Below are 72089 nucleotides of genomic sequence, written 5' to 3'. Positions count from 1 at the left end.
TTGAAATTTTAAATAGTAAAAATAAAAACATAATCGTAGGTAATGTGTACAGACCCCCAAATTGTGACATTGATTTGTTTTTAGATAAGCTCGATCAATGTCTTAGTTTTATTTCTCGGGAAAATAAAGACATTTACATAATGGGAGATTATAACATTAATCTTATTAATACTGACAATAATTACACTCTAAAATTTATTAGCTCATTGCTTTCATACTCTTTCCACCCGCATATTAGTAATCCGACACGAATATCAAGTACGTCTAAAACCCTCATTGACAATATCATTTCAAATGTAACTAACAAAAACTTCATAAATGGCATAATTTATTCTGACATTTCGGACCATTTACCTATATTTGTTATTTCTAATCAAGCTAAAATTCAACAACATACAAATAAAAACAAAAAAGAAATGCACAGAAAAGAAACCCAACGCAACATCGATGCACTAAAAACTGATTTAGCTGAAGAAGATTGGAATGAAGTATTGAACGAAACTAACGCCGATGTTGCTTATGAAATATTTATTCAAAAATTCTTACATTATTATAACAAAAACATACCTCTTGTAAAAGATAAGGTCCTTAAAAAGAATAAACAACCATGGATCACAAAGGGCATTAAACGATCAATATCAACACGGAATAAACTTTATAAGCAAGCTCTAAAAACTCAATGTAAGGTAAAATTTGACAAATACAAAAAATATAGAAATAAATTGACATCCATTATTCGTCTATTTCGAAAACTGTACTATTAAAAAAATATAGAGGAAAACGCAAATAATGTTACTTTTTTATGGAAAACTGTCAACGATCTCTTAGGTAAGAAAAAACATGATATTGCAAATAGTTTTAATGTTGATGGTCAAGAAATTACTAACCCAGAAACAATTTCAAATGCATTCAATGATTATTTCACTAATGTAGGTCCCAATCTGGCCTCAAACATTCATGTAAATGATTCACATTTCACTAAATTCCTATCTCCAGCATGTGAAAACTCACTCTTTTTAAGACCAACTAATGAACTTGAAATAATTAGTATTGTTCAACAACTGAAATCTAGCAAGTCTTGTGGGCATGACGGAATTAGTGTTTATTTGCTTAAACAAATTATTCATTACATTGCTCATCCACTATCCAATATATTTAATCTCTCTCTTTCAACAGGCAAATGCCCGGATTCCCTGAAACTCGCAAAAGTAATACCAATTTATAAAAAAGAAGATTTCTCCTTAATCAGCAATTACAGGCCCATATCTTTACTACCATCAATATCTAAAATTATTGAAAAATTATTTATAAACGACTCTTTACTTTTCTGAAAAACAATGATATTTTTATTCCTAATCAGTTCGGTTTTAGAGAAGGACACTCAACAGATTATGCCTTATTATATATGTACGACAAAATTATTGAAGCTTTCACCAGAAAGGAACATTCGATTGGAATTTACATGGATCTTTCGAAAGCTTTCGATACAATCGACCACAAAATATTAATTCATAAATTAAAGTCATATGGAATAAGGGGACAAGCACTATCCTGGTTTGAAGACTATTTACATAATCGACAACAATACGTACATTTCCAACCTCAAAACTCACAAAAACAAAATATCAAGTGCGGCGTACCACAGGGATCAATTCTGGGACCCCTACTTTTTATTATCTATATTAATGATATCATAAATTCATCCCCAATTCTAAATTTCATAATTTTTGCCGACGATACCAGTATTTTCTATTCCCATGCTAATTTAGATACTCTAACTCATATTCTTAATTCAGAACTCTCTAAAATATCCCAATGGTTTAAAACAAACAAACTTTCACTTAACATAAGCAAAACCAATTTTATACACTTTCGAGAAGCTAATCCACACTTACCAGCTCCCAATTTATCAATTGACGGTTTACCTCTTACTGAAAAGCACCAAATTCTTGGGAGTAACAATTGACTCAAATCTAACGTGGAATGAACACATACACAATGTACATACATCTATATCAAGAAACGTAGGAATAATTTACAAATTAAAAGACTTTCTTTCTGAAAAATCATTATTGGTTCTATACAACTCCCTAGTACTTTCACATATGATGTATTGCAATATTGTATGGGGTAACTGTAGTATAACGAAAATAAACTCTCTTCTACTTCTCCAAAAACGAGCAATTCGTAACGTTACTCATTCGCATTATATTTCCCACACAGAACCTCTATTTCAGCGTTTAAATGCACTTAAAATACAGGATATTCACACTCTACAAACAGGTATATTTATGTTTAGATACACTTACAATAATCTTCCATCATTATTCCAAAATCTATTCAATTTAAATTCAAATATACATGCATAACCAACTCGCCACTCTTCTGATTATCATCTACACAACCTCAAACTTATTCTTGCTCAAAAATCAGTTCGCCATCATGGACCAGATACCTGGAATTCCTTACCACAATACTTAAAACAATGTCCCTCTCTTAACTCATTCAAATCATCCTTTAAAACATTTATGACACGCAAATACAATTCTGAATAATTTATGCATATATATAAAAGGAGTTCTACGGGTCTTGGTCAATTTTCAATTTTCTTGGTAAATTTTTAATTTCTATCTGATCTCATAAACTGTTACATCAGAAAATGAAAAAAGTTAAGTCATAGTATCAAACTTTTCTATCATTTCAAGCTGTATCCTGGAACCATTCAATAATTCCTAATTAATACTACCCCACACCCTCATATACCGACACACATACACACACGCCCACTCTCAACACACACACACACACTTATACATACACATACAATTTTAAATATACATTTGCACACGCGCACACGTTTGCACATGCACAAACACATGCAAATACGTCAAATGTGCACATAATATCAGGCATACAAGGTTCTTGCATGTAAATATCGTATTAATAATATCTGTTTATAATTAATTTAAGTCAATGCTTGATTTGTACTTCGTTCTTTTTTTGTCTATTTCGCTAATACGTTTTGAGGCCGCTACCCTAGTCAAGCACTGCTTATGGTAGCGGTCTTCAGCATTTTTTTTTGTCTACTCAACAAAGTACAACTTATAATATTGCAAACTAATACTATCTATATACATTTTTGCAAATGAATGATTATTTGTATTTTTTTTTTTGTAAAAAGAAATGTATCACTATTTTTTTCTTTATGTTGTACATTATGTTTGTTAATTATTTCTGTTGGAAAAATGCTGAAATAAAATAAAATCAAATCAAATTTTCAGGTCACATTACAGAGGTCAATGGACTTATACAATGTTGGGGGAATCAACACTGAAATCTTTACCTCATGTTAAGTTCTTGAAATATCGTCATACAATAGAAAGTATATGGACCTAGTTTATAAAACTTGGACATAAGGCTAATGAAGTATTAATAAAAACACTGCTTGAGTTTTGATGTATTTTCAATTACGCTGAGCATCCATTTAACAGACATGATAATCATGATAAAATGTGATTTTGTTATCAATGCTATTAAACATCATGCTTAATAATTTAATGTCGTTGAAGAGTATTCATGTATCGAGGGTAAGTGAAATGTCAACACGTTTTAAATGGACATAATGGATAAAAGTAATGATACCGTATGAATGGCATATAGCGCTATAACCTCTAAAATTGACCTTATACAGCTTGATCTCTAGAATGTATGCAACGTTATGTACTACCTGCTATTTTGCTTGTTTTCAGACCCAGATCAAAACCTGCATCTCCAGAACTATCAGATGTAGACGATGATGGCTTAGAAATCAATGAACTTTACATACCTTATGTACCGCCAACCAGTTTGGACGAAAGTTCTGATCCGGACGAAACAACATATGACGCCATCTTCTACGACACTATTGATTCTCGTCGAGTTGAAGATGAAGTCTTCCTCGATCAAGGAAATGAGTATGCATATATTGATGATGTTGTTGCCATCACCCAAGGATGTCAGTTGTCAGAAAATCCTGACCCTACTTATTTCATTCTTGAGAATCAATCCATCAGTGACATGCATGAAGGTTTATCAATGGATAATGAGTACGAGGATGTAGATGGGATCGATGTCCACGTCTAGTGCATTGATAACAACATTGCCAATTCTGCTCAGCGGCAATCGCTCTTATTCCATTGGTTTTATACAAGCAGTTGGTCAACATCTTGCATAGACTCACGCCATGTGAGGTTAATAATATCTACGATCAGCTACGGTCTAATTGCCTTTCGTCTCCACTAAACTTGGACTAAAAAATAACATGACATTCATATAAGATTTATAGATAGAGACTCCATTGCAAATATTATATCGTTGAAGATGATTTTAGTTTTATTTACGAGTTTGCCTTTTAAAGTTATTCCATATACAAGAACAAGAATATTTCAATATAAAATAAATACAAGATGCCTACTTGTAAATGCAAAATTAAAGAAAATTAAAGTTGTAGATAATGCGATGTGTTCTTTTTGTAAACAAGAACAGGGAACAATTGAACACCTGTTGGTAGAATGTTCGCATACTCGAGATTTTTGGAATGGATTTCTAAGATGGTGGCATACTAAATTTAAAAAAGAAATTATCCACGTAAAGGATGAAGAGATTTTATTCGGAATTAAAAACAAGCAAGATGTGTTATTGAATTATTGCCTTATTGTAGCAAAGAAAACTTCATATCTGTGTAGATATATTAATATCCTTCCTTGTTTTGACTTGTTTACCAGTAAATTAAAACAACTGTACCAAACAGAAAAGTGTATTGCTTATGGGGATTCTACTATGTATAGTTTTTTTTTAAATGGAGTCTATTAGATTTTGGGTAATGTAGACGAACAGACCTGTATTGCTTCTCTATGTTTCTTTTCTTTTCCCTTTGTTTTTATATGCATTTTTTAATCAAAATGTAACCTATCCATACTGTACATTGTTATTTTATATGGTTGTTAAACTTGTTTTGTAATATGTGTATGAGATGGTTATACTAAATAAAAACCGTTCAAAAAAATAATATATAATATCGTTGGATTCAATGTTAATACATTATCTTAATTCGTTTATTTATATTGATATTTATGATATATTCTGATTTGTTTGTTCGAATCAAAATCGTTTTATTTTCTTTGTGAATGTATAAGCTTTAAAGGGAATCAAAATATCACACGCTTGTACTTACAGAAGAACAACTCCACATATTGGTACGCATTTTAATGAGTATTCGACACCCCCCCTCCCACTTCACGGAATGCATTGTTGGGCACTATGTAATGAAATATTAATGGATAAAGAATATGAAAGAAAATACTAAATACATGCAGGCGCGGATCCACGGGGGGGCCGAGGGGGCCTTGCCCCCCCCCCCCCCCCCCTTGGCAAAAAAAAGAAGAGGGAAAGAAAGACAAAAAAGAGGGGAAGAGGGGAAAGAAAAGAAGAAAGGAAGAAGGGGAAGAAGGGAAGAAAAAAGAGAGAGGAAAAGGAGGGAAAGAAAAGAGGAAAGGGGAGAGGGGGAAAGGAAAAGGAGAAAAAAGAGAGAGGAAGGAGGAAAGAAGAGAAGAGAGAGAAAGGGGAAAAGAGAGAGGAAGAGGGGGAAGGAAGGAGAGGAAGAAGAGGAGAAAACAAAGAAAAAAGAGGAAGAGCAGGAAAGAAAATGATGTTCGAACCAAAAGGGCGCCGAAATGATGTTTGAAGGAATGTCAAAATGATGTTCGAATTGGGGGCCGAATTGATGTTCGAACGGGGGGGGGCGAATTGATGTTCGATGTTGGGGCGCCAACTTGATGTACGAACTAGGGGGGCGCCAAATTGATACTCGAACTAGGGGGGCTCAGAATTGATGTTGGAACTAGGGGGCGCCAAATTGATAATCGAACTATGGGGCGCCAAATTGATGTTGGACCTACATGTAGGGGCGCCGAATTGATATTCGAGCGCCGAAATGATGTTCGAAGGGATGTTAAAATGATGTTCGAACTGGGGGCGCCAAATTGATACTCGAACTGGGGGGGGGGGCGAATCGATGTTCGAGCTAGGGGGGCGCCAAACTGATACTCAAACTAGGGGGGCACCGAATTGATGTTCGAACTAGGGGGGCGCCAAATTGATACTCGAGCTGGGGGGGCGAAATGATATTCGAACGGGGGGGGGGTATTGATGATCGACCTACATGTAGGGGCGCCGAATTGTTACTCGAACTAGGGGGGCGCCGAATTGATGTTCGAACTAGGGGCACCACATTGATGTTTGAACTAGGGGGCGCTGAATTGATATTCGAACTAGGGGCGCCAATTTGATGTTCCAATTGGGGGCGCCAAATTGATGTTCGACCTAGGGAGGCCAAATAGATGTTCGACGTAGGGGGGGTTGCACCGAATTGATGTTCGACGTAGGGGCGCAAAATTTATGTTCGACATCGGGGAGCGCCGATTGAATGTTCGAACTAGGGGCGCCAAATTGCTATTCGTTATACAAGTTGCATTCTTTTTAAGCCATATACCTATAATTGCATAGGTTACAAAGCACATGTTAACATCGTCACGTTCAACACCAATAACAAGCAAGCAATGACCCGCCGCTACACGGCGCGCCGTGTAGCTAGTTGTAGCTAGTTGTAGGTCGGGATAACTTGCGGCTCCATAGTTATTTGGAAAGTGGAAATTGATAATAACCGTATCAGACCGCCTCGATCACATTACAAGAATTCGTGTCATTATTTCCGCATTCATACATTCCGTCCCGAAGAGATTTCCGAGAAATTCTCGAAGTTACGAGCATGCGCATTATGGTCTGGAAAGCGGGCAAGGAGCGAATTCAAACTCGCCAGTCTGCAACTCATGGCGCCCAGGCGACCACGCCCAACTACAAAGTTCTCAAGTATCATGGCCAGCAAAAAATCTTCAGGTTGCGAAAATCGAAAAAGAAAAGCGGAGAGGCTAAAGCAAGCTGGCTCCCTAGACAAGTACCTCCGCCCAAATTTGAGAGGTAGGAACACATGGTGAAACATGAACATATATCGATTGATAATTTGATGTCTCATTGAGAAGTTAGAATATAGTGAATCCCCAGAAAAAACGAAACCGTAATTCGGTGAAAGTTTTTGCTGCCATAATCATAATTTTTCCTCATGTGATGTATAAATCGAAATATATGATTTCTTTCTGTCATTTAAAGACCATATCAATGGTCATAAAACATGCATGACTGAGTTAGAACAATGGAAATGGTGTTACCAAATTTTCGTTTGGACGAGCAATTTTACGAATTTTCTAGCTTTTACTGCTATCTATTCGGAAATCAAAGTTCATAACTGAAACATCCATTTCTTCTTTTTTTCATAATTATGAGACCCTCTTCGTAAAATATGAATGACGCACGGTCGAGAAAAAGTTGCATGAAACATAGTTGATTCCCTACCTATTCGATGAATTGTTGGAAAAGAAACATTTCACGGCAAAAAATGTTCAGTTATGCCAAATTGAATATTTGTTTCCTTTGAATCATGGCTCAAATCTCATGACCAGTTGACCACCATAGTCACGAATGTATTTCGACCTTAGTGATGTCAGTATGTTATACATTGAACCCTAGGCTATGAGGATAATTGACTGACGGCTATTTTTTTATTTAGAGGCTAGATTTATTTATTTCATATGGGGAGCTAAAAAATTGGCCTTAGAGCTGAGTTCCAGTGTATTTCCTACCCTGCTTTGGGGCCTTCTCATACAATAGTTGTCATAGACTCTATGATATTTGACATTTACCAAAAAGAAAGACTGGACTGGCACATTTTGTGCGCACGTCAACATTTCGTGTGTCACTCTGTGGATTTTGCTTGCCAACCGAATATCAACCCCCCCCCAAAAAAAAAAAAGAGCCGTTATTTGCCCACAAGGTCAAAACATTTCTATTGATGTATAATTACCATTACACTTACATACATAATACAAACATGCATACAAACATTTTGGACTTGATTTCACAGATTCAAGTAATCTATTTCTATAACGGCTTTTGTGGTCATTTTCCAAACGATATTGGATTCGACGTTTTCTTTGTACACTGCAAAATCATGCAGTTTGCAGTCAGCTAGTCGGGTAATTCCATGGATAGAACAGGGGCCGAGGAAGCAGGGGTTTGGGGGCCTCAGGCCCTCCCCACTTTTGTCAAAACCGTGTGCAAAAACGTAAAAATTACCATAATATTATGAATGTGATTTTTTGCATGGTCAGCAGCCCCCCCCCCCTCCACTTTGAAAACCGTTCCGCGGCCCCTGTACAAACTGATGAACCGGCAGAAAGTTAACTTCATTAATTTTGTACTTTGGAAAGCATGTGAACCAGTTAATGAGGGAACTCTCAATTGGTCTAGGTAAAATACTGTTAAATGAGAAATCCCCAAAGAAAACGGCCTGTCACCGACTGGTGCATATTTCTTTCACAAGCAAACTAAAAATTACTATCCCTACGGGGAGGGGGCGTCAAGTAGATCTCAAACACTAAAGAAAAATTCTTAGCACGCCGTATCAACGGCAGGTAATGTTATTTTTAAGTTAGGCCCCCACAATCCCAAATCAACTAAATTAGATATACTTTGATTTGATTTGATTTGATTTTCGATTTATTGTTTCATATTCCACAAAAACATACATCTTGAACATAATTATGAAAACATGACAAAAAATACATAGTTGTAGTATTTAACAAGGCAATACAATTACGTGAAATATGAGGAACCTATTAAAAAGCAAAGCTTGTAGACATATAGGTTCCCAGAAGAAAATACTCAAGGATTAAAAACTCCTAACGCAATGAAGCGAGATAAATCAAATAAAAAATTATCAATACATTATAAAGAGTTATATATGATAGTCACTCGAGCAAGGCGCTTATACACTAGCGTAAGATTGTAAAAGAAATATTTTCAGCCTACATTTAAAAGAATATAAAGAGGGCGCCTGAATTATATGGGAGTCTAAATTATTCCAAAAGGAAGGCCCTGTAAAAGCAAATGATTTAAGGGCAAGAACAGTGCGCACTGGGCAAATGTGGAAATTGTGTACTTGTCGAGTTGGGTAGGAATGGATTTCATGATTTTGAACAAGCAAATCAGAGAATACACTCGGTAATTCCTGTTTATTTAGTTGATACATAAATATACCAACAAAATAATAATATAAATCGGTTACTTTCAATAACTTGTTTGAATAAAATAACGGATTAGTATGAGCCAGAAAGTCAGAAGAAAAAAATATTCTCACGGCTCTTTTTTGAATTTTAAGTATGGATTCAAGTTTTGTCTTAGAGGCATTTCCCCAGGCTAAAATTCCATTATTCAGATATGGTAACAATAAAGTAGAATACAATAATTTCAAAATGTGATGCGGAAAATGAGGTTTAAGTTTATTAATGACTCCAAGATTTCTTGAGAGCAATTTACAAAGGTGATCAATGTGAACTTTCCATGATAATTTACAATCAATAAAGATACCAAGAAATTTTGTTGATTCAATTTGTTCTAAAACATTACCATTCATATAAACAAGACCTGGCAATGAGTGTAGTGAGTTACTAAAAACCATATAATGTGTCTTTTTAAAATTTAGGGATAATTCATTAACTTGTATCCAATCACACACAGAGCATAATTCGACATTTAGTCTTTCAAGAAGGATTTGAGGATTGCTGTGTGTAAAAAATAAGCTCGTGTCATCTGCGAAAAGAAGAAATGATAATAAAGAGGATGAGTTTTGGAAATCATTGATGTATAAAATAAATAACAATGGACCCAAAAGGGAACCCTGAGGCACGCCACATGAAATGTGCTGTATTTCAGAATCGGAGTTATTAATGACTACAAATTGAGTTCTGTTTTTAAGGTAACTTCTGAACCACTCCAAGGCCTTTCCACGAATCCCATAATGAGAAAGTTTGTATAAAAGTATTTCATGGTTGATCGTGTCAAAGGCCTTGGAGAAGTCCAGAAAAATACCAGCAACATGAGATTTGTTATCAATTGCCTTGGTAACTTTATCGATTAATAACATTATTGCATGAACTGTTGAATGCTTTTTACGAAAGCCAAATTGTGAGTTGATAAAAATATTACAATTCGTAAGAAATTTTATTGTACGAGAATAAACTGTTTTTTCTAAAATCTTGGAGAAAGTGGTCAGGAGTGAAATAGGGCGATAGTTACCCAATTCATCCTCTGAACCTTTTTTATGGATAGGTATAACTTTAACAACCTTCATTTTATTAGGGACAATGCCACACTGTAGAGAAAGATTGTATACGTGCGTCAAGGGCATCACAATTTCATGAATAATTTTAATGAGAAAATCATAAGAAATACCATCATAACCAGAACTTTTTTTCGCCGGTAGATTTTTAACTATTTCTATAATTTCGTGTTCGGAAACGGGTGAAAAGAATATGGTACGAGGATTACGGTTTGGCAAAAAGAATGAAAGGTTTTGTTAGTATTAGGTATAGCATTAGCCAAATTTGGGCCAATGTTTACAAAAAAAGAATTGAATGCTTCGGCAATATCTGCATCATCTGTAATTTCCTTGTTTTGTTCGACGATCCTATTAATATTCTTTTTTGATCCTTCCTTCTTAAAAACTTGATTTATCACTTTCCAGGTTGACCTTGTATCTTTTTTATGAGTTTCAAATAAAGAGAAAAAATAGTTTCTTTTTGCTTGTCTCAGCACTGATGTTAGGGTATTTCTATAAATTGAATATTTAGATTTGGCTTCAACTGTGCCTGTAGATTTATATTTGTAGTATAGTTTATTTTTCTTGTTTATTGATTTAAGTAGAGACCGTGTGATCCAGGGAGAGCGTGGTACTTTTTTATAATTTGATTTGGATAATGTTCTTACTGGAAAATAATGGTCAAATAAAGGTAGAATAATATTTAGAAATTCATCATAAGCTTGGTTAGCGTCAGTTGTATTTAGTACCGTGGACCAGTCAACATGAGACAAGCATTCTATGAAACGTCTAGTATTTTGTTCTGACATTCTTCTTGAACCTCGAAATGTTGAATAGTTTTGTTTAGTATTAAATATGTGGGGAGAAGAAACAAATACAGGGAAGTGGTCTGTTAAATCAGATACTATGATACCCATGTCTAAATAGCCCTGGATGTTTGTGAAAACATTATCAATGAGCGTCGTAGTAACACCAAAAATGCGAGTTGGCTTAGTGATGCAAGGAGTAAAAGAATTTGAGATCATAGTATCTAAAAAATCCTGGCAAGCTGGCTTTTCGTGGTAATGAAGCAGATCGATATTAAAATCACCCATTATAAAGCAATGTTTGTTCTGAAAATAGGGTGAATCAGAAAAAGAATATAATACGTCTGTAAAATCAGTTATGTTACCGTTAGGTGGTCTATAAATTTCACCAACAAGTACATTTTTTCCTGATGCAATTTCAATTTCAATGAAAATGCTTTCGATTGTTTCCGTCATGCATGTCAAATCATTTATTACTTTAAATTGGAGATTATTTCTAACATATAAAGCTACGCCGCCACCGTGTTTATTTACTCTATTATTAACAACGATTGCATAATCATCCAAATGAACAAGAGAAGTAAGTGGATCGGATAACCAGGTTTCGCATAAACCTACGACAGATATTTCTTCATTCAGTGAGTTGAGAAACAATTGAAAAGGGTCAAAATTTTTACATAAGCTTCTTATATTATAATGTAGAGCTGAAAAATTTGAAGATTCTAATTTTTTACAATTTAAATCCTGAGGCAATATATAATAAGAAGACGTGTTTTTATCGATAAGTCATTTGTATCATAAGTAAGATTTAGATCAGGCATCCTTTCATTATAAATATCCGTAACAGTTGCATTTGTACTTTGTATGTGTTCAGGATTTACATGAAGATGGGGACGAACATTAGGTACGTCATGGATACTACTCATTAGAGAGAGCAAATGTCACATGAAGAGAAACGTCGCCTCTGAAAGGCAAACAGTAATTGACATATCTTGGTGATAGTAGAAAATTCAAATCGAATTTAAATATCAAATAGAACAACATCAGTTGGAAACGCATTGCCCGAGTGACCATTATGAAAATCATGTCGATAGAATCAGACCAAACAACCAATGTGATAATGGCAACAGGAGTTACGTAACTTGTAAAAGAGTTTGTCTGCATAACGAATGAAAAGCGTATTCTTTTTTCTGTAAATGTCATAACTTTTTTGTAGAACGTAACAGGTTGGAATGTAAGTATGTGGATCATTACAAATGTAAAAACAAATAGCAAGATACGTGCCATTGATTTGGCCAATACCACTTTACAAAAAGAGACAGAATATCATCCGGTTACATACTTGCACCGCAAGATAGAAAACTATAATTTACATAAAGCTTCCACAAAAAAGAACAGCCTATAGCAACTTGCTTAATTCGTCTTAATGGCATGCAATGCACAGTGGTAAAGAAAAACGAGAATACAATGAGTCGCTTTACCAACCATGCAAGTGTTCGGATAAACTATCGATACATTCCAAAGAAAGGAAATGTACATTCTATCTAAGAAGAAACGGCAGTGTTTATTTCAAGATATCACAAGCTTAATCTTAAGCTTAATCTAGAAATACCACAAAGCATGCAGAAAAATAAATAAATAAAATTTTAGAAGCTAGGATATAACTGTACATACATATGAAATGCTGCTTAGGTTTTTTCCCCGCAATGGTTGTACACTTTGCAAGTCGCAAATTGCAATAAAAATATAACAAGTGAATCCTTTTGTTCTTGCTTAAAAGTTTTGCATGAACTGCCAATACCCTAAACAGAAACTGTAAATTTGGCTTCCAATATATTTACATGTTGACTCTGTCAATTAATCTATTCTTATTTACTACAAAATGACTAACCACGACAATAGAATTTGTAGTTAGTCTGCGGCTAAGAATATTAATACAAGCAAATATTCTGATTAAAACACTCATGCTTTACACTACATAATTACATTTTGCCCTTATTTCAATAGAAATATGCAGCAAATATACTTGAGAAAAATTAAATGAAGAAAAACTGAGGTACTCAGTGAAATATGAAGAAAAAATAATCTGTTTCTATGTCAGTATCATTGACCACACTTGGTAATACTTTGGTTCTCAATTTTATATGTTTCAATTCAACTAGCTTTCCAGGGAAAGGAAAAAATGAATTTCCATATGAATTGAATTTAAAAACATGATTTTTGAAAAAAATGAATGATTTTGGCTTATAGTCAAAATCCTGAACGGTCAAAACCCTGAACAGAAACTGAAATTTTGACTTCCATTATATAATTTTCATGTTGACTCTGTCAATTAATTTATTCTTATTTACTACAAAGTGACTAGCCATGGCAAAAGAATTCTGTACTCTGTCTGCTGAGAACATTAAAACAAGCAAATATAAACACATGCACATGATTTGTCGCACTACATGACTATATTTTACCCTTATTCAATACAAATATGGTGTAAATATACATGAAAAAACTTAAATAAGAAAAACTGAGGTACTCAGTGAGATATAAAGAAAAAATCTGTGTCAGTATCATTGGCCACACATGATAATACTTTGGTTCTCAATTTTATATGTTTCAATTCAACTAGCTTTTCAGGGCAAGCAAAAATGGATTTCCAAATGAATTGAATGTAAAAACATGATTTCAGAAAAAAAATATATAATTTTGGCTTATTTTCAGAACCCTGAACTGTCGAAACCCTGAACAGAAAATGTGATTTGGCTTCCAATATACAATTTTCATGATGCATGACTCTGTCAAGTAATAATCTTATTTATTACAAAGTGACTATTCTGTAATCTGTCTGCTAAGGATATTAGTACAAACAAATATTCTTAATAAAAACACACATGATTGGTTGCACTACTTGTTTATATTTTTGCCCTTATTCGATATAAGAATGTGCTGTAAATATACTTGAAAAAAAAATCAGTGAAGAAAAACTGAGGTACTCAGTGAAATAAGAATAATTATGTTTCTATGTCATTACATGTATAATCATTGACCACACATAATATTCTTTGGTTCTAAAATTCATGTTATATTTTAATTCAACTAGCCTTTTTGGGCAAGCTAAAATGAATTTTCATGTGTAGATAATAAAATATGTTTATATTGTTGATTAAAGGTAGAATACAAAAGAGATACCTGCTGGGTAATATAATCAAATAGAAGAGCGTTTGACAATGATAAGATCTGCTTTGGACAAACAATAGAACATTTCTCATTGTTGGCCGATATTTTGTAGTCTAAAAAATGTTTATGCTAAAATCATCAGGTAATCACTAGGTTAGAAAATCTATCAGGTATTACGGACAGCACCATAGGTTGGTTGCAGTTTCATTTCATATTTCAAGTTGTCAATTTTTTTTTTCTGAGTAAAATACATTGAATTTTCATATATCATAAAAGAACATAAGTTGCAGATGATAGACATGACGGGTGTAACAAAATTCAAGAGAATAAGGAATCATCGAAGTCGTCGACCGAGGGTCGTCATTCTCCTACTCAGTATATTCATTCCATCTAGTAGAGCCCTTTTGCTTCCACTTCAGGCAAACGGTGGTATTCTGAAGTACAATCTTGGTAGAAACTCCATCTTTCTTTCTCATTTTATAGGCGATATTGGCTAGATGGCCCCTCTTGGCCTTCAATTCCGGGGGAAGGTCCGTGCGAACAGAGACCCGCTGTCGGGCGGTTCCCGAAGTAGCAGCAGAAGCATCACGATCTCGCGGTCGACGATCACCATTTTCGTAGGCCGCTAAGACTTTGTTCCTGTCAGCCATGTAGACAAACTTCACTATTATCGCATTAGGTGCCTGTGGTTGATTGATGTCGCTTACCCGTGTACGCCGTGGAAGACGATGGACGTTCACAAACGCCATATTATTGGCCTCGTCTACGTCGACTCCGAGGTTGACGATGGTACTGCGGACGACTTTACTCACATCTTCGTTGTTGATCTCTTGAATACCGTAGAAGAGGAGGTTTGCTCTACGATTGTAGATCTCCATTCCCGTAATTTTAGACTGTAAATCTGTTATTTTTTGTTTCAAGGTCATCCTTCACTTTAGGAATTATCTCCTTTTCTATTTCCTTTACTTTTTCTGAATTGAAGGCAACCGCCCCTTCAATTTCATTAACTTTTTTTCTGATGGCTGTGGTCTCTGAAAAGAGGTGATCCAACTTGTCGAATACTTTGGAAAACGAAGCTTGTATATTCCTGTCCAGCGATCCAAGGGCATCGGGATTCAAAGCACCGGTATCAGTTGCGGCGCTGCTATCAGACATGGTCGCTTTTGAGCCTGATTGAGAACGCAGTTCGTAGTGGGTCATTTTACCATGTGCAATGCTTCAAAAAGTTGTTGGATTCCGCTAAAATATATGGGTAAATTCAATATAACTATTACCAATGCGGAGTATAGTGTTTCAGGATGACGTTAATTGACAGTTTTGTGCTACAAAATCATGATCTGAGCTATATTCGAAAGGAAAGTAAAAAATAAGGCAGTGCAAGATTATCGGAAATCGAATTACACGTCCGTCTCCATTGCGTTCGTGGCGTAGATATCAAGTAGGTTTCCAAAAGTTTCAAAACTCCATAAACTCTACACATTATTTCACATACAACTAAATCTACATACAAGCTTAAGATCCATTGTATTTCAAGATTATGGTTGATGATTAACATAAACACAACGCCAAATAAATTCAAATTACTCAATTCATATATTGATATCAAAATAAATATTTACATTTAGCGCATGTTTCCAATTCAAAACACCTTATAATCATATACACTACATGATAGAAAACATCTCAATGTTACTTATACCATCGAACTTGTCAGATACACGGGTGTATCTGACTACCGGAAATCGAATTACCGGAAATCGAATTACACGTCCGTCTCCATTGCGTTCGTGGCGTAGATATCAAGTAGGTTTCCAAAAGTTTCAATATACACGGGTGTATCTGACTATCTGCTAGTTCATAATACGACGTACATTTTTTATATTGTATTTTTTAAATTGAATACATCTAATGTGGGAGATTAGCTTTAATCTTACACACGCTTTGGAATATCTGATTCTAGTTTTTAATTTTGCTAACAACAAAGGGTTGTTTGCGTTGTTTATTGGTATGAATCAGGCTGACGAAAATGTGATAATAAAACATTTTAAACTGAGATATCAAGCAAACGTTAACAATATCAGAAATTAAAACATAGCGGACGTGTCCCTTACCTCTTCGAAATCATTGATGAAATAAAAGTAAACGATAAAGGGGAGATTCAGCTCCTTCTCATCATTGAATCAGTCGTCCCTCTGATAATGTAAGACATGCAATTATCAATTAAACATTTTAAAATCTTTTTATTAACAGAGAGGACTCAAAGGAGTACTGGAACAGAACTTTTCAGAAGACGTCTGACGGAAAATCTCGCTACTTTCGGTCTTCGAATTATATTAGATGTGAAAGGGGATGGTTGCTGCTTCTTTCATGCAGTCCACCATCAACTAACAAAACAATTTAAAGATAATAGCTACAACTTCAAAACATTCTCGAAAGATGAGGCTTTCCTGTGTCATTGATGATTCTAACGATGTATAACAAGTGAAACGCGTAACGTATGACAAATGGATATTTGATTGTTTTTGGTCTTAATTTCATGAATTACTAGTAGATCCATAAACTATTTAATTCATGTCGACATTTCAAAAAATTAATTTTGGTAAGATTTCGATGTTGATTCTCCCAACATTTTCTAAGTTCATTGACCCAGGCGGCCAGGCCTGCATTGACCCTAAATTACATTTGACCTTGGTCATGTTACCTTAAACAAACGTAGTCAGGATATTTTGCTATACTTTATTACCCTTGTTTCCAAGTTTCATGAACTATGACATTTCAAAAACTTAACTTTGGTTAAGATTTCAGTGTTGACGCCGTCCCCGTCGTCAAAAAAGGCGCCAATTATTGTCTCGCTCTGCTATAGGCGAGACAAAAATTATGTTCTGTCCTAGCGACTTCTGTAACTTGTTTTAGTAGGGGGCACGTAGGCAATTCGTCAATATTTTAATGAGTAATTCGTGAGCTTCACGAGCTGAGCACTCCATAACTCTATTCCTAACAAAAGTCGCTCTTGTTTATCAAAGGCTAAGAAACAAAATATGGATAAGAGTTGTGAATTCTTCTTGCATGAAGGGAAGCATTCTGCACTTTGACAAATGTATGAGAAGCGTCTGACTTTAACTGTTGTTTTTATATTGCTTGCAACACTTAAGCCACTAATCCCAAACGGATTGGAAAATATAATGTTAACAAGTGGAATATAATATAGGTTTTCCCGTCCAATTTCGTCAAAACTTCAAACGATTTAATGATGTAATAGTTCTATTTGCAACTAATTTGAATGACCTATGAGATCAAAATTCAAATAGCCAAATACTTTATTCAATTTAATCCTATTGGCACGCGATTTCATGGTTATTTCATTTAAACAAGTATAAAGAACGATCAAATTCAAATAGCTGAAGAAGTGTTTTCAAATTCGGGTCGGTATCCTCCTTGCGAAGGTTTGGGAATTCAAAATCATTAATATGCAATCACTTATAAGATATGCACAGTGTTTTTCGTTGTTTTTAATTTACTTCTTTTGAATGATAATATGGAAACGGGTTTTACTTCTATCTTGGATGTTTACCATTTTACTGAAATGTATCATCCATCTGAAAAACCATCATCGGAACAACAACTCTTTTTTGTTCCACTTTCATAACTCTAGATCGTGGTCAATACCATGTTTCCCATCCCTTCCCCACAACGATATAATTTACAATCATGTAAAATAAAAAAGGAACAAGATGATGAAGAAAAATATCTACCATTGGCATAGGTCACCCACCCACTCACTGGCGGATCCAGGGGGGGCACAGCCAAATCGTGTCCGTGCCCCCCCCCCCCCCCCATTGAGAGCCACAATTAAAAAAAAATCGTGGACCGTCCCTTACCCTTTGGTTAAAAACCTTTTTTTGCTCCTCAAATTCCTGGGGAAAATGCCCCCCCCCCTTGGGAAATCCTTGATCCGCCCCTGCCCCACTCATTAATCACTAAAAGAATAACCGTTCACAACCATATCCTATATCCTATAAGCATAGAGCTATTAGCTCCATGCTATAAGTGTTACATGAATTCCGTCTTTATCAAACATAATGGAATAAAATTATTCTAACTGAATGATCAGAAAAAATAGAAAGATATGGTAAAGTTTGGAGAAAAAAGTATAACGTTATATAAAAATGAACACAGAAACATGTTATATGAATTTGGACGTTTAAAGTGCAAATATGTGTGCCGATTAATGAAATTGAAAATGGTATTTTGGGCGAAATTAAACGATCAGTTCGTCGTTGCGAAATTAAATGACAACTTTGGGCCATTAATTTGAACGAATTTCTCCCTAAATGGAATTTCTACCAAATTCAAAGGAATGATATAAAACGGAATTAAATGCTGAAAAAAATGAAAATGAACCATGTGTGCAGAGGGTTGACAAAATATTTCGAATTTGAAAGTCCTTTCATTAATTTAAATGCAACTCGGGTGAAATTGGACGGGAAAACCTATATTATATATAGGTCCTATATTTCAATTGGACGGTGAATGGAGTACACGGCCAACAATTATATAACTTTAGCAGTAGTGAGAGTATTATTCATTAATCTGAGCAGATTGAATAACCGATTTTCTTTGACATTTCTATTAATTTCAAATTACATTTTATGCTGACACTGTTTACATTTTGTACTGATACTCTTGATATTTATCAGAACAAAAATGAGGATTTCTATTCTTAGGTGAATGTTCTCTTGTTATTTCTCTATTGGAAAGCCGTTTGAGTAAAAATCGGTCTAGTAGTATAGTCACTAGTTACTACATGTATACTAGTAAACGTTTTGCATGTTCTATGGGTAGACATTCATACCACAACGCATATCACAGTCTGAAATAGGATGTGCAGTATACCACCATGTGAACTTAATTGTGTATGGATATATCAATATATGTTATTTACAGAAATGTTGAAGTTTACTTGCAATATGTAAAGGAATAATTGAAACTTTCATTGTAATGGTGAAAGTTTCGGATGCGTTTTTTTATTTTTTGACGAATCGTCAAATACTCAAATAACGGAAATAACTCTATGGTTTATATCGTTCCTATATTTTTGTTTCATGTAGTAATGCGTAAGACAGCTTGATACAGTTGATGATACGACAACTCTTCGTTTCCAACCTACAGTGGGAAATCGCGTTGTAATTTTTTAAAACAAATTCCACTGGAGCTATTACGTGGATTTGCTCAGGCCTAAACTGCATTGCTATCATTTACATTAATTGTTACATCTTGAAATAGTTGATGTATACAAGATACATGGGACCTTGGAATTCATGTTTCACTTGTATTGTATGAAAGAGAGAGAGATAAGAACTTATCGTCCAAAATGATACGAACTTAAGAGCATTGTTGTCATATTTATATAGTCATTGCCAATAAAGTATATTTTTACAGCATATTTATCTTTAGTATATTATATTTGTTTTATTCACACCGTTTACGCGCATTCTGTTTCTTTTGAAAATCTATTTGGAGTATATACAATTTGAGCGAGATTATAAGATACATAACCTTTGGATACTTGATATGATTGTTGCAAGAGCGGAAGAGCCAATGTTTGTTGAACATGTTGAATAGGATTGACAAGACAACTCACTGTTTTGAATGGATATCACGCGAATAACAAAAGATTATATATTCAAACACTTACAGATCTAAGCAGTGCACTCCCAATTAGTAAATGCTGAGTGCTGACTACTGAGTCTACCTCAACTCTATAATAAAAAGCATGTATATCTTTTCAAGAATATATTACCCAAAATAAAACATTAATTTTCTTTCATGCAGAATATGCAATTTAGTTATTGCACAACCAGTGTTCATACGCGGCGATACAGGGGCGTCATCCCTGTAAGATTTGTCAAGCCCTGAAACAAAAAGTAGAAAAGATAAAAATGGGAGTACCCAGAAGAACGAAGTATGCCTATACAATGCAAGAGAGGTTTTCTGTGTGAAGTAAATGAAAAATGAAAGCAAAGAATGCAAGAACTATTCACTGCATCTTCTTTTCTATCTATATTATAATATATGAAAGAAAGCGAACTATTCAAGATGTCATGGTCGAAAACAACCTTTGATTTTCTAACAAAGCGAGGAATGCAATAACTATCTTTGTATCTTCGCTCCAATCGGTTATTTTGCGAAATGGTAGAAAGCAAACTACTTAACGATGTCTTGGTCGAAAAAAACTATTGATTTTTCGAACAAAGCGAGGAATGAAAGAAACTAATCTTTGCATCTTCGCTCCAATCGGTTACTTCATACTTCCATAGTTTTCATTTTGACCCACATACACGACTCTCTTTATTGGCTTTCTGACTCACACAAATTGTATTACATATAATCCAGTAGATGGCACTAGCTTCAGGTCAACTCCATTCACCCACATGGTGATAACATAGAACACTGTACAATATATGTTATTATTATTCATTTTTATTCCAGACATAATACACAAAGCAGATTTTGATACAAAGGTAAAAGTAATCGAAGTTATGTAGTAAACGTATGTTGTAGACAAAATAATTGCTTTTATATCTTCGCTGTAACACAATCCATGTATAGACCTGTGGCTGGTATGAATATTGACGATGGAAATAATAGAGTTCAATCTGTCATTTATGTTGACGGAGTTTTCAAGTTCTTGGATTATGTTGTTGACAAGGTGGTGCTGTGCCTTTAGTTGTAGACTACATCCTCACTCTCTGTTTCTTCATCATCGTCGTCATCGTCACCTCCATCTGGGAACTGGAATAAACCATCAAATTGTGGACCATGCCTGGCTAAGACTCTTTGTACGGCTTTCTGGAATTCCATGCCATTTTCTAATCTTTCCTTGAGATCAGAAACGATCTCGTGATTGATGCCTGCTTCTCCTAGGCTAACGTTCTGCTGCAAGAACTTGGAGTAAAGATCGAAAAAATGCGTTTGACGGCCCACAGTAGTTTCACGTGAGCCTTTTCTTTAGCGTCTTCTTCTTCCATTCCCTCTGAGATATATTTCTGATATTGTTCGTCTCTCAAGTCCTTGGTGGCTGTCATGGCCTGCTTTAACCATACTCGGTAAGCAATGTTGTCTTCAATTTCATCTACGTTATCTGTCTCTGACATTGACGATTCATCCTCTCATTCGTTTTCTGAATCACTAGATTCTTCAACTCCCTGCGTTTACGGATCTACGGATTCGTTTAGCGGATTTACGGAATCGTTTAACGGAATTACGGATTCGTTTAACGGATCTACAGATTCGTTTGTGGATGTTGACATCATGTATAAAGATACGATTGATATCGCTTTGCCTTAATTCTGACCTAAACAGCATCGAGTCAACATGAACGCTCTTGATATGTCCAACCGGCGTTACGCATGTTCCCAATGCCAGAGGACCTATAGTCGAAAGTTTGATATGCAGAGGCATGAACAAAAAGCTCACACTGATACAGAAGATGAAGGCAAAATTGAATCTTCCTACGCTGAAGAAGGTACAAGTGAGGATGATTACTCCGAACCATCCTCTCAAACTCAGGGAGTTGAAGAATCTAGTGATTCAGAAAACGAAGGAGAGGATGAATCGTCAATGTCAGAGACAGATAACGTAGATGAAATTGAAGACAACATTGCTTACCGAGTATGGTTAAAGCAGGTCATGACAGCCACCAAGGACTTGAGAGACGAACAATATCAGAAATATATCTCAGAGGGAATGGAAGAAGAAGACGCTAAAGAAAAGGCTCACGTGAAACTACTGTGGGCCGTCAAACGCATCTTTTTCGATCTTTACTCCAAGTTCTTGCAGCAGAACGTTAGCCTAGGAGAAGCAGGCATCAATCACGAGATCGTTTCTGATCTCAAGGAAAGATTAGAAAATGGCATGGAATTCCAGAAAGCCGTACAAAGAGTCTTAGCCAGGCATGGTCCACAATTTGATGGTTTATTCCAGTTCCCAGATGGAGGTGACGATGACGACGATGATGAAGAAACAGAGAGTGAGGATGGAGTCTACAACTAAAGGCACAGCACCACCTTGTCAACAAAATAATCCAAGAACTTGAAAACTCCGTCATCATAAATGACAGATTGAATTATATTATTTCCATCGTCAATATTCATACCAGCCATAGGTCTATACATGGATTGTGTTACAGCGAAGATATAACAGTTAGCAATTATTTTGTCTACAACATACGTTTACTACATAACTTCGATTACTTTTACCTTTGTATCAAAATCTGCTTTGTGTATTATGTCTGGACTTAAAACGGAATAGAAATGAATAATAATAACATATATTGTACAGTGTTCTATGTTATCACCATGTGGGTAAATGGAGTTGACCTGAAGCTAGTGCCATCTACTGGATTATAAAGTTATCATTAGAAAATGACCTGTGTGAGTTAGGTAAACAAATGGATGTTAATGTTGATGATGAAAATGTGCATAAAAACTATATTGATGTAAAAGATAAATTAGAGAAAATGTATAAACATGATTGTAAAGGAGCTGATATTAGGGCTCGAGTAAGATAGATGGAAGGAGAAAGAAGTAACAAATACTTTCTCGGGTTAGAAAGAAATAATGCTAAGAAAAAAGAAATTTCACAAATGAAACGTGAAAAGGATCAGAAAGTTATAACTAGAAATGAAGATATTTTAGAAGAGGTTGTAAATTTTTATTCAGAATTATATAGAAAAGAAACATGTGAAGAAAATGACATTAATTGTATGAAAAATTACGTATCATCTAAAACTGTGCATCAATTAACAAATGAAAGTAAACAGATATGTGAAGGATTTTTAACACATGAAGAATGTAAACTTGCTATATTTGCAATGCAAAAAAATAAGGCACCCGGATCAGACGGACTTTCGATTGAATTTTATCAAATGTTTTGGCCTTTGTTGAAAGACCTCCTTGTAGAAAGTCTGAATGACTGCTACATGTCAGGAATTATGTCGGGTGTCTATAAAACAAAGACCTAAGACCTAAGACCTAAGACCCCATATATATACTACCAAAAAAACTACAAAACTAAGACCCAACCAACTACAAAACTAAGACCCTGTGTAAGTAATCCCCGGTATAATACTCATGGGTATGAAGCCTAGTCTGTGATCCAGACCAAGTTACACTGCAACTATATCATACTTAGACAAAACTACAAAACTAAGACCTAACCAGCTACAAAACTAAGACCCTGTGTAATATTCATTGGTATGAGTCTAGTCTGTACTCCAGACCCAGTTTGGGCGATACACTTCACCTATCCTATGTACTCAATACAAAACTACAAAACTAAGACCCAACCAACTACAAAACTAAGACCCTGTGTAATATTCATTGGTATGAGTCTAGTCTGTACTCCAGACCCAGTTTTGAAGATACACTTCACCTATCATATGTACTCAATACAAAACTACAAAACTAAGACCTAACCAACTACAAAACTAAGACCCTGTGTAATATTCATTGGTATGAGCCTATAGTCTGTACTCCACACCCAGTTTGGGAGAAATGCTTCACTATCCTATGTACTCAATACAAAACTACAAAACTAAGACCCAACCAACTACAAAACTAAGACCCTGTGTAATATTCATTGGTGTGAGTCTAGTCTGTACTCCACACCCATTTTTGGAGAAACCCTTCATCTATTCTATGTACTCAATACAAAACTACAAAACTAAGACCTAACCAACTACAAAACTAAGACCCTGTGTAATATTCATTGGTATGAGTCTGGTCTGTACTCCACACCCAGTTTTGAAGATACACTTCACCTATCCTATGTACTCAATACAAGACTACAAAACTAAGACCTAACCAACTACAAAACTAAGACCCTGTGTAATATTCATTGGTATGAGCCTAGTCTGTACTCCACACCCAGTTTGGGAGAAATGCTTCACTATCCTATGTACTCAATACAAAACTACAAAACTAAGACCTAACCAACTACAAAACTAAGACCTTGTGTAATATTAATTGGTATGAGCCTAGTCTGTACTCCAGACCCAGTTTTGGAGATACAGACTAGGCTCATACCAATGAATATTACACAAGGTCTTAGTTTTGTAGTTGGTTAGGTCTTAGTTTTGTAGTTTTGTATTAAGTACATAGGATAGGTGAAGTGTAACTTCAAAACTGGGTCTGGAGTACAGACTAGACTCATACCAATAAATATTACACAGGGTCTTAGTTTTGTAGTTGGTTGGGTCTTAGTTTTGTAGTTTTGTATTGAGTACATAGGATAGGTGAAGTGTATCTTCAAAACTGGGTCTGGAGTACAGACTAGACTCATACCAATGAATATTACACAGGGTCTTAGTTTTGTAGTTGGTTGGGTCTTAGTTTTGTAGTTTTGTATTGAGTACATAGGATAGGTGAAGTGTATCTTCAAAACTGGGTCTGGAGTACAGACTACACTCATACCAATGAATATTACACAGGGTCTTAGTTTTGTAGTTGGTTGGGTCTTAGTTTTGTAGTTCTGTATTGAGTACATAGAATAGATGAAGGGTTTCTCCAAAACTGGGTGTGGAGTACAGACTAGACTCATACCAATGAATATTACACAGGGTCTTAGTTTTGTAGTTGGTTGGGTCCATAGAGATGTATACTAATAACGCTAGAGGGCGTACTTCGTCAAATCGCTGTGATTACGCGGAGACCGGCCGCCATTACTCGATAGGTCTTCGCAACCTGCCATGCGCGTACAGTACCTATGGGGCATGTACAGTGATAGCACAGAAACGGAATAGAATAATGACATATGAGCGCGAAAGCAAATGGAAAAGTTAAATAGTATTGAATATACTGAATTAAAGTTTAGATTAACACAAAATCTAACAAAACTGAGGACAAAAATGCCTATATAGGAATATCAAAAGCACATAATATACAGGCCGATGATACATCCCAAATTGTTTTTGCTTTGGTCATATTAACCATAAATATGACTTTTATTTTCTAATGATTTGAAAGGGATGAATATTAAAAATAACATGTAGGCCAAGGCATAACCATGATGCTGATAATTTATTTCTTCATTAACTGGACCAATACGTAAATCATTTTCAAATATTATCAATAAAAAGTCATTTAATGACTCACGAGTTATTATGATGACGGTTACATCGACGTTTAAAACCATGGGAAAAAGGAGTTATTCCCTATTCTGAGTTCTATGTGTAGATCTAGTACTAGTATATGGAAAATAAATTATAACAATTTTTTCATTTGATGAATCTATAAGTTTATGATTTAGATATTTCCAATGTTGGCAACCATCCGATCACTTTGATTACAATCTTATGTGCAAATTAATGTAGAAAAGTTTGTTGACAGCAAAATTTGCATATCAAATGCGCGCATGCAGTCGTACAGGATTGAGGCCTAATGGGGGAAATTATGTTTACAGTATTGCCTTGCAAACAATTTGATAAACAAATTACAATGCGTGTTTAACGCAACATAAAAGATTTTCTCTTTGATTTTCAGGAAAATCTAGACTTGATTCTTCGGCCCCCCCCCCCCCCGCTGAAATAATATGCTGATCGGCAAACCGGCTGAAATATTCTGCTGACATATAGCTGGTGTTTATGATCCTTTGATTGGACCAATAATATGTGAACAAATCAAGGATCGAATAACAATTAAGGAGAGGAAGAAGGAGGAGAGGAGAAGAAACAGAGCGGGAGTGGGATATAATATAATTTGTATTATACTATACAAAGAATATTATTACTTCAACTGAGTGTATGAAACCAACTGATAACACTATCCTGAAAGAGATACATCTAATGTGTAACGGGAGGCTCACGAAGAAAAAATGAAATCGCATGCTATAATAAAAGAGTAAAGATCAAACACTAACTTATACAAATTATTGTACATTAAAAAAAAAGTAGTATACATTTCATACAAATTAAGGCAAGTTACATTATTTTTATAGTTGGCCATTTATGCTCAATTTTATAGGCCTACTGTTTTTTTAACGAGATAAGACTGTTCATCTGTAAAATTGTAGGGCCTAGCTATCCGATTTATAATACTTGGTATTATGTTTGAATTATAATGGGAAAAAAATGAATTGAAGTGAAGTGAAATGAATGGAATTGAATTGAATTAAAATTACAAAATTATATCCGTCATAAATAAATTGGTCATGAGAACATGGAATCATATGGATAATGAATTATTGAGCCAAAGGACGATGTACTTAAAGCCATGCAGCCAGAAGATGGACCAATTCACTGTCTTTTTAATTGATTGTAAAAAAAAATACTTTTAATGTTGTACGTTTTATTTTTTCTATTCATTTATGTGATATTATAAATATTGCTATCTATTATTATCTCTAATAGGTCTGTAAACGGACAGGTAATTATAATTTTATGCAAACTATTTAGGAGAATTTCATTCCGAGAATTCATATAAAAAGACAAATTAATAGCATAATCCCTATGTAATCACACTAATAGTTTATTGAGATGCAAAGATTGTCATTCATATTGTCAATTGGAATTAGGTTGGATTATTTTATTCAAGATAAAAGCCGGAGACAGCATCCCTTTTTCACAGCGTTACATCGTACGAGCTATGGGTACATCCGGGTACTTTTGCTAATCTAGACCTATCGAGCAATGGCCGACCACGCTCCGCGCAATCACAGACGTTAAGTACGCGCGCCTATGGCGACTCCGCACTCTAGCGTAATTAGTATACATCTCTATGGTTGGGTCTTAGTTTTGTAGTTTTGTATTGAGTACATAGGATACTAGTAGGTGAAGTGTAACTTCAAAACTGGGTCTGGAGTACAGACTAGACTCATACCAATGAATATTACACAGGGTCTTAGTTTTGTAGTTTTGTATTGAGTACATAGGATAGGTGAAGCGTTTCTCCCAAACTGGGTCTGGAGTACAGACTAGACTCACACCAATGAATATTACACAGGGTCTTAGTTTTGTAGTTGGTTGGGTCTTAGTTTTGTAGTTTTGTATTGAATACATAGGATAGTGAAGTGTAACTTCAAAACTGGGTGTGGAGTACAGACTAGACTCACACCAATGAATATTACACAGGGTCTTAGTTTTGTAGTTGGTTGGGTCTTAGTTTTGTAGTTTTGTATTGAATACATAGGATAGTGAAGTGTAACTTCAAAAATGGGTGTGGAGTACAGACTAGACTCACACCAATGAATATTACACAGGGTCTTAGTTTTGTAGTTGGTTAGGTCTTAGTTTTGTAGTTTTGTATTGAGTAAATAGGATAGTGAAGTGTAACTTCAAAACTGGGTGTGGAGTACAGACTAGACTCACACCAATGAATATTACACAGGGTCTTAGTTTTGTAGTTGGTTAGGTCTTAGTTTTGTAGTTTTGTATTGAGTAAATAGGATAGTGAAGTGTAACTTCAAAACTGGGTCTGGAGTACAGACTAGACTCATACCAATGAATATTACACAGGGTCTTAGTTTTGTAGTTGGTTAGGTCTTAGTTTTGTAGTTTTGTCCAAGTATGATATAGTTGGTAGTGTAACTTGGTCTGGATCACAGACTAGGCTTCATACCCATGAGTATTACCGGGGATTACTTACACAGGGTCTTAGTTTTGTAGTTGGTTGGGTCTTAGTTTTGTAGTTTTTTTGGTAGTACATATATGGGGTCTTAGGTCTTAGGTCTTTGTTTTATAGACACCCGAATTATGTCAGATTCTCAGCGAAAAGGTCTTATCACTTTATTATTAAAAAAAGGTGACTGTAAAGAACTTAAGAATTGGAGACCTATTACATTGCTGAACTGTGATTACAAAATAATAGCAGCTGTCCTAGCTATCAGAGTCCATAAGGTTGTTGACGAAATTATTCATGAAAATCAAACTGGGTATATAAAGGGTCGTCTCGTCTATCAGCTTGTAATGTAAGGTTAACAAAAGATGTTATTGGTTTTTTCAATAAGCATTGTAAAACATGTGCTATTATGTTAGCAGACTTCACGAAAGCTTTCGATGTTTTGAATATAGAATTTTTAAACGTGTGTTTGGAGAAATTCAATTTTGGTGAATCATTCCGTAAATGGATTTCAGTTCTTTATAAAGATATTTCAAGCTCTGTTTTGGTAAACGGTTGGATCTCAACAAGTTTTAAAATTGGAAGAGCTAGGTATAAGACAGGGATGTCCATTATCAGCTCTTTTGTTTATCATCGCCGCCGAATTTTTAGCAATTAGTATAAGAGAAAACAAAAAGGTTAAACCTATTGAAATGACAGAACATGACGTTCAACTTAATTTATTACAATATGCTGACGATACTCTATTTTTTGTTTAAGATTAAAAATCGTTAAGAGAAATATTGAATGAATTAAAAACCTTTGGTAGAATAGCAGGTCCAAAGATTAATAAAAGAAAAAACAGCATTGATATGGTTAGGAGATATAAGTAAGAGATATGATATTAAAAAATACAATTTATCTTGGACTGTTAAGCCTGTAAAATACTTTGGTCACTATATTCATTCTGATAATGACAAATCGCTAAACTTAGAGTGGGAAGACAAATTAATTAAATTAAAAAATACTCTTGACAGCTGGTCAAAACGAAACTTAACTATTTTTGGTCGGGTAGCTATTCTTAAATGTCTAGCACTTAGTCAAATAATACATTTGAGCATTGTTGATTCCATTCCAACGAAAGTCATAAAAAGTTTGGATAATCTAGTGTTTAGATTCATTTGGAACAGAAAAGTAGAAAAAATTAAAAGATGTACTTTAACAGAAAATTATATTAATGGTGGTATAAAAATGACTGATGTACACCGCCAAATGATAAGCTTAAGGTTAAAATGGTTAGGAAGGTTTTGAATGACAAAACAGAAACATGGAAGAAAATGTGTTCATATTGGTTTGCCCTCCTAGGAGGTATCTCGTTCCTTTTAAATTGTAATTTCAGTACTAAAACACTGAAAATTATAAATGAAAGAAAAATACAAACTTTTTACAAAGAAATACTGGAAGCTTGGGAAATTTTTAGAACTATTACTACATTGACAGATGTTTGCATGTTTAACCCTAACTGTAATGATATTCGAAATCAAATACTTTGGCATAATAAACAAATAATATTTGATAACCAGTCTTTATTTTATAAAGACAAGTGGTATAGTTTACTTAACATATATTATTGGGAGAAATGGTTACATACCAATGGAAAACATTCAGAGAAAGATCGATATAAAACGAAGTAAGAATACTGTTATTTTTTACTACACAAAACTAAAAAAGGCAATACCAGCAATATGGATAAAAAGTTTGAGCGATAATAGTCGCATCACTATCCGGCCTCATGTTTTTATTGTTCCCCAGGTAATGATTGGAAAAAGTTTGAAATGCATCAGTGATCTGAGTAGTAATACTATTCTATATAAACTGTTCCCCTCAAAAAATACTTTCACCAATAAATGCTGTTTACATTGGGAGAACAAACTTGATATTGATGTAAATTGGGCAAATGTATTTAAAAATAATCTTATTCAAGTTAGAGAAAATAAATTACGAGTTCAATCTTAAGTTATTATATAATCTCTTACCAGTAAGAAGTAACCTGTTTAAATGGAATTTTGCAACTGACGATTTGTGTCCAACATGCAAGGTTAAAGAAGATATTATACATGCTTTTATTGACTGTGAACTAAACAAATCCTTTCTTTAATATATCAAAATTATTTTGCGAGAAGTTTACGATGTAGAAGTGGAAGTAAACATCAAACATTTGCTTAAAGTTGAAAGTGATAGTAAAACAAATCTTTTTGTAACTATTGCATTTTGGTCAATATATAAAGTTATTTTTGATAGGAACAAATCAGGAACTGAAAAAAGAAGTTTTGTTTTGAAACATGTATTTATAAAAAAAAATTAAAAAACGGACAGAAATGTACAACATTGCTAGTAAAAAGACCAAAGAAAAAGATGAACTGCCCAAGGGCTTGCTACGATTCATTTAAGAACAATCTATGTAACTTAAATATGATTTTGTAATTTCTGTAAAAATACTTGTGTTTCATAATTTATGATTAATTGTGTAACCTATGATTTGAATGTGATTTAATGTGTAACCCCTGATTTGAATGTAAATAAATCCTCTGATAGAGGCAAAAAAAATCTACTGGATTCTATGTAATACAATTTGTGTTCGTCAGAATGCCAATAAAGAGAGTCGTGTATGTGGGTCAAAATGAAAACTATGGAAGTATGAAGTAACCGATTGGAGCGAAGATGCAAAGATTAGTTTCTTTCATTCCTCGCTTTGTTCGAAAAATCAAAAGCTTTTTTCGACCAAGACATCGTTAAGTAGTTTGCTTTCTACCATTTCGCAAAATAACCGATTGGAGCGAAGATACAAAGATTAGTTATTGCATTCCTCGCTTTGTTAGAAAATCAAAGGTTTTTTTCGACCACATATGGAAAACTAGCGGGCAGAAGGTCCCTTATAACACGCAGAATTCCCTTGCATCTTACCCTTTTTTCACAAACAAATGTGTATCAAGGACAAGCGTTGATTCAGATAGAATTTCCGCCCCCCTGAAATGAATGTTAACAACTTCTTCTATCAGATGATTATAATTTTTTTGTAATTCAACTGGTGGGAAATATGGCACTTTATTACATTAAAATCACTCAAAACCATCCATAGTCAGGAATATGTATTGGGATAATGGGTTTGGGGGCATTTTTATAGTACCCGGTTGGATTATATTCGTCGTCACATCGGCGGGTGATGGTATCAAGAATTTCCGCCCAGATTATAATAAAGGGCACATTGTAAGGCAAATACTCATGAAAGAACCATGAAGAAATAGTGCACTTTTATCATCAAATCAGAGGAGATTTTCTTTGTGATAGTGACATCCGAAGAGCAAACCTACACTCGTGACGGGTCCATTATGTATACGAGGTGTTCATCCTAACTTACCACTGCATAGGTGAGTCTGAAAATAAAGTTTTGCTTAATCCTTTCACTTCATAATGATGTTTTAAACGTTCAAACAACGATAATTTATGAAATTGACACAAAATATTGCGAATCAACGCTGAAACATTATTTGTGTATACATTTTATCCCTCTGTAATGCTATCTCCCCCATAAAGCCACAATGGAACATTCTACACCACTAGTCATACGATGATCGCGAGGTCTGCAAACGTCGTCTGCTATGTTTTTACATGTCCGGTACACTGTATGCAAGTTTTCGATATGTGACATCTTGAATAGTTTGCTTTCTTTCATCTATTATAATATAGATAGAAAAGAAGATGCAGTGAATAGTTCTTGCATTCTTTGCTTTCATTTAACAAAATACCGATTGAAATAGATTGAAAAATCAAAAGTTGTATTCGACCAACCGAAAGTATATATGTATAGTTCACTTTCTACCATTTAGCAAAATAACCGATTGAAGCGAAGAGGGAAACATATCAGTCTTTGTTAGTTTTTTTTACATTCACTTTCGATAAATTTAATAGAGATAAAATGGCTCGATCTTCAGAGGTATCATTTAGTTTCCGTAAATTGGAGGCAACCTCGCCTCTTAACGAAGATATCCTTGATCCACGAGGATATTCGTCACATAAAGCATTTTACAATAGCTGGATTTATTATCCTTTCTTTATTGAAAATATGTTACAGAACATGATGATAGAGGGAGAAGGGTTTCACTTTATGGGGGAAGATAAAAAAATAAAAGGAAAATCGATGGAAGCGATGGAAAATCAAGGAGTTGCAAAGGAAGTAATTTGGGGAGATCACAAAGACATGCTGGACAGGTTTGAAAAGGATTGTGTTCCAGGGATGGCGTCGATGGAAAATCGTTGCGTAGCGATACCAGGGTGTATCATCTCCAATCACTACGAAACTATGTCAGACCAAGAGAAATTCGAAAAAAAATGAAAGCAAAGAATGCAAGAACTATTCACTGCATCTTCTTTTCTATCTATATTATAATAGATGAAAGAAAGCGAGCTATTCAAGATGTCATGGTCGAAAACAACCTTTGATTTTCTAACAAAGCGAAGAATGCAATAACTAATCTTTGTTCTTTCTTCATTGTTAGTATTCTGCCTAAAATATATTATGTAACAATAGCATTTTCAATCCTTCCATTCAATTTTTTGTTTGTTGTATCGTTTCCAGGGAGACTCTTCCGTCGCTTCCAACCAATACGTAACATTACAACGTCACTGTGCTCATTGTTATTTAAATGATCCCCCATTGAAAACCCATCTTCCTCGTAGTCCTACCTCTTTTTATTTAAATTATCCTCCATTGAATTCCCATCTTTCCAGACTATTCTTTCTTTGTTATACGTAACATTACTACGTCACTGCGATTATTGTTATTTAAATGATTTCCTATTCAATGGCCATCTTTCCAGTCTACTCTTCCATTGTTATGCTAATCAACCCCCTATTCAATGGCTATGTTTCCCGACTACTCTTCCATTGTTATGCTAATTACCCCTATTCAACTCTTCATTGTTATGCTAATGATATTACGTCATATTCTTTTGTGCGCGCGTCACGCTTGAGTGAACTTTTAGAATGGCCATATCGCCGTCATTATTCTCTGCTCGCATTGATTCTTTCTTAAAGTGATATTACATTTATTCATGAACACATCATTATAAAACCATTATTCAATTGCCTCTTCTTCATGTGCCTATGAAATAAAATAATTTAACATGCATTTAAGGCACTTATATTGCCTGGGGGAGGGAGGGGCCGCCATTTTTCCGAAAAGTACACAGGGGCGCCAAAATCAGGTCAAATTTGGGCCCCCCCCCCCCCCCTCCCTACGAAATCCTGGATCCGCGCCTGAATACATATGACATATCTGGTTTATTTACACTCTAAAAATACAAAAGTTGAAAAGTTTCAAAACCGAGGGAAGTACCATAAAATGGTGGCGCTGATTATTCTTGATAGGCGCTAGACCAAAAGCTTCGGTCTCTGTTATGTTGGTTGTTCAGCTTAACTCCGTTGGCTTCACTCACCAAATACATACGAGGAGAAATAAAAAAAAATAAAAAAATGTTAAAAACATCCTCGAAACAGACGGCTGCCAGCTGTCTAGATTGGCGCCAGTTATATGCAGGCAGCGCACTGCTGATTATTTTTAACCGGTGAAGTTGTTGGGAAAAGTGTAGTTAAATGAAAAGATAAGGACAGCGCTCAGCGGCCGCTTTTCACAAAAATTGCAGCTCATTGTGGCGGATCAATGCGACCGGAACGGCGTAACGAAAAATATGCGAAGCTTTGGAGCGGATTTCTTTCTTCTTTTCTCTCGATAAGAAGAAAATGCTATGCTTCGGAGCGGCTTTCATAGTTCTTTTTCTTAATAAGACAAAAATGCTATGCCTTGGAACGGAAATTTGAGTGTCAAAAATGGGGGTCCCCTCCGCGGCACATACCCACTATGCATCATATACTGAGTGTCCACCCCCCCCCCCCCCCGGGGGCACATTATCCTTTTCCCCATCTCCCATCAATGAATGAAATGATATCCAGTCAGCTCACCTCTTCTAGCCATATATTTATCATACTGCACCAGCTTGGTCAATCTAAAGTCGGCTACCTTAGCCTCATTGTTCTCTTCAATCAGCACATTCCTATAGCAGCCATGTCTCTAGGAATCGCATACATTCGTAATTCCGAAGCTTTGTTATTCCGAAGGTTCGGATATTCCGAAGGTTCGTTATTCCGAAGGTTCGTATTTCCGAAGGTTCGTTAGTCCGAAAACGAAATGAAATTCGTAATTCCGAAGGTTCGTTAATCCGAAAAAGAAATAAGGTTCGTAATTCCGAAGGTTCGTTAGTCCGAAAAACGAAATGATTTAACGAACCTTATTTCGTTTTCGGACTGACGAACCTTCGGAACAACGAACTTTAGTTTGTTTTCGGATTAACGAATCTTTGGAACATCGAACCTTCGGAATAACGCCACAAATGTTCGGATTAACGAACCCTTTTACGTTTTCGGATTAACGAACATCGAGGAATAGGCAATTTGCGTGTTTCGGAATTACGAACGTTCGGAATAAAAAAGAACCTTCGGAATTACGAAGTGTAACCTTAGGAATATAGCCCTTCGTCTCAAGGTAATGCATCTCACTAGCAATCTTGATAAAAGAGCAAAAATTGGAGAACAATTTTCAACTAGTGGAACGCCTCTGACATTCTTGCTTGCATTACAAAATGCGCTTTGAAACACCAGTATAAAGCACCCTACAAATGTTATTATTATTATTACATCAATGAAATAGCAGCAGTGATGACTTTGAAAATAAGTAGAATGAATAATTTTTCACAAAGGTAGAAAAACACCATTCATTTGATAACAACCTTTGACCTATTTCCCTTGTTGTTAATTTCATATTGTTTGTCAGATAAAAAAATATATATCATCAAAGTTTCATTTTATTTGGTTTACTATTTTCTAAATAATGAACAAAATGTAAATTCTTTTCCCCATTCATTGATTTTAAATGATAATTTGACCAAGTAGGTGTAAAGGCATATGCCAGTGGTAAAAATTTCAAAACAAGTTCATACAAAATCCAATTAAATGACCGCCCAAGTAAATGAATGATAAAAAGATATTTGTGCCAAGGGATTCTGGAGGGAATTGTGCAACTGCTGAAAATTTTGGCAAACGAGCATGAATGAAGACGTTTTACAGGCTAGCTGTCAGACTTGCTGAACACTTTGTTTCGTTAATGATCAGCCATGCATGAAGTCTTTTGTTAAAGGTCAAGTCCACCCAAGAAAATTTTTGATTTGACTCAATAAAGAAATATCAAAGAATAACGCTGAAAGTTTCATCAAAATCGGATTTAAAACAAAAACGCTTATTTTTCAGTTGTATGTACAGTACAATTCAGTTATATGCAAATGAGAGTCGACAATGTCCTTCACTCACTATTATTTTTGTGTTTTATTGTTTGAATTATATGGGCAATTCCATAAAATGATTAAACCATTTTGTACATCCAGCTCCCACTTTTCTCACGTCTTACTTTGCTTCATAAACTGACCAAATCATGGTCCTTAGAGAACATTACAGACTGTCAAAAGAACAAGAAATTTTCATGAAGGTCCCACATATAGGGGGTCGGACGTACATATTTTATGGAATATTTCAACTTTAACTGATTTGACAAATTGTGTAAGAACAGCTGGCACCGAGAGTTTCAATCTAGACTAGGCCTACTTTTGACAGACATGGTGCATTGTTATTATTATTACTGTCATTACCGCTTTACATTCTACCAATAAAATATCAGTCAGTCATCTACTTGAAGTGTTTTCCCTAAATCAGAAGGGTTGGTGCCAAGAAGTGTCAGTTATTCATTATCATATTCATCACCCTTCTATGTAGCCATCAGTCATCTATTTGAAGTGTTTTTTCCCCTATCAACAGATACCCTTTTGTTGGGGGTATGTATGTGATAGGGCTAAGTGCATAAGGAAAAAGGAATAAATAGGAGCAGTTTGATCTCAATCTTATTCATATCACTTTCTGTCTTCACGGTGTTCTCCAAGGAAACAAACGGTAAGTGGCTTAGAATAATCAGAATTTAACTTGCTTTTCAGATAATAATCAGAATTTAACTTCGTTTTAGATAATATTGTTGATAAAACCTATCGGGAGAAGCCAAAGATACTACAACGGGAAGATCGGACACTTAAGCGATTTTTTTTTGAAAAGCTCGATTAATGCTCATTGGGAAGGGTGACCACTAGAGTATAAAGTAAACCATCGCACATCGCCGCTGTGTATACAACATATAGGGAAAATGAGAGAGGGGATTTGGGAGAGGGCACAAGGGCAGCGCATGTGGATAATTCGAACTTTTATTACCCAGAAACCTCTGAATTATATTCATCTTTAATTTAAGAAGAAAAATAATTGCAGGGAATAAATCTTAAAATGCAATAATTGTCTATTTCTTCACCCTTTCACCATTTCTCTCATATGTTTTGTACACAACCATATTGCGATACGCGAAGGTAAAAAAAGGACGTTTCTTACTCAACGCTGCAGGGTGCTCTTCCTGAGCTTTTCATTGCGCTATATCTTCCACTTGTGTAGTATCTTTGGAGAAGCTGACCAAACTATTAACTATTTACTCATCTTGAGATTCAGGCAATATGAGACTACTTTGGGAAATACATATATATATTGTATCTCCCTCTAAGCCAGTAAATATTATACAGATATTGCCTACCTAGAGTTTGAATATAACATTTCCTCTCCCAGACGGACTTATATTTTTCCCAAGGAATTATATTTTGCCCGAAGCGCGCAGCGCTGAGGGGAAATATTCTCCCGATGGAAAAATATAGCTTCGGAGGGGAGTTGAAATGCTATTATTTTAAACGATAGACCAGACAATATCTGTTATATCATATAGTCTATGTGGAATCGCCATCAGAAATTACATTCATCATCTAATTCCAACCCGAAATTCTTGCTACAGCTCTGATCCATCTACGTCATAATATATTTTTTTTTAATACATCAAGCACGTCCTTCATGCAATCGACGCGTTAGCACTAGCGCGTACATCAAATAAACTACCTGGGGAGCGTTTCATGAAAGGACTTGTCGGACGTTTTATCCGACAGTTGCTATAGTAACAGTGCTTCTCAACCAATCAGAATCCAGGAAAGTTGTCAGATCTGACAACTGGTCGGACAAATATATTGATAAAACGCTCCCCTGATTACGCAACTTGTAAGCAGCGAGTGACGTCACCTTAGTGAATATAACGCCGCAATTGACAATACAACGCAGTTATATTCACTGAGGTGACGTCAAATCCTAGAATATAACAAATGCGATCCTCGCAGCTATGGTCACGTGATAGTGTCTTGACCTATCACTGATTCGAATCTACATTACCTATGTAATATTATACAGATATTGCCTACCTAGAGTTTGAATATAACATTCCTCTCCCCCATATTTTCCCAAGGGATTATTTTTGCCCGAAGCGCTTACCGCTGAGGGAAAATATTCTCCCAAGGGAAAATATAGCTTGAAATGTTACTTATTCAAAAGACAGACCAGGCAATATCTGTTATATTATATAGTCTATGAGGATTCGCCATCAGAAATTGCACTCATCATCAGGCTCCAACCCGAAATTCTTGCTACAGCCCTGATCCATCTACGTCATAATAATTTTTTTTTTTTTGGAAACAAGCGCGTTCTTCATGCAATCGACGCGTTAACACTAGCGCGTACATCAAATAAACTACCCGATTACGCAACTTGTACGCAGCGAGTGACCTCACCTAATATAGATATATGAACTGCTTTGAGAGGCATAGTTGTTTCTAGAGGCTCAAGGGGACCGCAACGCGACTATGCCCGAGAGCATGGTCTAGCCGATGCGGTACATGCGAGCCGAATTGAAACAACCATGTCTCGAATATAAAAGCAGTCCATATAGATTTTATGAACCGAATTATTAAACATTAGATCTAACGTTAGGGCCTAGTCTAGGTCTAGGTCTAAAAGCCCTGGCTTTGGCCCAAGCTAACGTTAGGACTTAGGTCTAGGGCCTTACTTAGCCCTGACCCTGAAGTTAGGTCTCAAAGTCGAATATCAAAGCAGTTCCCGAGCAGTTCATATCGATAGGCCCTACTATAGGTCTAGACAGTGGCGTACCGTGGGTCACGGCATTGGGGGGGGGGCACCAGCAAAAATTTTGAGTCACTTAGTGAGCGCGCGAAGCGCGCTCAGTTGTCAGGTACACTGACCTAATAGAGACATTTTGAGGAAGCACTTGTAGTCATTGTAATCATGAATAACATACGCATCTCAGCAATCAAATAATGCGAGCGCGAAGCGCGAGCTGAAAATTTTTGATATTCAGACCTAAAAAGGGACTTTATAATCGAATTTTTGTGATCGATGATACGTACCTGTCTCGCTAAACAATGCGAGCGAGAAGCACGAGCCGAAATTTTTTGTATATATTAATCCCAAACAGGGAGATCTTAAGGACTATATTTTAGGAATCTCACGCGAGTGCCAAGCGCTTGCTGATTTTGTTAGAATTACATTTAAACACATATGAAACACTTGTAGTCATTGTAATCATGAATAACATAGGCATCTCACTAATCAAATATTGCGAGCGCGAAGCGCGAGCTAAAAAAAATAGGAATTTCAAACATGAAGAGGGGCAATTTAAGGCTTGTTTGTAGGAATTCGCGAAACCATACGTATTTCAATAACCAAATGATGCGAGCGCGAAGCACGAGCTGAAATTTGTGTATATATTGACCCAAAACAGGAATTTTTTTAAAGGATTCCATTAAGAGTATACATATCTCACTATGTACAGTCATGTAATGCGAGTGCCAAGCGCTTGCTGATTTTGTTAGAATTACATCTGAACACATGAAGCATTTTTTTTTAATCAATGTAATCATGATTATCATACGCATCTCACTAATTAGACGGGTCAATATACGACCAAAAATAGCCTTACCCGGAACAAATTGCAACAAATGATTTTTCAACGGTATTTTGTACTATTTGACCTCAGGAATAACATACTAAAAATCTACCAAAATCCGCATCCGGGAAAGTGGTTATTTTCAAGATGGCGTCCAAGATGGCCAACATTCACTGAAAATGGATACAACTGACATATTATCCCCTCTAGAATCCTATTTCAGTTCATATTCCATGGTCTGGGGTACAAAAAATGATTTAGGCTAGAATGAATTATAAGCCCTCCAATGTACCAGGCAAATCCAAGATGGCGCACAAAATGGCTGCCGTAGGCTGAAAATACACAATTCATCTAAATTTGTTTTTTATTCAATGGTTTTAAGGGTGAAATATTACATTGAAACAAGTTAAAAGGACAGTCAGTTGTCTGGTGTGTCCAAAAATCCAAGATGGCTTCCAAAAATGGCGTTTAAAATGGGTGTTGATAATTAAAATGGACATAGTTCATTTCATAACCGCCTGGGACATAATTATTTTGGTGTCTAGAGCATGATTTCAATGGTCAAATAAGACATTGGGACAAGTTACAAGCACAGTCAGTGGTCCAGTATGTTCAAATATCCAAGATGGCTTCCAAGAATGGAGTCGAAAATTGCTGTTGCTACTTTAAAAAAATCCGACATAGTTTGCTCAATGTCCAGAAATATGATTTTAGTGTCTTATACCATGGTTAAATGGGTCAAATAATATATTGGGACAAGTTACAAGAAAAGCCAGTGGTCTGGTATGTGCAAAAATCCCCAATGGATTCTAAAAATTGATTCTGAAATGGCTGCTAATACTTAAAGCGGACAAAGCTCATTTCAAATCGGCCTGGAAATGTGATTTTGGTGTCTAAACCACTGGTTTCAAGGGTCAAATAATATATTAGGATAAGTTAAAAGGACAGTCAATGGTCTGGTTTGTCCAAAAATCGAAGATGGCGTCCAAAAATTGGTCTTAAAAATATGCTGTTGATACTTAAAAGTGGCATAGCTCACTTTAAATCCGCCGGTGAGGTATGATTTCGGTGTCTAAACTCTGGTTTCAATGGTCAAATTATATATTAGGACAAGACAATGGCAGTCAGTGGTCTAGTATGTCCAAAATTAAAAGATGGCTTCCAAAAATGGAATAAGAAATGTCTGATGTTACTTATAAAAGGACATAGTTTGTTTAATATCTGTCTGGGAAATATGAGTTTGGTGTTAAAAGCATGGTTTAAAAGGGTCAAGTAATACACTAGGGTAAGTTACAAGACCAGTCAGTTGTCGGTGTGTAAAAAAATCCAAAATTACTCAAAAAATGGGGTGTAAATTGACTGTTGCTACTTAAAAGTATACATAGTTTATTATAAATACACCTTGGATGTATGATTTTACTGTCTATACAAGAGTTTACAGGGTCAAGCAATACATTGGGTTAAGTTGAAAGGACAGTCAGGTGTCAGGTATGTCCAAAAATCAAAGATGGCTTTAAAAATGGGGGTCTTAAATGACTGCTTTTACGTAAAAGTGGATGTAGAACATTATAAATACAACTTGGGGATATTATTTTGGTGTCAACACTAGGGTTTCAAGGGTCAAACAATAATTTGGGACTGGTTACCATGATATGCAACTATCCATTTTGCCTTAAAATCCAAGTTGGCTTAAAAATGGGTTCTAAAGCATATAAAGTGACTACTGCTCCATAAAATATCTACCTGTTAGAAATAATATTGGTGCCTACACTTAAATGCCTGGGGACAATTAAGTTATCATATTGCTTCATGAGTTGGTAACAGCACCCATTTTGATGAAATTTTAGAATCCATCATGGATTCTTTGACAAAATAGTGTACTAACCATCCTTGTTACTTGTCCGAATGTATTATTTGACCCTTCATAGCACAATTTGGACACCAACATTATTTCTTGCAGATGAATATTGTAGAACTCTGACCACTATTGAATGATATGAGTCGTTTTAGATTCCTTTTTTTTAAAACCCTCTTGTGCTTTAGGCAAACTGGACAACTGCATATCAACGTAACCAGTCCAAACGTATTATTTTAACCATGAAACCATAGTGTGGACACCGAAATCATATTCTCTAGGTGGATTTTAAATGAACTATGTCCATTTTTAAAGTAACAACAGTCATTTTGGACTCCGATTTTTTGAAGCTTTCTTAGATTTTCGAAATGCTGGACCACTGACTGTCCTTGTAACTAATTTTCTGCCTTTTGAAACCATGATATAGGCAACGAAATCATATGCCATTGACGAATAAAACATGAACTATGTCCATTTTTAAATACCATCGCGGCTAATTGATTCTATTTTTTAAGCCACCGTGGACTTTTGGACATACTTGACCACCAATCGTCCTTTATAACTGATTCCAATTTATTATTTGACCCATTTAACAATGATTATAGGCAAAAAAATCATGTTCCCGGATATTGAACAAAGTTATGTTGGGTTTTTTTAGTAGCAACAGCATTTTTTACTCCATTTTTGGAAGCCATCTTGGATATTTGAACATACCGGACCACTGACTGTCCTTGTAACTTGTCCCAATGTATTATTTGGCCATTGAGACCATGGTCTAGACACCAAAATCACATCTCTCAAGTGGATGTGATACGAGCTATGTCCATTTTAAGGATTAACAGCCATTTTAAACTCAATTTTTGGAAGCCATCTTGTATATTTGGACACACCAGACCACTGGCTGTCCTTGTAACTTGTCCCGACTTACTACTTTATCATTAAAACAATCGAATGGAAACCAAATTAAAGCCACTTAAGTAAGTAATAGATGAATTGTGATTTTTTTTAGACTACGGCAGCCATTTTGGGCGCCATCTTGGATTTTCCTAGTACCCTGGAGTGCTAATATTTACTCTAACTTGTATAAATAAATTATTTTGCCCATTGGACCATGGAATATGAACCCAAATAGGATTCTAGGGTGGATAATGAGTGAGCTATATCCATTTTTAGTGAATGGCGGCCATCTTGGGCGCCATCTTGAAAATAACCATTTTCCCGGATGCGGATTTTAGTAGATTTTTAGTATGTTATTCCTGAGGTCAAATAGTACAAAATAACGTTGAAAAATCATTTGTTGCAATTTGTTCCGGGTCAAACCATATATTGACCCGTCTAAATCAAATATTGCGAGCGCGAAGCGCGAGCTGAAAATTTAGATAATTCAGACCTGAAGCGGGGCAGTCTAAGGCTTGTTTGTAGGAATTCACTAAGACCATACGTATTTCACTACTAGTAACCAAATGACGCGAGCGCGAAGCGCGAGCTAAAAATTTTGGATATTTAGATCAGAAAAAGGGACATTTCAAGGACTGATTTTAGGAATTCATGGAGAGCAGACATATCTCACCAATCCACTGAAGCGAACATAATCACGGACAGGAATTTCGGATATTTAGATCAGAAAAAGGGACATTTCAAGGACTGATTTTAGGAATTCATGGAGAACAGACATATCTCACCAATCCACTGAAGCGAACATACTCACGGACAGGAATTTCGGATATTTAGATCATAAAAAGGGACATTTCAAGGACTGATTTTAGGAATTCATGGAGAGCAGACATATCTCATCAATCCACTGAAGCGAACGTAATCACGGACAGGAAATGTTTTATATTTAGACCTTAACATGGGACAATCACTTTAAGTAGTCATGAAAAAGAACCATATGTCACTATATAAAACAATAATATATTTGGTGTATATTGACTTGAAAACGGGAGGATTTCGTACAACAGGTTTATATATCTCTTTAAACAGACAATGCGAGCACCAGGAACAATTAAGTCATGGACCCTGAGCAAATTATGTTTCATAAAGTTATGATAAAAATGTTTCCTATATAAAATAACATAACATGATTGCAATACAATATACAATTATAATAAATAATAATTTCTTCTTTCCCACTACGTTCCTCTTCCTTTCTCCCACTTTTTCTCCTTTTCCCCGTTTTTTATTTTTTTTGGTCAGCCGATTGGGGGGGGGCACGTGCCCCCCATGCCCCCCCCCCCCCGTAGTTACGCCACTGGGTCTAGATCTAGATATTTTTAGGAACCAAAATTAGGGTCTGATTCTGATATAGGGTCTCGGCTAGATCTAACGTTCAGAAATTATAAATCCCCATTAGAGTGTAATCTAACGTTAGATATAACTTAGTCGATAAACCTACGTCCTAACGTTAGATCTAGATCTAATAACTTCTAACATTAGACCTACCCGTCATAACGTTGTCGTTCGTCATACCTAAGGCTAAGTAACGAGTAACGTCATGTTAACCTTAGAAAGTGCAGTGACCGTCTAATCTTTTCACCCAACTCACCTTTTGCGAATGCGAGTATGCATTTGAGCGGTCTGCGACAAGACTTGATAATTGATACATCCGTTATATCCTTAATAAGTAAGTTTTCTTTTCAATAAATGCCATATATTTTAACATATATTTTAAGCAAAAGTCAAAGAGCGGCATTGTTCCATCGATATGTCATATCCGTTGCGCGCACTTGCGCAATAAGCGCGTAAATCCGCGAATCGTCTAAAACTTTCGATCAATTCGCGCGGATATTTATGATATCCGCAATCACCGCAGAAAGCAACATATTGCATGCAATCAAATGGGGATCTCAGCCAAATTTTGCTATGCCCGTCGTTAAGGGGCGGGTCAGGGGGCAATGGGCAAAAATCTTGTTAACTATGCCCGTTGCCCTTGGTTGCCACCTTAGTTTGTTCTTTTGAAGGCATGGTCGTTTACATGACCTCAGTTTTGACCAATCAGAGGAACGTATTATTCGACATTCTTTAAGAGAGGGTTATAATAGTGAATATAACGCCGCAGTTGACAATACAACACAGCTATATTCACTGAGGTGACGTCAAAGCCTAGAATATAACAAATGCGATCCTCGCAGCTATGGTAACGTGATGGCGTATTGACCCATCACTGATTCGAATCTACATAATCTATGTAATATTATATAATTATCACGGAAAATTTTATTAACAATAATGTGCTCGTAATAATAATGAATAATTATGAACCTATTGCTGTTCTCATGTAGGTAACAAGATGTCTTTCTGCAAGTCACTCTCAGCCATTCTTCTTCTATCTGTGGCTTATGGTAAGTGGTTGTTCTCATTATTACGGCTGAGATGTGATGGTGCTACTTTTGCTTCTAACATTTTGAGACCTGGCATTAAATATTTATTAAGAGAGAAGGGAGGTTGATATAATTGTTTAAAGGGATGGTCCAGGCTGAAAGTATTTATAGTTTAATAAATAGAGTAGAATTCACTGAGAAAAATACCGAAAATTTCATCAAAATCGGATAACAAATAACAAATTATTGAATTTTAAACTTTAGCAATATTTTGTGAAAACAGTCGTCATGAATATTCATTAGGTGAGCTGATGATGTCACATCTCCACTTGTTCTTTTCTATTTAATTATATGAAAATAGGTTTATTCAATTTTTTTCCTCCAAGAACTAGAAAAATTGGATTGACATCTGATTTAGTGCATTAAATATGTATTGCTGCAACTTTTTTCATTATAAGGGAGACATAATATTCACACAAGTATGAAATAATGAAAAAAAATATGATTTTATGTAATAACATAAGAAAACGGAAAGTGGAGATGTGACATCATCAGCCCACCTAATGAATATTCATGACGACTGTTTTCACAAAATGTTGCTAAACTTTAAACTTCAATAACTTTATTGTTTGTTATCCGATTTTGATGGAATTTTCGGCATTTTGCTCAGTGAAGTCTACTCTATTTATTAAGATTCAAATATTTTCAGCCCGGATCATCCCTTCAACTGCTGTTTGTGGATGTGTATGTGGGTGGGTTGTTAAGAGGAAAGCAAGAGAGGGAAAGAGAGAGGGGGAGAGTGAGAGAGAGAGATGTTACCTCTGTAACTAAATCGAAAAAGTTAGGTTGTCCTGTTTCTTGCCCCCATTAATCGCACCCCAAGAGTAGTTATAGATTGATATTTCACAAAACAGAAAGCATGGGGATTATTGGATTGCCAAGCTTCGTTCCACTTGTAAAATTATTAACCCTAAAAGGACTAAAAATTTTGAGACCAAATTTGCGACATACGGGTATAGCAGCGTGATGCCACGTGACTTCTTATGAGACAATGTAATGCCGAAAATGGCCCAGTTTTAAACTCTGTGTACAAAGTCTATGGGAGATGAAATTCATAAAAGTGTGATTACTTTTTTGTTCTCATTGGTCTGCTGAATTAATTCAGGGCTTAATTTAGTTGTTAAGGGGTGGTATTCTGAGATCCATTTTATCTCAGATAAAATAAAATATTTTAAAGATAAAATGACCTCAGAATACCGCCCAAGGACGTTCCACAGTAATGTTTGTGCGCATCATAATCTGCGCATATTTTACACTCTTCGCACTGATGTCACAATGGATGAACAGGTGATAATGACCTGTAGGTATGAGCTGATAGTCCAGGATAGGCCCCATAGAAAATTGACCAAACCTTGTTTTTTTATATATACAATATTTTTTGATGGTTTCTTGTCAATTCGAGGGTGCTGATCACGAATCTGGATGATGCCACTCGTGTAACCTTGAGCATTTTCCGCAAATTGGCAAAATCCAATATGGCCGCCCAAATATGCAAATTACCCATGAAAATCATAAAATTGTCCACACATGAAATTGTGTGGCAGGAGTGAAATACAATCTTAAAAAATAATTTTGGGCAAAATATTTATTTTCCTGATATTAAAAATGGCCGCCATAGGCCATTGTATACACTATTATGTATAATATGAATAGGGGAAACTAATTTTCACAAAAATGAGCACTGAACTGCAAAAATCGCGATGTATGAACGAAGTAATGCATGCAAATCGAGATAATATCATTTATTATGTCATATATGGCAACATTGCTGTATTGTTATATCTTAAAATAGCCGCCACTGGCCCAAAGAGTATTATTACAATGACAATGGCCGGGACGAAAAATGACAAAATTGAGCACTAAAATGCATATCATAAGATAAACGAGTCGAATATTGACTAAAAACATAATTGTTAATATGCCATTGATGTGATAGATGCTGAATTTTGACATTCAAAATGGCCACCATAGCCCCTATATTCATCATGTACAATGCAAATGGAGAAACTAATTTTCAAACGAGTAAGAAACATAAAGTGCATGTAATTGTGATCTACGAGTAAAATATTGTCTGACAACATGTTTTATAGCAAGACATATCATTTCTTGAGAAATGCATGCATGAGATAAATACTGTATTATGAAATTCAAAATGGCCCCTATAGCCCTAACAGTATTATTTACAATGTGAATTGGGACATATTTTGTAAGAATTTGGATTTGCTTGACTATGACATCCATAATTATAATCCTGTTGTCCATGTATGAGTAAATCGTTATTTGAAAACGTTTTTTTTTTCTAAATTATCGCATTCCTTCTTCCAAATAGGTGATAAATACTGTATTTTGACATTCAAAATAACCTCTACAAGCCCTAACTAAGTTATGTAACATGCAAACAGGGAAACTAATTTTCACAAGAGTGAGACTCATAAAACGCATATAACTGTGATATACGAGTAAATATATTGTCTTAAACATTATTTCTATCTACATGCATCACATATTGGTCGTTGACATGGTGGAGGTAATAAATGCTGTACTTTGAAATCCAAAATGGCTGCCTTAGGTCCTAAAAGTATTATGTACATAGTAACATGGGACATATAATTTTGACAGAATTCGGCTTTGCTTGACTCTTAATATTGCATATAATTTTGAATTGTGATGTAAGGGTGAATTATTGTCTAAAATAATGGTTTCTAACGAGATATATCATAATAATGTGTAATTAAGGTGATAAATGTCGCATTTTTAAATTGAAAATGGCCACCATATGCACTTATCGTTTAATTCAATTTGGGTGGAGACAATTAACGTTTACAAAAAGGGCACATGGCAGCCATTTTGAATGTTAAAATACAGTATTTATCACCTAAATTACATAAGATATGATATATTTTGTTATAAATCATGTTTTCAGACAATATTCCACTCATACATCACCATTTGACCAAGCAAAGCCAAATTCTGTTGAAATGATTTGTCCCCATTCATATTGTGCATAATACTGTAAGGGCCTGTAGCGGCCATTTTGACTTTAAAATAACGGTATTTACCACCTAACTGGCAGAATAAATGGTATATCTTAATAGACATTGTGCTTTCAGACAATTTTTTTACTCATAGATCACTATTACGTGCATTTATGGTGCTCACTCCTGTGAATATTGGTTTCCCTCTTTGCATTGTACATAATACAATTAATGTCGATGGCGGCCATTTTGAAAGTCAAAATACAGTATTTAACACAAAATTGAAACCTGAATGATATATTTCGTTAGAAAATATGTTTTTAGACAGTATCCAATTAATTCATCACATATATATGCATTTTAGTGCTCACTCTTGTGATTTCTTTTCTCCCATTTCTCATTGTGCATAATACTTTTAGGGCATTTGACAGCCAGTTTAAATATCGAAATACAATATTCATCACATGCATGGCATATTAATAATATATTTCGTTAACAATTATGTTTTTAGTCAGTATTCCACTCGTTTGATGTTCATAATAAGCATTTTAGTGATCACTCTTGTGAATTTTTTGGCCCCCATTGCCATTGTACGCAATACTGTTTGTGCCAGTGGCGGCTATTTTTAGATATCAAAATACAGCAATGTTGCCATATATGACATAATAAATGATATTATCTCGATTTGCATGCATTACTTCGTTCATACATCGCGATTTTTGCAGTTCAGTGCTCATTTTTGTGAAAATTAGTTTCCCCTATTCATATTATACATAATATTGTATACAATGGCCTATGGCGGCCATTTTGAATATCAGGAAAATAAATATTTTGCCCAAAATTATTTTTTAAGATTGTATTTCACTCCTGCCACACAATTTCATGCATTTCACAGCCAATGTGCGGACAATTTTATGATTTTCATGGGTAATTTGCATATTTGGGCGGCCATATTGGATTTTGCCAATTTGCGGAAAATGCTCAAGGTTACACGAGTGGCATCATCCAGATTCGTGATCAGCACCCTCGAATTGACAAGAAACCATCAAAAAATATTGTATATATAAAAAAACAAGGTTGTGCCTCTTCTATCCTGGACTATGATTTTTCTACTTGTCTGCACTAACTGCAGATCCGATGTGTTGTTTGATGAAGCTAATAAACTGGAATTGCTCCATGGTCCATTTTTTAAAAGTCCTCTACAATTTCAAAATACTTTACTCTGTAGTGCTGCAAAGTATGACGAATATGACCCCGAGTTTGAATAAGTGTTAGAGTGGTTTGGAATATTTCCTCACATAGACATGATAGATACAAGGCTTTTTGGCGCGTTTTGGGATGTTTTAAAAAGCACATTTGCTCTAATACAAGGCAAAAACGATTTGTGTCTCGCCCACTTATGAAAATAACCAGAAATATCGTGATTTGCGAGGGCACGCAACAGAATTGTATCGAAACTTCATTGTGAAATGACTTACATGCAGGTCCCCCAAGTCCATCTACCATCCAAGTTTGGTTGAAAAGTGACTTACGGTTGCGGAGTTAGGTTCAAATTCTTTTGAACGCACAATTCTTAAAGGGATGGTCTGGGCTAAAAATATTGATATCTTAATACATTGAGTAGAATTCACTGAGCAAAATGTCGAAAATTTCATCTAAATCGGATAACAAACAATCAAGTTATTGAAGTTTAAAGTTTAGCAATATTTTGTGAAAACAGTTATGAGTATTCATTAGGTTGGCTGATTATGTCACATCCCCACTTTCCGTTTTCTTATGTCATTACATAAAACCAAATTTTTTTTCATTATTTCAAAGTTGTGTGAACAAAATGTCTCCCTTATAATGGGCACATGGACCCAATATTTTTAATATTTTAACGTCTTCAGAATAGATTCCTCTACAAATCTAGAGAGTAGGATGAAAATGACATGGATTTTTAGTGTTTGGGAGCAGAACTACGGAACCATTCCGATTTTAGACGGTATTTTGCATATTTTAGGCGATTTTCACTCGCAACACTTTGGACACTGATAGTTTAAAAACGAGCACATGGACCCCTTGTTTTTAACTGCCCTATACCTTCGTAATGCATTCCTCTACACTTTTGGTGAATTTATTGAAATGACATGGATTTCAAATGAAGTGCAGCTTAAACTATACTTTTTTTAAATTTTCGAGTCGATTCACGCTTTTTGAAGATTTGTTTTTGGAAGCTGATGCACCATTCTTAGGGCGCTGCTAGTTAGATATAGTTTGCCAATTAAAAGATACTATCCTACTTTGGTATCTACTTAGTTACATATCCTGAAAGTTAAATGAAGTTTGATGCGATATCGACAGAGTAAAGATAATTTAAACTCATTTGGTGAATTTGTGAGGTCTAAGAGAGGCATAATTCTCTTGATTGCGAAACATTTCATATTATTCAAATACGTCGACTTTGAAGTCTCGTAGAAAAAAAATAAGCACATGAACCTATATTACTTTTTGCATTTTCATAATGCATGGAAACCAAAAGAACTCAAAAAAAGAACTGCAAAATTTGGTGAAAATGACATCATTTTAACTGTGGAACGTCCTTAAATGGTCTGTAATAAATTCCATTGAAAAAACAATGAAAAACAAAAGATGAAAAACAGAGAAATATATAATAAATTATAAAAACAAAGAAATACATGAGGAAAAAATTGGCTTTTGCAATTTTTCTTTGGGGAGACCATTAAATTAGATTACAAAGATGACATTTGGAAAAAAAAGAAGACAATTTGAATTGAAGTTGGGCATTAAATATGCAAATAATTTTGCCAATAAATTTGCATATTTTATTCATAAATAAAAATATTTTCTGATTTTTTTAAACTGGCTTGTAGTTTATGTGGTAAAGAATGTGCGTGTCAAATTTCGGTGCAATCGCACGAACGGCGGCCGAGATAAGAAGGGGGGCCATCATGCCCCCCCCCCCCCTAGTCCTATACATCTTAATTAGCCCAGTCCTTTTAAGGTTAACCCTATCCCTCCAATTGTAGTGGTGTAATGAGCAAAAGCACTGCATAAATAATCATGACCATCAGTAGTAATAATAAAGAAAATAATAACAATGTGATATGAAACAATGTACAGTCTTTACAAAGTGAAGTTTATCTATATAGTTGCCTAATTCAAATGCTCTTTGTAAAAACAAGATATCCCCATAATTATCATTATTTTTATTTCATTTCTTTATCATCATCTTTATTATTATCATTATAATCATCATTACCATTATTATTATCATTACTAAGTTTTATCTATTATTTTTTTAATTCAATTTTATTTTTATTGAGTGATTGATAGATTGATTGATTGATTGATTGGTTGATTGATTGATTGATTGATTGATTGATTGATTGATTGATTGATTGATTGATTGATTGATTGATTGATTGATCTAATTATCTTTTAATATTAGAGAGTCAAAAAGGGGCCTATCTTTTAATATTCTCTAGATTATCTAGATTGAATATTCTCAGTGTTGTGTATGCTTGAAGTTCCAGCCAACTGTGACCCTCATGCCCTGGGCATTCAGAGTAGATCCATACCAGATACCAGCCTCACCGCTTCCAGTGAATGGGACGCTCTCCGAGGCCCAGAGAGGGCTCGTTTACACAGCCAGGCTGATGGACCGTTTCGTGGGTCTTGGGTTGCTCGAGTAGGCGATGACAAACAGTGGATCCAGGTTAGAGATATTACAAGAGATTAGGGCCCCGTCTTATAAAGAGTTACGATTGATCCAATCATCGTAAATCTATGGAAATCCATTAGTGTCATATTTTTTCTACAGGAAATTTGCACAATGTCCTTTTATAAACAAAGAGAAGCACAGTGACTTTTCAAGAAAAGAATGAATGTATGAATATACATATTTTGAACAAACACGCATAATAGATTTTGACGTTGGTTGCTGTCCATGGTTGTGATTGATCGGATCAATCGCGCAACTCTTTGTAAGACGGGACCCAGGTCCCGGTCTTACAATGAGTTGCGATTATTCTGATCAATCACAACTATGGACAGCAAGCAAAACTAACATCTAAAATTCATGATTTAAAATATTTTCTAGATAATGATGTACATAATATATTCATGCTTTCATTATTTTTTTAACAGTTCAGTATGCTCCTCTTTGTTTACAAAAGGACATTGTGCAAATTTCCTGTATGAAAAAATATGACATCGTGGGATTTGTATATAGTTGAGGTTAGTTCTTGGACCAATCACAACTCTTTGTTAGATGGGACAATGAAGACACAATTTATTTATTTATTTATTTTGTTTTATTTACCCAGGGTAGTCTCTTCAGTATACAACTGCTTTACAAGAGAGCCCTGTTAAAATGTTAACAATAAAATATTACAATATCATACAATGTAAAAAGAGTAAAACATTACATACAATATACAGAGAAAGCAACTATAAAAACCAGAGAACAACAAATTATACCAGCATGATAAAAAATAGAAATACTAAAAATAGAGTAATACAATAAAATCAGTTAACGCCAGTTAACGTCATAATGGCGGTCTTATCTTCGATTTTTTTTATTAACATCAAGTAAAAAGGAAAAAAATGCTAAAAAGGTAAACATATATAAAAATATAGAGTACAATAAAACATTTAAAGAAAGAAAACAACAACAATCCATCCCCATCCCCAACCCCACTATAAAGCCCACTATGACTATCACATATGATTATATCGGAATTCAGTTAAAATGTATTCAGTTTACTTTAAAAATGAACTAAAATTCTAAACTTAGTTGTTTACAATGCTTCTTAAAAATAATAAATGATCCACAAGTTTGTATATTTAAAGGAAGGGTATTAAAAATGACGATTGCTTGATAAGAAAAAGTTGATTTCATATATTCTGTTCTAGGTGTTGGGACATGTAAAGGATTGGTTGCAGCATATCTTGTAGAGTAATAAATTGGTCTATAGGAAACGAGTCTTGTTAGATACATTGGTACAAGGTTATTAATTATTTTATACATCATTATACAGTAATTGAATTTTATACGTTGTTGGACGGATTGCCAATTTAGGGTATGTAACAGAACCTTAGTTGGTGTATATCTATCGACATTCAAAATCATTCTAGCGTATCTATTTTGAGCTCGTTGTAGTTTGGTAATATTATGCTTCGTTGAGGTTCCCCAAATAATACTGCAATAATCAAGGTGTGGTACAAACATAGAATAATATAAATCAGTTACTGTTTTCTGTGTTAGATAAATCTTAATTCGACGTATACATGCAGTGAAACGTGAGAGTTTGCTTACAAGTGCATCAATATGTTTTGACCATTTCATCGAAGAATCAATAATTACTCCTAGGTATTTTACGTTGTCAACTGTTTCTAAGTATGAGTTATTACATGAAATATTGATTTTGCATTTATTAATCTTTTTAGTAGTACCAAATACCATAACTTTGGTTTTTTCGACATTAATATACATTTGATTTACCCTCATCCATTCAACTATCATATTGAATTGAGATTGAAGTTTTATTTCCAAATTTTCTTTATTTTTTGATTTACAAAAAATAACGGTATCATCTGCATATAACGATATTTTATTAAGTGGTATATTAATAATTTCACAAATATCATTAATATATAAGCTAAAAATCAATGGCCCAAGGGTCGAGCCTTGGGGAATTCCTGTTTTAACAAAGAGAGGATCACTTAAAACATTATCAATGGAGACACGTTGTATTCTGTTTGTTAAATATGATTGGAACCAGTTATATTCAGTACCTCGTATACCATACAATAACATTTTTTTTAATAGCTTATCATGCGGAATCACATCGAAAGCTTTCCGAAGGTCTAAATTGGACAGAATATCGCGACAAAATACTGAAGTGCGACTTCATCAATTTTCTTTTTGCATATTTCAGTATTTTAGCAACAATGATGTCAGAGTATTCGCCTAGTGAAAAATATAGCGAGGCCTAACATCACAGAACATCATAGTTACAATATACATGTATTTGGTCACATGATGTTACTTGAAGCAATCACTATACAAGATTTAATCTATGTAGGATATAGTCACATGTAACCACTGGTCTCTCATATTTCTTATCGGGTGGTGAGGATGAGTTCGCAAAGTGGTAAAACGAGTGGGGCAGTCTCTTCTGCATTGTCCGATTCTATATAGCATCAGTGCTGCCTTAGAAAACAAGTGAAGATGAAATAATCTTTAAAAAAAAAAATTGGGGGGTAAATTCACGAAAGAAAAGCAATGCCATTGACCTCAAATTACCTTGACTTTCGCTTAATGACTTTAAATTTCATAAATCTACATTATTTGTGATACTAGTATTTGAAAATGATTATACGTACCGTATTAAAGTTATACACGATAGGGGCATCTGAATATTCGAGAAAAAAATAACATTTCTTTATAAAAAAAAATAAGTTAAAGTTTAATTATGCTAAATGACCTTTGACCTTGATCATGTGACCTAACATTCATGAAAGATGTTCAGCGATAGGTGATTACCCTTATGTCCAATTTAAAGTTACATTTCAACGATTCAGTGTAGACGATGCCACTGCCATTGGAAATGTGTCACCTTTTTCTCGCTTCTGCTATACAGGCGAGACAAAAATTTAACTAGAACAGCAGAAAATGTAACCATGAATGAGCAATCCCAGACGATTTTAAGAAATGAAAAGGCCTAAGCGATGTTGTGTCTGACCAGAAATATAGCGATTTGCAAGGGCACGCAACAGAATTGTATCAAAAGTTAATTGTGAAATAACTGGGATGGAATAACATTTGTCATAAGAGTCTTTAATCTTGACCTCAAAATGACCTTTGACCTTTACCTTGTGACCTCCGAACACAATAACATGCAGGCAGTGGCGTACCTAGGATTATTCAAAAGGGGGGCAAATTCGTCTGCAAATAAATTTGACATGCAAAAAAAAAGTCTTCAACCACAAATAAAGGATTTCGTACCAGAAAAAAAATTTGAGAAGCAAAAAAAAAAGGTCTTCAAGTTCAAAGGAGCGGGCCACTTGTGGCTCGTCAGGGATCAGTTAAGACTCGTCAGGGGGGCAGGGATACGTCCCTTGCATGGGTTGTGACACGTCAGGGGGGGGCAATCTGCCAGTTCTGCCCCCCCCCCCCCCCGTAGGTACGCTAATGCATACATGTCTCCTAAGGACAGTTGCAACCCAAGTTTGATTTGAAAATGACTTTGATACGATTGCGGAGTTATGTGTCAGTCTACATTCATCTTGAATGTAGACTATAATGGGGACCTGAAAATGACCGTTGACCTTACCATGTGACCTCCAACTGCACTGTATAATATGCAGGTCCCCTAAGTACATCTACCATCCAAGTTTTTTTTAATTGACTTACGGTTGCAGAGGTATGTTTCATACCCGGGGGGGCCACTTCCATTCACGAGTGGATACCATGCGCGACCATGGGGTCTCAAAAAGCACCCTAAACACGTAATTTCCATATTCTGAAAATGCACCCCTTAACAAGTATTGGCGTGTGAAACCCTACCCTTAACAAGTATTGGAAACAAAACGATACTCTTGGCAAATGTTCCCTGAAATGAACCCCGGGGGGGGCACTCAGTATATATTGCATAGTGGGTATGTGCCGCGGAGGGGACCCCCATTTTTGCACCCAAATTTCCGTTCCAAGGCATAGCATCTTTGTCTTATTGAGACAAAAAACAAAGAAAGCCGCTCCAAGGCATAACACTTTGTTCTTATCGAGAGAAAAAAATAAATCCGCTCCAAGGCTTCGCATATTTTTCGTTCCGCCGTTCCGATCGCATTGATCTGCTGCAATTTTGGTGCATTATGAAAGATTTCTGCCTAAATGAGACAGAAAATCGTGTACATCTCTTGAACGCACACACAGGTCACGGAGTGACCCTGAGTGCAAACAGCTGACTGTGTTACAACTTGGGGAGTGATACATTTTTACAATAGGGGTGATCAAACTCACTGGAGGGACTTTAATTCACTTATAACAAAGAAATGTTAACTACAGTACTCATGTTGAATGCTCTGATGAAAATTATATAAGTTTCACATTCATTTGAACGAGAGGACAAGATAATTGTATATATCCAGTGCATTATGCGTGAATCATACTACCATTGCGACCCCTGCCCGGCCTATGGTTCAGGCATGACGATTCTGAGTGACGTCACCGATAGAGACCTCAAATGCCAAAAGAGCCGATTCGACAACTAACTTAATCTAAAAAACACGTATTGAAGATAACATCCAATGGAGAAATGGCTTTCATTTTCCTATACATTCCATTCTTCAATAAATCTTTCACCCCGTCGTTAACTGCCCATTCATTTTCGAGCAATGGGAAAATGAATACAGAGTGTCTCAAAGTTTGTGTGAAAAAAGGTGCATTTTCCATAGAACTTCTGCCAAAAAGCAATGCGTAAGGGAAAGATTAGCCCCAAAACACGAATAGATTAGTTAATCAAATGGGATGAATCATGAAAATCAGTGAAATATAGTTTATCCTGTCCTCATTACTGAACGCCCCGACTTGATACGATTAATTTTTCCCCCTCTCAATCAACTTTTAAGAAAAAGGGTGCATATTTTCATAAAAATACCATGTGTTATATCGACGGACGCCCGTGCGTACGAGCAGGAGGAAGCCAAATGTCTCGTATTTTTCATAATGAAGCGGCCGCCGAGCGCTGTCCGACCATCGTCTCTGCGCTAGCGCACCCGGCGGAGGCCGCGCTAGCTGCATCATCCACGCATGCCCGTTCCATAGGGGTGCATATACGCACGTACTCGCACGCTGGCGATCCGTTCCAAGGACCCCCGTTTTCACAAAATTGTAGTTCCAAAGCCCGTTCCGAGGACCCTCCTTTTTACAATAAGCCCGCTCCAAGGCCCCCGTTTTTTGTCTCACCCGCGGCACACCCCTACCACTTTTTTGGTCGAGTGCCCCCCCCCCCCCCGGGAATGAACCCCTAAACAAGTACAGGAATGTTTTGTTGTTACGGGTCCTTCGGTCGTCGGCTTTACCTTATTTGGTTTAGTACGACCCCACCTTCAACACCTCGCGCAAATCGGACTCTAAACACGAAGTGTTGGGGCAAAAAGGACATCCTTAATAAAACATTTTAATTTTGTTTTATCATTCCCGCGAATTCGACCCTAAACACGTAATTTTTCTAGCGAAATAGATACCCTTTTTTCATTATTTTTGTGTTTTTGACACCCTTATCACGTTACGTACGTAACGTGCCCAATCGTGAAAAAGACATCCTTTTTACGTGTTTTTTTTGGTCGCGCATGGTATCCACTCGTCAATGTAAGTGCCCCCCCCCCCCCCGGGGTTTCATAAGAGAGCCTTGCATGTAAACTTCAACATTGACATGAAAATGACCTTTGACCTTACAATGTGACCTCCGACTGCAGCATAACATGCAAGTCCCGTAAGCACATCTACCATCCAAGTTTGGTTGAAAAGTGACTTACGGTTGCGGAGTTATGTGTCATAAGGCACCTTTCGCAATCCTCTACAACGCGAGATTAAAGTCGGGTAACTCAAAAGTTAATGATTAATCATAGACTCGATTTTCAGATTGATTGTACATTACAGTCAATACAATCAAACGTAGAAAACTGTTCTACAATCATTGCTAAGCTTTGTGTTACAGGCCCTATAGATCTTGCTTTTCGTGTGCAAAGCTCTTTCACACGATACCAGCATGGAGCTATAATAGCTCTATGATACCAGCATGCCATGCCATTTGCCTGCCTCTGCTCGCGGCGGGACTGTACCTGTATCATGGCTATGACTCCAGCTGGCTGGAGAGAAGCGAAATGTAGATTTTGACATGGATAAGAAAGTGGTTTTTCAGACAAATCGAGTACATATTGAGTAAGGAAAAACTTACCGAATTAAGGCTTAGATATAGATCATTACAGTCCATCGAATCGATATTGCATTTAATTAACATTATTGGTGGATCACTGGCAATTTATTCCATGAGTCAGATCCCCGGGGGGGCCAGTTCCATTCACGAGTGGATACCATGCGCGACCATGGGGTCTCGAAAAGCACCCTAAACACGTAATTTCCATATTCTTAAAATGCACCCCTTAACAAGTTGGCGTGTGAAACCCTACCCTTAACAAGTATTGGAAACAAAACTATACTCTTGGCAAATATTCCCTGAAATGAACCCCTAAACAAGTACAGGAATGTTTTATTGTTACGGGTCCTTCGGTCGTCGGCTTTACCTAATTTGGTTTAGTACGACCCCATCTTCTACACCTCGCGCAAATTGGACTCTAAACACGAAGTGTTGGGGCAAAAAGGACATCCTTTATAAAACATTTTAATTTTAATTTATCATCCCCGCAAATTCGACCCTAAACACGTAATTGTCCTAGCGAAATAGATACCCTTTTTTCATTATTTTTGTGTTTTTGACACCCTTATCACGTTACGTACGTAACGTGCCCTATCGTAAAAAAGACATCCTTTTTACGTGTTTTTTTGGTCGCGCATGGTATCCACTCGTCAATGTAAGTGGCCCCCCCCCCCCCCCCCGGGGTCAGATCACCTCTCCAGCCGGAACCATTTTCGCATGCGTTGACATATACACAGCATGCAATAGGCCATAAACCGTCTGAAAAAAACATCTAAACAATATGCCTCTAGCACACAATGTAATGGGCAGTATGTTTTACTTTCCGCAGAAATGGGGGATTTCCCGGGGGGTACACTTCCGTTGATGAGTGGATACCAGGCGCGACCACAGGGTTTCGAAAAGCACCCTAAACAATGGAAGTAAGTCTTTTCCAGATTATGAAAATGCATCTCTTAAGTATTTGGGTTGTGACACCCTACAAGTATTGGAAATATATCCCGTTTTTCGGTATTTTAATCATCGTTTTTTACACCCTTATAACGCTACATATGCCTATACGTAACGTACTTACCCACTCTTTCCCTTTTTACGTATGGCCGAGCCTGGTATCCACTATTCAATGGGAGTGGGCCTCCCGGGCGGCTTCTCGAGCTCTGGGAGGAACCAAAAGTGGATTTGGAAAGTCGTCCTAAATCGGATAAATCGCTGTTACCATAGTAGCAACCAGAATTTTGCACACGAAACGCATATTGAATGTTTCCGTCGCAGATGCGAAACGAAAAAAAAATCTCATGTCACACAATTTGCATTGCAGGACAGAATTTAACGACCATGATGACGGGTCCAAAAAGTCTCTTCCAAAATCAACTACGGTTGTAAATAAGCGTGCGCGTCCTCAAACGAAAGGTCGGGAATGTTTGTGACGGACGGACGCATGACATTTGGATCCCTGAGTCTCGCCTTCACCTCTGGTGGGCTAGACAAAAAGTGCCGGTCAGATGTCCATCAGATAATTCTGGGCCAATCTGAGTCTTCGCTCCAAGTGTAACTCTTAAGTGTGCAACACTTATTTCTTTCCTCCCAGGTGGATCTATTAGACATATACCATATCACCTCGGTGGCAACACAAGGGCGCACAGATTATGCGCAGTGGGTTACAAGCTACAAGGTAGCATGCAGCACCGATGGCATAGTCTTTAATACCGTACGTGTCAACTATTCAGGGTACTGCACTTCTGAAAAGGTGAGTTTGAAAGCTACTTAGGGTGTGTTCAATGTCAATTTTTAAATTTAAACAGCAACATAAATCGTGATGGAAAACTCAATTCCAAAACACCCAACACAAATCACTTCCTTCTTTCACTCTTTTCTTCCTCTTTTCTTAACTTATTTTGTTCTATTTTCTTTTAATCTTCTTTTTTTTCATTTCCTCTGTTTTTGTGGGGTTTATTCTTTCTTTCTTTTATCCTTCCCCCCTTTCTTTCCATTTTGTTCCGTCTTCCTCTCATTATTTCTTTTCTTTCCTTCTTACTTTTGGTCTTTCTTTCTTTATTTCTTTTTCCTTTGGCTTTCCTTGTTTTATTATTTCTTTTCTTAATTTCTTCCTTTCATTATTAAAAAACAGGGAAAGCCAATGATTGAATGACAAAACTATTTCTTATACTTTTGTCTACCATTTTCCTCAGAATATTATTTTTTCCACTCCCTCTTTTTTTCCATCAATTTAAAATTATGGAGTTGCCAGTTCTACGGGATTTTGATAAAATATGTAGAGGTCTAGATCTATTTGAAAATATGGCACTGTTTCAGGAAAGGGGACTAGTAGGCAGAAGATAATTATTGCAAATTTTGAGGCGCACATGATTAAAATGATGAGTCAAATTAAAGCTGAAAATCATCTGTTATCTCAACGATTTATTTGCCAAAATCTGCTAAACATATAGTTATGAAGTGTCATACTCTCTGTGCATGGCTCTAGATTTTTGTGGAAACTCTCGATAGTTTGACCATTTAACAAGCAAAGTTGTCCTGAAACTACCTTCTAGATTAAAATGGGCTTATAAGCTCTTTGTTAACATGTACATATCTGATAAAATACTATATATTGAGAGAGATCATAGAAAGTACCGCTAGGAAGCCCCAAAATTGACAAGAATTTCAATGACAAATACGGCCATCACGACCGCGTAGGAAGCCGTTACCAGTCCGCTCAGGCAGGCGATTAGGACACTCAGATCAAGGTTGGAGTGCTCAATTGTGGTTAATTTTGAGGAAATGCACGCTGTTGCAAAATCTCCCCTTTCCAACGATACATACCCTATCTACCGAAAATGGCCGATAATTAATCTACAACTGGTAATATATAAAGTATCCCTTAACTAAAAGTTGAACGGACAGAGCTGTAACTTCCTTATGGATGAAAAGTGTGAGTTTGGACTGCAGAATCTTGGATGCTAAAACACGGTGCCATGGATGGCCTTACAAAGGCTCGGAGAGCAGGGGGCTTAACCTTATTATGTATAAGGGTCGTTCGTTATATTTTGCCTTAGCGGGCTGCCTTCATGATGAAGCAGGGATTAAAGCTGTATTTTCCCCCGAAGTCATTCTTTTATTGAGTAGCATCACCATCTACACCTGATTCCTTGCTAAAACCAATATGTAAATAAGAAAAACACATATATGAATAAAGTTTGAAATTGACCCCTCGCTCGGTTGAGTTGTATTGAGAAAGAGATGTTTCAATGAACCTGCATACAATGACCTCTCACACCCCAATCTCCTTTGACCTCATAACCTCAATGGTTCAATATAAATTTTTAAAGAGAAAATGAACACTCCTGCTTTGTTAACTTTCTCTTAACCTTTCTATATAAAGTAACACCACTGGGGGAGGGGGAAGTTAATCTTATTCTTAATGAAAACAATATAAGTTGATCCTTTTACTCCTTTTTGCATCAAAGATCTTCACTGGAAATTCTAATCAGAACAGTGTAGTGAAGAACGATCTGCCGGAACCGCAGTATTGCCGTTATGTGCGTCTGATGCCACTCACTTTTCGTGGCCGTGTTAGTCTCCGCTTTGAAGTATACGGTGAAGGCCCCATTGCATCCAAGGTCAGTTTAAATGGGTGTGGAAAGCCATTCCATTACTGCTTTACCTTTGACCTTGATCATGTGACTTGAAACTCATGCACCATGATCAGTGATACTTGATTACCCTAAGTCCAAGTTTCATGAAATAGGTCGATGAAGTGGTGACATTTTAAAAACTTAAAAGAGAATTCAACCCAAATAAAGACTTGTTTTCAGGGGAAAAGGAACATTTTAATAGACAAGTTGATAGGTGGAAGTTTGAACAACATCGGACAAACAATAAGAAAGTTATGAAGTTGTAAAATTGGCAATCACTATACCCATCATGCCCATGGAGACTTCAAATTGGCCACATATGTGATGTCATAGTGATGTAAAAGGCAAGGACTACTCTTTTATGTACTCCAATACATAAAATGGCTAAAATTGTATTTTCTTCAAAAGTTTTACTTCAAATTATATTTAACTTTCATGGGGATATCAAACATACTCAACCTGGGTTATTGCTACCCCCAGGGAATGGGTACTAATAAGGAGAAAAATACAAATCCCTGATAAATACATGGCCAATGGGAAAGTTGTCCTTGCCCCTTGTCATAATACCCAGTTGCCAATTTGAAATCTACATAGTCTTTAACATGGACTCAATTTTAAAATAGCCATGACTTTCTTACTGGACTTACTCAATTCCCTCCTAGGTTGTCCTACTCAAACCTCTCTCCAGTGTTCCTAGTCAAATCCCCCCAAACTTGACCTACTCATATCCCTCTGAATTTGTCCTACTCAAATCTCTCTGAAGTTGTCCTACTCTAATCTCCCTCAAATTGTCCTACTCAAATCCCTCTGAAGTTGTCCTACTCAAATCCCTCTCAAGTTGTCCTTCTAATATCCCTCTGAAGTTGTCCTACTCAAATCCCTCTTAAGTTGTCCTACTCAAATCCCTCTCAAGTTGTCCTACTCAAATCATTCTCAAGTTGACCTACTCAAACCCATCTCAAGTGGTCCTTCCCAAATCCCTCCCAAATTGCCCTACTCAAATCTCTCCTAATTTGTTCTACTCAAATCCCTCTGAAGTTGTCCAACTGATATCTCTCTGAAGTTGTCCTACTTGAATCCCTCCCAAGTTGTCCAACTTTCTTACTGGACTTACTCAATTCCCTCCTAGGTTGTTCTACTCAAACCTCTCTCCAGTGTTCCTAGTCAAATCCCCCCAAACTTGACCTACTCATATCCCTCTGAATTTGTCCTACTCATATCCCTCTGAAGTTATCCTACTCATATCCCTCTGAAGTTTTCCTACTCATATCCCTCTGAAGTTGTCCTACTCAAATCTCTCTTAATATTCGATATGCTGTATACAGGCTGTCTCAACATAAAATTCCTCCGTTGAAACTATTACTTTTATGGTTATTTCAAAAAATTTATCTGGAACATACCAACTAGTATGATACGGATTTATTCAAGTGCATGATTAGCAGGATATTATACGGATTCAAATCAAGAACGGTGAGAAAACAATCTTTTGAGAAGTTGACAAGAAGTTGATTATCCATCGTTTGGTCCCAGTCGTGCAATATGATGTTTGCTTTATAGAGCACAGATCTACATGTAGCTCGAACTAACTCGGTCAGGGAGCTTCGGTCTAACGCACCCTTTTAACAATGGGGTCGATCAACTTGATCAACTTTGTCGCTTTTGTTACCTTTGTGCTAATCAACAATGAACATTCCGTTGCCTCATCAATTAACTTAACCCAGCATTACCATGGCCAGTATAGGTTTATTCATGGAAGGTATCTGAAATCAAGGGTCTCGTATTATGCAAATAGTACAGCTTGCTTTCAAATTGAACTCTTTGAAGTCAAGCATCACACCGGCACCTCTATGACCCATTCCCTTCTTGCTGGTGATGTTGAAAGTAATCCAGGTCCAGTAAACCATGAGAGTACAAGTGCACCCAGTAACAAAAAGAAGCATGTAACTTGCGTCCTTTTCAATGCAAGGAGCTTAAAGAACAAGACATCTGAATTGGAAGCTTACTTAGCCACCAAAAACCCTGATATCATCTGTGTCACTGAGTCCTGGTTGACACACCTTGTAGATGATTCTGCACTTGGGCTACCGGATGATTATATAGTCTTCCGTCGTGATAGAGCTCAAGGACGTGGTGGCGGTGTGTTGGTCGGAATCCATGCAGCATTGAATCCAATCAGACTCATTGAGCTTGACCCTGGGAATATAGAATTGATGTGGTTCTCTATGAAGACAAGCCGAGAATCATGGATTTTTGGTCTCTTATATCGTCAACCATCTAGTCATGTCTCGTTTTGGGATTGCCTTCGTCAAAATATTTCATCGATACAATTTGAGCATTACGATGGTTGTCTGTTATTAGGCGATTTCAACGTGGACATGAATCCTGAGATATCCAACTCTTCAACAAGGAACAGACTACTCGATGTCACAAATGAGTTAGGTCTCTATCAGATTGTGAAGGATGTGACACGACCGTCAAGGGATTCTGAATACCAAGGATCAATCATCGACCTTGTATTCACAAACCGCCCTGATTGGATTTCGAGCACCGATATAACTTCGTCGCCTGTGGAATCGGATCATCTTGCGGTAATTGTAAGGCTTCGGAGTCATAGATCTGCACCTAGGCCGTCTGTCATCCGTGAATTTCTTGATACCCGAAGTGGTGACTTTGAACATCTTCGTAGTCTCCTGCATTACGTTCCCTGGAGTGCCTTCATGGACCCTTCTGACCCTGATGCTTCGCATGAAATTTTCATGGACTTGTTTGATGCAGCCATTCGAGACTCTATTCCGAAAAAGACAAAACGAAAGTCTAAGAACTGTCCATGGATCACTAGAGATTTGAAGGAACTCATTAATGATAAACACAGATTGTTTAAGAAAGCAAGGAAATCTAGATCTGATGTAGACTGGAGTCAATATAAGATTGTCAGGAATAAAGGTAAGCATGTCACTAGGAAAATGTACTGGGAGTATGTTAATGTTTTATTTTCACGCAAGGATAATAGGCGTAGTTTTTGGTCGTTTGTAAGTAAGAGGAGACAGTCTCCCCCTCCTCCTAGCTTTACTATTGATGGTGTAACTGTCACTGAACCCACTGATATAGCTAATTCTTTCAATGATTATTTTGCCTCTATTTTTAATCCATGTATACATGTCATTGATGAGGCTCCTCCCTGCCCCTTTCCTATTCCAGAACTTTCTTCGGGTAGAGCCATACCAGGTCTACAGGCATCTTTTAAAGCTCTCACCTTCTAAAGCTCCTGGACCTGATGGTGTCCTCCCATTTGTGCTTAAAGAGTGTGCATATGAACTTACATCTCCTCTGTCGCATCTTTTTAATATATCACTTGTTTCGGGCAAGATACCGGAATCCTGGTGTTGTGCAAATATAACCCCAATTTTCAAAAAGGGTGAAAGAAGTTTATTGAAGAATTATAGGCCAGTAGCACTTACTTCAGTTATTTGCAAACTTCTTGAGCAAATAGTTGTTTCATCGATCAATGAACACGTTCAGATGTATGGTTTGATTAATCCGAACCAGCATGGGTTTACTCAAAAACGTTCATGTGTTACTCAACTTATAAACGTTATCCATGACTGGTCTATGACATTGGACGTTTAAGTACCTTAGCATCACAATAAGCAATAATCCACAATGGAAACTACATGTTGATAATGTTGTAAGCAGGGCAAATCGCCTTCTCGGCTTCATTAGACTAATTGCAGGCAAGTCTTCTACTGCTTCAATATTCTCACTTTATAAGTCTCTTATTCTCCCTATATTGGAATATGCCTACCCAGCTTGGCATCCTAACACCATTCAACAGGAAAAGCAACTGGAAAGAGTGCAGCGAACAGCTACACGTCTGGCCCTCAAGCAGCGGAAGGGAGACATGTCTTATGAAGATATACTCTCGTGTGTGTGTGTGTATTTGAGTTTTGTCAGACGTGTATCAATCAGATATGATTATTTACGTCTGGGACCGACCTTTAACGTCACCATCCGAAAGACGTGACCAGGGCTCGAACCTCTGCAACAATTTGTAACTTCCCCACATAGCTTGGATTACAGGCGCACGCCACAACGCCCAGTCGCGCCTCAATTGGTCTAGTCTTGCCTCAAGAAGGGATTACTTGCTCTGTTCCTTTATTTTCAAATGTCTACATGGTCACATCCAATGTGAATCTCTCTCACGAAATGTCCTCATCAATTCCCGTCATCAAGAGCTCCTTACATTTTGTCATCTGTCTTCTCGAACCCAAGCTCTCTTTCTTTCACCCTCTCGTCGTTTCCCAAGAATATGGAATGCTCTCTCCACTGAAGTAAGGGATGCTGCTGTTCTCAATTCCTTACCTTCCTTCCTCCTTTCTCTAAAACAGTCCCTCTTTGCCACAAGATAAGAAATAAGACTAATCTTAGCTTAATTTTTGTTTGGGTTTCTTAAATTATAAATTATCATACTCTTAATTGTATTCTTTTCTATTAAATATGCTTCACATTGCCAGATTAGATCAGAATAGTAATACAATACTCATCATCGTTTTTTTTTTTTTTTTTTTTTCACCAGTCGTCTTATTAATAACCAGTAGACTACTTTCTGATTATTACTTTCAATCATTCTCTAGTTGTAAACATCGATCAGCTTCTGCATTTCATTATTATTTTATAGAAATTTCGCCAAACATTGGGCTAGATTATAATTTGTGCAATTTGTTTTCTAAGTTGATATTTGTACGCAGTGCTACATGTGGGGGGTGATATGCTTCCGAGCAACAGCTATTAATTATGCTTTTATCACCCCTGACCAGCATGTAGCACTGCTCCGTTCTGTATTGTTTGTTTTTACCATGTATAATGTCACCTATGCTTGTATCATGCTTTGGTCAAATAAATAATAATAATATAAAAAAAAAAGTTGTCCTACTCAAATCCCTCTCAAGTTGTCCTACTCAAATCATTCTCAAGTTGACCTACTCAAACCCATCTCAAGTGGTCCTTCCCAAATCCCTCCCAAATTGCCCTACTCAAATTTCTCTCAATTTGTTCTACTCAAATCCCTCTGAAGTTGTCCAACTGATATCTCTCTGAAGTTGTCCTACTTGAATACCTCCCATGTTGTCCAACTCAAATCCCTCCCAAGTTGTCCTACTCAAATCCCTCGCAAGACATTGTCCCTGCTACCAAGATAATTGCTTACATAATATAGTAAATTTAATCTGCAGTTTCATTTAATCTCAGATTAAATGAAACTGCAGATTATTCTGTAGTTTCTTTCATGACTTGATGTTAGCCAACCATCCTTAGGTAAATATCAGAATATAGGATAATTTCATATTTTTCTCTATGTTTTTCAGTGTTAATTGCCAACATCGGAGACCAAACAAAATTGATCGATTGATGGAATCAGTGAACGGAACAGCAAGATGGAGGGTTTTATTCAATTTTCTTCACTTTATATAGTCTTTAATTTTTTCATCATTATGTATACATGTAGGCCTATACAACAATATTTAATGAATTTCCTTTGGTTAGAAAGTGTTTTCAATACACAAGTTATCTAAACCTTGTTTATTACAAAAATGTATGTACATCAATAAGCTAGGTTTTAGGGGATCTAATATTGTTCTTTGAAAGAAGTCCTCAATGATGAGTCTGTTCTATTTTTTAACCTGCATTGTTATTTAATAGTACATTACTATACTGTACTTTACTATAATCTCCGGAAAATTTCTACTTGATAAATTAATACCACGTCTGCAATAACAGTTTCAAGCTACCAAAATCACTCACTTTTCCATCAAAATGTGTATTTTCTCAATTCACTCTATTTATCCTTATGTTTTTTTTTTTTTTTTTTTTTTTTTGTTCTTGATCGTTCTCACGCAGCACAAATACATGAAGGACCATACTACATGATTACTTCGGACGTAGGAATTATCATTCAAATCATTCTATCAAATAGGTTTCAATAGTTTGTTTACGAGTATTCCTACTATACCTGTTTTGCCTAGGCCTTTATATTTCTTTCTCTTTGGGATGAGATTTTGTACTTTCATATTCCTGTCATATACATGTAGGTTTTTAAAAATACTTAGTAATGACTGATATAAACTCTGGAGATGTCATATTGAAACTCTGTATATCAGACTCAGTAACACTTTTGGAAAAGCTATTTACAAAAGAAGCGCAGTAGGTCTTTCATCTCTGGAATTTCATTTTTTTTTACTTCGTATTCATAACATTTTATTTCTAACACAAAAAAACAATAACATAGTAGCAAAATGAGTTCTAAATATCGTGACTTGTGATGTATTTTTCTATGCGCATTTACATGTATGGACACGACCAGCAGTTATAACATTGTAGTCTGTGTTGAGCTATCAAACATTTTATTAGCCGTGGGGTTATCCTGGAGTATCTGATAAATACCTTTTTTTCTTTGAATGCTATAAATTGTGTTCAATTTATTTATTTTCTTTTAAAATGTGCCTTGATAAATGGTGTAGGAGTGAGAGTATTAAGATATTCCCACTGTGTATGATAGATTTTTGCAAAAAACATAAAGTGTTTATGATCGAATTCAAGTATGTGGACCATGTCCTTATGCAGAATATTTTTCCTGGGGGCGAAAGATATGAAAAAAAAAACTTTTGAATAAAGCGAAGGGGGGCTTTTTCATTTTCAAAAGTGAAATTAAAGGATTTTGTGCACACTTTATGGTGAACTGTTAAGTCCCAGTTTTTGCCTCTGTAGGACATGTTATTAAAATGTTCTGTAGAAATTGTAACTGAGAATCATTATTTGGTGCTCACAAAAAAAATTCTAACAATGTACAAGTGACCTGGAGCCCATTTCATAAAGGACTTACAACTGTTGTAACTTTGCCATACCATGGTAACAGCAGCCAATAAGAATCAAGGTTTCCATGGTTGTAAGTCCTTTTATAAAACGGGCCCCAGAACCCCCATCCCAATCGTAATCCATGCACATGTACTATAAATTATTGTCCCCGGAAGAAAAATGAAATGACTTTTATGACTTTTAAGTAACAGATATCTTAAACGTGTTTGTACAAATTGGAGTGCTGACTTCGAAAACAAATAAGATGAATAATTGTTCAAAAGAAAGAAAACTATAATTTATATGAAACACTAAATTCATTGACCCTAAATGAACTTTGACCTTATTATATGACCTGATACACAATCAAGATGATAAGTGATAATTTATTACCATTATGTCCAAATTTCATGAACTAGGTCTATACACTTGATAAGTTATAATAGCATTTCAAAAACCTTAATTGGTTAAGATTTCAATCTGAATACCCAAAACATGGTCAAAGCTCATTGACCCTACATGACCTTTGACCTTCATCATGTGACCTTATGTCCAAGTTTCAAATTATGACATTTCAAAAACTTAACTTTGGCTGAGATGTTTTTTACAAAGCCTCTGTCAGAGAGCGGTGCCTTTAGTTTCGCTCTGCTATGCAGGCGAGACAAAAATGATTGAATTCTGATGGATATTTCACCAATCTCCTCCAATATCATTATTTTTTTCTACTTTTATCAAAAACTAGGGCGGTATCAGCGGCGTAACAGGGGTCGGTGGCCAGGGGGGGCAAAAGCCAAAAATTTCCCGGTCATATCATGGTATGAACAGGCGTAATGGTGTAATGAGGCGACTATTTCGAGAAGGCCAGAATATATCTTTAAAAAAAGTTGCGAGCGAGCAAAAGTTTTCGCCTTTTTAATACAAAAATCAAATTTTGTGATAGATTTTGACATGATATCCAGATAATAATATATTTCATTCTTCTCTCTTTAGATTCCTTTTTTGTCACGGTGGTCTGTACGCCACTGTGATCAGGATTCTTTGCGGCAGTAGCGTGAAGAGTAAAAAACAAAACAAAACAAAAAAACAACGAGGGGCGCAGTATAGCACATGTGCTAAAAAGCTGCTTTATATATAAGTCCCGAGCGAGCGAAGCGAGCGAGAAAAAAATCAACTTTTCATGTGAATCTAACTTTGAGCTATTGTTTGACATTATTTTCAGTAATTAAAATCATATCCTTCAATTTTCTTTTGCTTTTCTTTCCTCCTTTTTTTTTTGTTCTTGTCTGTAGAACTTTTTTGGGCCATGGCCCAACCCTTCCATACGCGTTTGGGGTCCGGGGCGGAGCCCCCGGAACTTCTTGATATCAAAGCCATTTAAACCTCGCAGATTTCCGCAATTTTAATCAAATCGCGGGCATATACAGAATATAGCTTTTACACAACACATTTATTAAACCCAGTTGCATAATGAACCAAATATTTTGAGGGGGCAAAACATAGCAATGTGGGAAAATTTTGTAAAAAGTCGCCAGCGTGCAAAGCGAGCTGGAAAAAAATTGCCTACTGAAATTAAATTCTAATGATGTGATAGATTTTTCCATTATATTCAGCAAGTAACACATTTCATTATACGTTGTCTCCTATATTTTTTTAATTCCTCTTGGGTGTGGAACCACGACCCCCCCCCCTCCTCCTGTATGCCAGTGATTGAACGTGATTGAACGGGGGCGTTATAGAGCCATTTGAAGGTTATAGATGAAGAGCCCCCTACTGCGTGGGGTCTGGGGCAAAGCCCCGTTAGCTTATTTGCATAAAATTTAGCAAGCTTATAGCACAATGTTGTATGCAGTCCATCTTTCTTCCCGCTCTTTAATTTCAATCATCGGCAGCCCGGTCGTGTTATTGTTTTTTTTTTCTTGTCCCTTTTCTTTGTTTTCCAATTTAGCTTTTGAATAATTACATTCTACCTTCGTTTCCCGCTATTGTTTGCCATTTTGCCATCTTTATATTTATTTCCCACTGTGCTATTGCATTACATAGGCCTATTTCTCAATAATTTGTTCTTTCTCAAATGTTTTCACGCTTTTTCACGCTTTCTTTCCTTTCCCATTAAAAAAGGTTTTTTCTTCGTTTTCTTTTCACTTTTCTCTTTTCCTTTCCTCCTTTCCTTTTCCCCTTTCCTTCCCCTTTCCCTTTCTTTCTCCCTCCTTTTTTTCTTTTTCCCGTTTTTCTTTTATTTTCCCGGTGAAATCCGCCAGGGGGGGCAACTTGCCCCCCCTGCCCCCCCGCCTGTTACGCCACTGGGCGGTATTCTGTAACTTTGTCACAACTTATGTCATAAATTTTGTCATTTCTCTCTGAGATGTGACACCGCTGTAATTGTCAAAAAGTGGTATTCTCAGCATTTTCTTTTTACCTGTCATATCTGTCTAAGTTCCCGCCCATCTTTTCGGAAGCAAACCAATCACTATCACCGTTAGTTTGAGCCCTTCGAACCAATAGGAAAGCCCGGTGGTACGTGGGGGCGTATCCTCAATACACTAACTGGCATCGCGCAACGTACATTGATGCACTTAATTACAAAGAGAGACAGGGAGCTGTGAAAGATTTTTAGAAGAGAGATGGAAAAAAAGGAAAATAGAGAAAAAGAGGAGGAATAAATATGTAGGGCCTAACTAATTGTAGCATGAAAAAATATTTCTGAAGATGGATGATGAAGTGAAACTAATAACAAAATCTAAGTACATGTAATATCATTTTATGCTTGACATTAATAGTCGGCAAGGTATCTGGATATTTGGTACTAAAATATATGACAAAATTTGACTGCTATACCCTGTCATAAATTTTGTCACATCTTTTGCTCGTATATTGGAATTATACGCATTAAAGGACTGCGTAGAGACAAAATTTATGACAATTTTTATGACAAAATTATGACATCCACCAGAATACCGATTCTGTGATATCTCTGAGAAAAGAACAAATATGAAGAAAAGACAATGGTCAGAATACCGCCCCAGGGTCTTCCGCTTTAAAGGTGCCTGATTATTACATTATTACATACCTGAGCGGCGATATCAACAAGTTCCCTCAATCCAAGAAAACGACCATCTACCATTGACCATCAATTCTGTGATGATGTAGATCGGCTCCTGTGAGTTGAAAGGCCATGTAAGAGGATAAAAATAAATACAGAAATAAATCTTACTCATTTACCTCCAAACTTACAGCAACACACACAACTGTTGTGTGATAAATGACTGCTGTTGAATATTTCATTGACAGGGAGGGGCTTAAACCAAAACACAGCATATTGAAAGGTATTAAAACGTAACAAGATGAAAATGAAGACAGAATTAATGTTAGCCATTTTTCTCTGTTACAATAATACACACAACTGCTGTGTGATACAGTACATGGATGCTGTGAAAAAAAATATAGGCAGGGATTTGAACCCAGGACCAATGCATTACTAAACCCTGCAGAGACCACTAGAATGCTCTTGGATATAAATGATAAAGATGGAGCAATATGTAGTAAGAGAAGATATAGAAAATGCAAAATAAAGAGAATTAGAATACATCTGGCGAGCGTTTCATGAACATTTTTGTCCAACAAGCCGTCAGATCTGACAATTTTCTTTGATTTTGATTGGTTAAAAAAGCAATATTACTATGATAATTGTCGGAAATCAGGACTTGTCGGATAAAACGCCCGACAAGTCCTTTCATGAAACGCTCCCCTGGGGAGATTTCATCAACATTTTTGTCTAACAAGTTGTCAGATCTGACAACTTTCATTGTTTCTAATTGGCTGAGAAGTACGGTTACTATGGTAACTGTTGGATAAAACAGGACTTGTCAGATAAAATTTTTGACAAGTCCTGTCATGAAACTTAAATACTCCCCAGATGGGGTGGGAAGAGAAGGAATGAAAAGGGAATGGCAAAGACAGACAGAAGAGGGGAAATGAAAGAGAATGAAAAGACGAAAATAAACAAGTGGAATGCCTTTGGTGGTCTCACGTGCAGTGCAGTGCAGTGGTGTGGGAGCGGAGACGTCTGGATGCGGATGAAACTGATGAGGATCGGAGGGAGACGAGGTTCTGTAGATAAGAGGGAGCTTGATTATGGATACACTTGTAGACTAGAAGGAGAATTTTGTAGACAATGCGTTGCTGAACTGGTAACCAATGTAGAGAATTCAGGATTGGGGTGATGTGTTCATGTTTTTTATGAACTAGACCAATACACTTACAGAGATATGATGGTAATTCAACAAATACCCCCAATGTGGCCAAAGTTCATTGACCTTACATGACCTTTGACCTTGATCATGTGACCTGAAACTCGCACAGGATGTTCAGTGATACTTGATTACTCTTATGTCAAAGTTTCACGAGTCAGATCAATAAACTTTCAAAGTTATGATGGTAGTTCAACAGATACCCCCGATTCGGCCAAAGTTCATTGACCCTAAATGACATTTGACCTTGGTCATGTGACATGAAACTCATGCAAGATGTTCAGTGATACTTGATTAACCTTATGTTTAAGTTTCATGAACTAGGTCCATATATTTTCTAGGTTATGATGACATTTCGAAAACTTAACCTTAGGTTAAGATTTTGATGTTGATTCCCCCAACATGGTCTAAGTTCATTGACCC

The 72089-nt window shown here is 36.1% G+C and overlaps 1 protein-coding gene across 3 annotated transcripts; it reads left to right on the top strand.

Moving 5' to 3' along the window:
• Positions 1 to 33960: 33960 nt before the first annotated feature.
• On the top strand, positions 33961 to 68660 carry LOC129280527 (retinoschisin-like). 3 transcript variants are annotated; one of them, XM_064111818.1, is made up of 7 exons: positions 33961 to 34416; positions 35739 to 35870; positions 43927 to 43986; positions 50531 to 50718; positions 58530 to 58688; positions 60406 to 60558; positions 65934 to 68660. In XM_064111818.1, exons 3-7 carry the CDS (start codon positions 43935 to 43937, stop codon positions 65937 to 65939), a joined length of 558 nt encoding a protein of 185 aa, XP_063967888.1. In that variant the 5' UTR covers positions 33961 to 34416; positions 35739 to 35870; positions 43927 to 43934; the 3' UTR covers positions 65940 to 68660. The 3 variants fall into 3 exon arrangements, with proteins under 3 accessions (XP_063967888.1, XP_063967889.1, XP_063967887.1); XM_064111819.1 differs by having other exon boundaries at positions 34133 to 34630; XM_064111817.1 differs by lacking the exon at positions 33961 to 34416 and having other exon boundaries at positions 35366 to 35870.
• The last annotated feature ends 3429 nt before the right edge of the window (positions 68661 to 72089 follow it).

Source organism: Lytechinus pictus, chromosome 17 (assembly GCF_037042905.1).
Source record: "Lytechinus pictus isolate F3 Inbred chromosome 17, Lp3.0, whole genome shotgun sequence".
Lineage (NCBI taxonomy): Eukaryota > Metazoa > Echinodermata > Echinoidea > Temnopleuroida > Toxopneustidae > Lytechinus > Lytechinus pictus.
The sequence above is the reverse complement of the archived record's forward strand: the minus strand, read 5'-3'. Positions and strand labels throughout refer to the sequence as shown.

What these genes read in the sequence shown, in the direction of transcription:
- LOC129280527 (XM_064111818.1), top strand. Translation starts at nt 43,935, where the DNA reads ATGTCTTTCTGCAAGTCACTCTCAGCCATTCTTCTTCTATCTGTGGCT. An exon ending in TCTTCTATCTGTGGCTTATG is followed by an intron (nt 43,987 to 50,530) that starts GTAAGTGGTTGT and finishes GTATGCTTGAAG; the next exon opens with TTCCAGCCAACTGTGACCCT. An exon ending in GGTACTGCACTTCTGAAAAG is followed by an intron (nt 58,689 to 60,405) that starts GTGAGTTTGAAA and finishes TTTGCATCAAAG; the next exon opens with ATCTTCACTGGAAATTCTAA.